Genomic DNA, 71,001 nt, shown 5'->3' on the forward strand with positions numbered 1-71,001 from the left:
GATCTTTGTGATTCAATCAAAATATATGGACCTGTTGGAAACGTTCATTTATCTCACGTCCATTATATATATATATATATATATATATATATGCTTATGAGAAAACAATTATGGTAGATCGAGGAGGAAAAATAGAGGAAGAGATTATTGCTTAGTGTGTTTACCATGCATCTCTATTTTACATAATTATTGTTTAATCGTTCATACATATGTCTATGTGATATTAAGCATCTAGGATTGAGAGAAGAGAGAGAAACACAGAAACTTGGAAAAAGCAGTTGTTGCATTAGCTAGTGTCATAGCTTTATTCTGTGTTGATTATATTCATTGAGAATTCATTGTATTTTGTATCCTCTCTATGGGTTACATATCACATGCATAAATCGTTCATGCATTTAGATTAAATCATTCATTCATCTCATGAACATAAACAATGGTGAGGTTCGTTAAGAATGAATCAAGTCCTGTGTGGCAAGGAGACGTGTGTCTCAACTCAAGACCTTAGTGGCAAGAGATATTAATGACTCATTGAAGAAGACCCTAGCAGCAAGAGATCTTAGTGACTCTATTGAAGAAGACCTTAGTGGCATAGTCGATCTATGTGACGACAATAAACCTTGTGGCATCGACGATCTGAGTGAGGTCGACCATCTATGTGTTTACAACGATCTTAATGAGGTTGTATCAACACTTGAAGCAACGGTCTTAGTGAGGTTGTTTCAACACTTGATTGTGACTATCAAGTGAGAAGAATTTTACTTTTGAGAACTATATTATCATAGATTAAGGTGTAATCTTTGTAATATGAATTATTCAAAAGAAAAGTGAAATTCTTCTATATATTCCGCTGCTATTATTTATTGTTGTTCTATCTTGTATTTTCAATTGGTACCAGAGCAGGTGTCACACGGGCAAAGTGGATACCAAAACTTTTTCCCTATGTGATGGCGTTAAGCAGCCTACACTACCTAACCAGCCTACCCACTTCTCTCACTCGATTGTCTATTGCACAGCGGAAACTATCTAACAATCGACAACGAGTATACAAGCCACACGCACACACACAACACAAGTGTTTACGGGAGTCCGCTCCCAACCTTTAACTCATTAAATGATCAAGAAGATTACAACGAGTACAAAGAGTGCTTTCAGCCTTAGTCTACCCAAACCCAATCTGCCTAGCAACTCACTTAGTGCGCCTACACTAATCACTCAACCTAAGGGTACAATGAGGATACAATGAGGCTTACAGCCTTCGCAATTCCGACATGCCCTATCTGCCTAGCTCTCTATTGTGTTTCCCTCACCCTTACAATTGTTCTCTCCTTGCTTGTGTTCTCACAATCTCTCGATTGTGATTACAACGCTCGTTCTACCGTCTCTACCGTCTACCAATGACAACCCCCATTGGCCTAGGTAATGTTGCACAGCATTTGTGCATGGCGGTTGACACCCCCAACCGCCCTAGGGTGATGTGGCAGCCTGCATGCTTGCCAAGCAAGCCTTGTAACTCCCTTGACACAGCCCACTGATTTCCCAACCTTGCATGAGTAACTGCTGCCCCTATATTCAAGCTTCAGTCGCCACCTTGCATGAGTAACCACCCACTAACTTGGATAACTGCCCACTGCCTTGGTAACTGCCTTGGATAACTGCCCACTACTTGGTAACCTCCTTGGCTGCTTGATAACTGCCCACTGCATGCTTGGTAACTGCCTTGCCTGGGAACTGCTCAGTAACTGTCGTGCTGAGTCATGCATGCCCCTGCATGCCAAGTGTCGCAGCCTCTGCTGTCGACCTGCATGCACGTTGCGCGCGCGCATGCCTGCTTGCTTGCTACCTGTGCCTGCCTGCCACCCTTCCCTGCGTGCTGCTGCCTTGCATCCACGCCTTGATCAGTCCTAGCGAGGCTAATCTCTAGCCTATAGGTCTGCCTGCTCCGTGCTAGCGAGGCTAACATCCAGCCAACTGCCTGCCCAGTGCTTGCCGAGGTCTGCTGGCGAGGCTAATATCCCTGCCGTGTCAGATCTGCCCACTTCCTTGCTGGCGAGGCTAATATCCAGCCTACAGGTCTGCTAGCGAGGCTAATCTCCAGCCCAGCCCTTGCACTTGTCTCCGCATCTGCCTTGCATGCTGGCGAGGCTAATATGCCTGCATCTGTCGAGGCTAATAACTCCGCATCCTTTGCATACCTTGGCACCTGACTCCATGCTTAAGGCTCCTGCTAGTGAGGCTAATATGCAGCCCATCACTGTGCTAGCGAGGCTAATACCTCCGCTACTGATCTGCCTTGCTTCTTGCATGCATTCCTTACATGTGTGAGCCTCGCTGAGGCACGGCCCAAGGCTCATGCCATGCCCAGCCTATCAGGCTCTAAGGTTGTAACAAACCTCCCCCACCAAAGCTTGACGACGTCCTCGTCGTCGGTAGGACCTCCAAGTGCTTGTCTATCAACCTTCCGACCTTCGCTTTGTTGCTTCCCTTGTGCTCCATCAAGAAATCTGTTTTGACCTCCCCCAAACTCTGATCTTGTAGAACCAAGCCTCTACACACAACATAGCTTTCAATCGATGACTCTATGCCACCAACTGCTTTCTCCATACTAGGCAAAGATTGCAACAAATCTGCCTCTAGCTTCAAGAACTCCGGCTCTTGATCAATGCTAAGCCCTTTGCTCGAACTTGCATCCTTGGCTAACACTCGCTTTGCTATACGATGCTCCGCCAACGAAGGATAATCTTTTCCTTCTAAACATCCCTTGTCCTTAGGAATGTACAACTTGCTGCTCTTTGCTCCGTGCAACCAGTCATTTTGCCAACACCTCTTCACTATGTCGTCTCCTACGAACTGCTTGTCATAAGTGATGAGATCTTCAATGTTGGTCCGCTCCTTGATCCCTTCAAAGAGTCTATGCTCTCTATCTTTCGAGAACATCTTGAGTATCATCTTCGACGATGGCCAATTGTCATGATCACTCGAACCTTGTTGCTTCCTTTGCAACAACTCAGCGCCATAGCGAACTTTGGAAAGTCTCCTCGGACCTGCTTCTTGCAACACACCATGGTGTCTCCGCTGCTTCGCTTTCTCCAAAGGCACCGCTCCATGAAGTGCTTGTGCATGAGGTCTTCTTGCACTAGCTCCCAACTTCATCTTGTGGTCTTTCACATAGCTAAGAGGAAGCACCACATTCTCGGGTACTATAAGAATCTTCTCCGGCTTGATCTCCATCAAGGTTGCATCCGGCCTTGTTTCCCCTTTCTTCACTCTTGCTTTTGACTGACGAGCATCCCGAACAAGTTGATTTTCCACGCGGTACAGCAGTTGATCCGCATCTTTTGCTTCTACAAAGCATGGGAACTTCTCATTCACAAAGAAAATCCCATCCAAGTAAGGAACCGTCCCTACTTTAACCATTCGGAAGAACTCCATATGAAGGATCAAATCATAATCATCCAAAGCTGCTGCAAGCAAACTGTACTCGCCCTCCCAAACTGCAATCTTCATGCATACCTTCGTGGTACCTTCGACTGATTTGGCCTCCGAGTCCACAGCCTTTACCATGCTTGAGTTCTGAATCACCTCTAATCCCAGCTCTCTAGCTACTTCGACATCGACAAAGTTAGTTGTTGCTCCGCTGTCCAATGATCCTAGCACCCCTTCACCATCAACTTTGATTGGCATGTACATTGATTCCTTCTCCGACTCCACAATTGTCAAGGCATTTAACAATTGCATAGGACTAAGGAGAGCTTCCTCCACTGCATCGCTGCTTGATTCTTCGGCAACTAATGCATTCAACTGCTCCTTCTTAGGACAATGTCGTGCTAAATGAGGACAGGTACATATAAAGCAACCCGAACTCCACTTGTTTCTGTCTTGGGACTGATTCTTTGAACTATTAGCTTTACCCTTCTCCTTCGCTTCAAACTTCTTCGATCCTTTCGAAGTGGCATCCTTGCCATTGTTTGATGTAGGATGATGATCTAAGTTTAGATCCACCAAGCTGTCCGCCGCTGCCATTGCACTTGGTAAGTCTCTTACCCCTTGTCTTCGCAACTCCGTTTGCGCCCAAGGTTGCAATCCCGACGTGAAATTGAACAGCTTGTCTTCTTCTGACATGTTGGAGATGTCCAACATCAAGGAACTGAACTCCTTGACATACTCACGAACCGAGCTTGTGTGTCTTAGCTTCTTGAGAGATTCTCTTGCAATCCATGCGGCATTGCAAGGAAGGAACTGAACCTTCAACTCCTTCTTCAAGGTATCCCACTCTTCGATTCTTGGTCTGCCCACATTCATATCATCTTGCGTTCGAGTCCTCCACCATAGTTTGGCATCTCCGGCAAGATACATGCTAGTAATGGAAACCTGCTCATGGATGGGGATATGGGCAGCAATAAAGTACTGCTCCATGTCCCATAGAAAGTTCTCCAACTCCTTGGCATTACGAACTCCATGGAAAGCTTTCGGTTCCGGCACCTTCACCTTCGGGACAATAAGGCTTTCATTGCTGAGGGCCTTCTTAAGGACTGCAATTTCATTTTGCAACTCCGTCACGTCCTTCACTCCATCCGCAAGGTTTGCTACATCCTCCAAAAGAGAAGATAGCTTGCCGTCCACCTCTGTGATGAACCGCTTGAAATCCGCATCCATCTTTTGCACGGTCTGTTCCATATCTGTGCATCGCTCCGTCAAGGACGCTGCACCTTCTACTTGTGAGTCACCAACGAGATCTTTGAGTCTCACCACACGATCCGTCAAGGTATTTCCTCCGGCCATTGTGGAGAGTATAGAGCACAAGTTTTGTCAACTTGGCTCTGATACCAAATTGTCACACGGGCAAAGTGGATACCAAAACTTTTTCCCTATGTGATGGCGTTAAGCAGCCTACACTACCTAACCAGCCTACCCACTTCTCTCACTCGATTGTCTATTGCACAGCGGAAACTATCTAACAAGCGACAACGAGTATACAAGCCACACGCACACACACAACACAAGTGTTTACGGGAGTCCGCTCCCAACCTTTAACTCATTAAAGGATCAAGAAGATTACAACGAGTACAAAGAGTGCTTTCAGCCTTAGTCTACCCAAACCCAATCTGCCTAGCAACTCACTTAGTGCGCCTACACTAATCACTCAACCTAAGGGTACAATGAGGATACAATGAGGCTTACAGCCTTCGCAATTCCGACATGCCCTATCTGCCTAGCTCTCTATTGTGTTTCCCTCACCCTTACAATTGTTCTCTCCTTGCTTGTGTTCTCACAATCTCTCGATTGTGATTACAACGCTCGTTCTACCGTCTCTACCGTCTACCAATGACAACCCCCATTGGCCTAGGTAATGTTGCACATCATTTGTGCATGGCGGTTGACACCCCCAACCGCCCTAGGGTGATGTGGCAGCCTGCATGCTTGCAAAGCAAGCCTTGTAACTCCCTTGACACAGCCCACTGATTTCCCAACCTTGCATGAGTAACTGCTGCCCCTATATTCAAGCTTCAGTCGCCACCTTGCATGAGTAACCACCCACTAACTTGGATAACTGCCCACTGCCTTGGTAACTGCCTTGGATAACTGCCAACTACTTGGTAACCTCCTTGGCTGCTTGATAACTGCCCACTGCATGCTTGGTAACTGCCTTGCCTGGGAACTGCTCAGTAACTGTCGTGCTGAGTCATGCATGCCCCTGCACGCCAAGTGTCGCAGCCTCTGCTGTCGACCTGCATGCACGTTGCGCGCGCGCATGCCTGCTTGCTTGCTGCCTGTGCCTGCCTGCCACCCTTCCCTGCGTGCTGCTGCCTTGCATCCACGCCTTGATCAGTCCTAGCGAGGCTAATCTCTAGCCTATAGGTCTGCCTGCTCCGTGCTAGCGAGGCTAACATCCAGCCAACTGCCTGCCCAGTGCTTGCCGAGGTCTGCTGGCGAGGCTAATATCCCTGCCGTGTCAGATCTGCCCACTTCCTTGCTGGCGAGGCTAATATCCAGCCTACAGGTATGCTAGCGAGGCTAATCTCCAGCCCAGCCCTTGCACTTGTCTCCGCATCTGCCTTGCATGCTGGCGAGGCTAATATGCCTGCATCTGTCGAGGCTAATAACTCCGCATCCTTTGCATACCTTGGCACCTGACTCCATGCTTAAGGCTCCTGCTAGTGAGGCTAATATGCAGCCCATCACTGTGCTAGCGAGGCTAATACCTCCGCTACTGATCTGCCTTGCTTCTTGCATGCATTCCTTACATGTGTGAGCCTCGCTGAGGCACGGCCCAAGGCTCATGCCATGCCCAGCCTATCAGGCTCTAAGGTTGTAACAAACCTCCCCCACCAAAGCTTGACGACGTCCTCGTCGTCGGTAGGACCTCCAAGTGCTTGTCTATCAACCTTCCGACCTTCGCTTTGTTGCTTCCCTTGTGCTCCATCAAGAAATCTGTTTTGACCTCCCCCAAACTCTGATCTTGTAGAACCAAGCCTCTACACACAACATAGCTTTCAATCGATGACTCTATGCCACCAACTGCTTTCTCCATACTAGGCAAAGATTGCAACAAATCTGCCTCTAGCTTCAAGAACTCCGGCTCTTGATCAATGCTAAGCCCTTTGCTCGAACTTGCATCCTTGGCTAACACTCGCTTTGCTATACGATGCTCCGCCAACGAAGGATAATCTTTTCCTTCTAAACATCCCTTGTCCTTAGGAATGTACAACTTGCTGCTCTTTGCTCCGTGCAACCAGTCATTTTGCCAACACCTCTTCACTATGTCGTCTCCTACGAACTGCTTGTCATAAGTGATGAGATCTTCAATGTTGGTCCGCTCCTTGATCCCTTCAAAGAGTCTATGCTCTCTATCTTTCGAGAACATCTTGAGTATCATCTTCGACGATGGCCAATTGTCATGATCACTCGAACCTTGTTGCTTCCTTTGCAACAACTCAGCGCCATAGCGAACTTTGGAAAGTCTCCTCGGACCTGCTTCTTGCAACACACCATGGTGTCTCCGCTGCTTCGCTTTCTCCAAAGGCACCGCTCCATGAAGTGCTTGTGCATGAGGTCTTCTTGCACTAGCTCCCAACTTCATCTTGTGGTCTTTCACATAGCTAAGAGGAAGCACCACATTCTCGGGTACTATAAGAATCTTCTCCGGCTTGATCTCCATCAAGGTTGCATCCGGCCTTGTTTCCCCTTTCTTCACTCTTGCTTTTGACTGACGAGCATCCCGAACAAGTTGATTTTCCACGCGGTACAGCAGTTGATCCGCATCTTTTGCTTCTACAAAGCATGGGAACTTCTCATTCACAAAGAAAATCCCATCCAAGTAAGGAACCGTCCCTACTTTAACCATTCGGAAGAACTCCATATGAAGGATCAAATCATAATCATCCAAAGCTGCTGCAAGCAAACTGTACTCGCCCTCCCAAACTGCAATCTTCATGCATACCTTCGTGGTACCTTCGACTGATTTGGCCTCCGAGTCCACAGCCTTTACCATGCTTGAGTTCTGAATCACCTCTAATCCCAGCTCTCTAGCTACTTCGACATCGACAAAGTTAGTTGTTGCTCCGCTGTCCAATGATCCTAGCACCCCTTCACCATCAACTTTGATTGGCATGTACATTGATTCCTTCTCCGACTCCACAATTGTCAAGGCATTTAACAATTGCATAGGACTAAGGAGAGCTTCCTCCACTGCATCGCTGCTTGATTCTTCGGCAACTAATGCATTCAACTGCTCCTTCTTAGGACAATGTCGTGCTAAATGAGGACAGGTACATATAAAGCAACCCGAACTCCACTTGTTTCTGTCTTGGGACTGATTCTTTGAACTATTAGCTTTACCCTTCTCCTTCGCTTCAAACTTCTTCGATCCTTTCGAAGTGGCATCCTTGCCATTGTTTGATGTAGGATGATGATCTAAGTTTAGATCCACCAAGCTGTCCGCCGCTGCCATTGCACTTGGTAAGTCTCTTACCCCTTGTCTTCGCAACTCCGTTTGCGCCCAAGGTTGCAATCCCGACGTGAAATTGAACAGCTTGTCTTCTTCTGACATGTTGGAGATGTCCAACATCAAGGAACTGAACTCCTTGACATACTCACGAACCGAGCTTGTGTGTCTTAGCTTCTTGAGAGATTCTCTTGCAATCCATGCGGCATTGCAAGGAAGGAACTGAACCTTCAACTCCTTCTTCAAGGTATCCCACTCTTCGATTCTTGGTCTGCCCACATTCATATCATCTTGCGTTCGAGTCCTCCACCATAGTTTGGCATCTCCGGCAAGATACATGCTAGTAATGGAAACCTGCTCATGGATGGGGATATGGGCAGCAATAAAGTACTGCTCCATGTCCCATAGAAAGTTCTCCAACTCCTTGGCATTACGAACTCCATGGAAAGCTTTCGGTTCCGGCACCTTCACCTTCGGGACAATAAGGCTTTCATTGCTGAGGGCCTTCTTAAGGACTGCAATTTCATTTTGCAACTCCGTCACGTCCTTCACTCCATCCGCAAGGTTTGCTACATCCTCCAAAAGAGAAGATAGCTTGCCGTCCACCTCTGTGATGAACCGCTTGAAATCCGCATCCATCTTTTGCACGGTCTGTTCCATATCTGTGCATCGCTCCGTCAAGGACGCTGCACCTTCTACTTGTGAGTCACCAACGAGATCTTTGAGTCTCACCACACGATCCGTCAAGGTATTTCCTCCGGCCATTGTGGAGAGTATAGAGCACAAGTTTTGTCAACTTGGCTCTGATACCAAATTGTCACACGGGCAAAGTGGATACCAAAACTTTTTCCCTATGTGATGGCGTTAAGCAGCCTACACTACCTAACCAGCCTACCCACTTCTCTCACTCGATTGTCTATTGCACAGCGGAAACTATCTAACAAGCGACAACGAGTATACAAGCCACACGCACACACACAACACAAGTGTTTACGGGAGTCCGCTCCCAACCTTTAACTCATTAAAGGATCAAGAAGATTACAACGAGTACAAAGAGTGCTTTCAGCCTTAGTCTACCCAAACCCAATCTGCCTAGCAACTCACTTAGTGCGCCTACACTAATCACTCAACCTAAGGGTACAATGAGGATACAATGAGGCTTACAGCCTTCGCAATTCCGACATGCCCTATCTGCCTAGCTCTCTATTGTGTTTCCCTCACCCTTACAATTGTTCTCTCCTTGCTTGTGTTCTCACAATCTCTCGATTGTGATTACAACGCTCGTTCTACCGTCTCTACCGTCTACCAATGACAACCCCCATTGGCCTAGGTAATGTTGCACATCATTTGTGCATGGCGGTTGACACCCCCAACCGCCCTAGGGTGATGTGGCAGCCTGCATGCTTGCCAAGCAAGCCTTGTAACTCCCTTGACACAGCCCACTGATTTCCCAACCTTGCATGAGTAACTGCTGCCCCTATATTCAAGCTTCAGTCGCCACCTTGCATGAGTAACCACCCACTAACTTGGATAACTGCCCACTGCCTTGGTAACTGCCTTGGATAACTGCCAACTACTTGGTAACCTCCTTGGCTGCTTGATAACTGCCCACTGCATGCTTGGTAACTGCCTTGCCTGGGAACTGCTCAGTAACTGTCGTGCTGAGTCATGCATGCCCCTGCACGCCAAGTGTCGCAGCCTCTGCTGTCGACCTGCATGCACGTTGCGCGCGCGCATGCCTGCTTGCTTGCTGCCTGTGCCTGCCTGCCACCCTTCCCTGCGTGCTGCTGCCTTGCATCCACGCCTTGATCAGTCCTAGCGAGGCTAATCTCTAGCCTATAGGTCTGCCTGCTCCGTGCTAGCGAGGCTAACATCCAGCCAACTGCCTGCCCAGTGCTTGCCGAGGTCTGCTGGCGAGGCTAATATCCCTGCCGTGTCAGATCTGCCCACTTCCTTGCTGGCGAGGCTAATATCCAGCCTACAGGTCTGCTAGCGAGGCTAATCTCCAGCCCAGCCCTTGCACTTGTCTCCGCATCTGCCTTGCATGCTGGCGAGGCTAATATGCCTGCATCTGTCGAGGCTAATAACTCCGCATCCTTTGCATACCTTGGCACCTGACTCCATGCTTAAGGCTCCTGCTAGTGAGGCTAATATGCAGCCCATCACTGTGCTAGCGAGGCTAATACCTCCGCTACTGATCTGCCTTGCTTCTTGCATGCATTCCTTACATGCGTTAGCCTCGCTGAGGCACGGCCCAAGGCTCATGCCATGCCCAGCCTATCAGGCTCTAAGGTTGTAACAGCAGGTCACTAGACATACTTAGTGAGATTTGTGGGATTTAAAGGATGGAACATAAGGCAGTAATGGATTCCATCGATTGTGGTAATGTCTCTTATGGTGTATCTGTAAGTCATCTCAAGACTTCTGAGGTAAGAATCAAGTCAGAGAAAAAGGTACAATTTTCTACTAGTTCGTTCGTGGATGAGAATGATTATATTGATTTATTTGAGTTTCAACGTTTAACTAAAGAGTTTAATATGTTTATTAAAAAGAGAAAATATTCTAAAAAGATCACAAAAAATTCCTTTGTTGAAAAATCTAAAGGTTGTGATTCTGGTACTTTTGACCCTTGTTTGAATATGTCTGACAACAGGGTTCTTAGATCAAAGAGTGAAGATGAGTTGAAGTCTCATAATAAATTACAACTAAAGTCCCACAGTTGTTATCCCGACAGCATCAAAAGAACAACGAGTAGTGACAACTGGGACTGAAGATCTGGTTGCGATCCCTTAAAAAATTGGATTACAGGAACAACTCTTGTTGATAAGTGTTGTGAAAATTATTTTTCTGCTTATGTTGATGATTCATGTAGGACTGATGTATCTTTTTTTGTCAATGATAAGAAAGATGATCAACTCACTAGAAGCAAACCTTTTTGGAAAGAAAAAAAAAGAGGAATGAGATTGGCACTATGCAGGATAAGATGGAGTCTCAAAATTGGAACATGGAAAAGGTTGAGCTAAATGAATCCAAAGGCTACCGGTTATGAAGCCAAACTCAATGCAAGCTGAATTGAAAGAGGATATGAACTTTGTCAATTGGGATGGAAAGTATGTTGCGAACCCCATGGGTCTGAAAGCTAGGCAGAGATGCATTTGGGCAAGGAAAACATCTCATCATCCTACATTGTCACGTAGAGGTAACTGATTTCTCTGCTAGTTTTTGTAAAGATTTCAGTTTTTGTTTGCTTCAATCGCTCTTGTAGTGTTAGCATAGTTACGTGGTAAAATAAATAATAATACATTTTGTGAGGAGGTTTATGGTTTTCTCTGGCATTTTGGTACATATTTGCTATTGAATAGTGTATCAAGATGTTAGAGAACGATTGCCCAAATTAGCTCAACTTGATTCATTCATTTTGTTCCTTGTTTTGGTTTTGATACCATACATTCTTCACGGGTGTTGTTCTTTGTATTGAGTATGCAGATTCTGCTTTGCTGTCAACTACTTTGGATCTTTTTGGGGAGAATCTCAAGGACATACATCAGATGTATGTATTTCACAGAAGTGTTGTGAACTTGTGAAAATGGGGAACATTGATTATAAGAGGTCGAATTCTGTTAGGAATGTATAAGATGAAATGTGTTTGACTGTGCACTCCAGCTGTTTGAATAAATGCCCGAGAGAGATGGTTCTGCGTGGATCACGATGGTAATCTCTCACGCTCGTGTAAGAGATATGTGTACTGCAAGGACATTGTTTGACAGAATAGTAGAAGGGAAGCAGTATTGGAGAATGTTACACCATCTTCATGCAGCTAACAATAAATGCTAGAGACAACAAGAACACATCAGAAGGTATACGTCATAAAATAGGAAGGGAGTTGGTGATTCTCTCTGATGAGAAAGCCATTCTAAGATAAAGTGGTGCGTAGCTATTTCCAAAGGCACCTAAACCAAGGCTCATACATGAGATTGTAAAGTCACTAAATACAGATGGGGAGGTGGTAAAATAACTGGTGACGGAGTGAATGATACCCCTTCCTTGAAACTTGCTGGTATATGACTTGCAATGGAAATTGTTGTGGTTGATGATTGCATGGATGCCGAGCACTCCAGAAATAGAGAAGAAATTACTAGTCATAAATGTTGCTATGGAGGATCAGATAAGGGATGATGCCGGACTTGTTCTTAAATTCTTATCTAGACAATATACTGTATACGTGCTAGAAGACATGTCAAGGGAGGAAACTAGAGTTACTTGCAATTGATAATGACGCTGAGAAGATGATGGAGCCTAAGAATAAAGTCAGAAATCAAAAGAATCTTTAATTGATAAGCATGAGTGGTTGAAGTGGCTTGATTTCAATTATATGCTTCTTTTCTTGTTAGTTTTGATTTTTTTTTTCAATGTGTTCGGGTCATATAGTTGAGCAAAGACAGATGGAATCACTTTTACAGAAGACAGTTTCAGTCTTGTAGACCAGTGTACTTTGAATGATTTTCGTTTGCTGCTCATTTGAAACCAGAAAATGCATTATATATGAATTAAAAGCCCCAGCAGTCTACTTTCCAATGGCGCTAGAAAATTGTGATTCTGAGCTCCAATGAGTCTATAGCTTCCAGTTGAGTACAGAAGGGTCGGAGCAGAAGAATTAGAGAATTGGGCAGACGAAGGGGCAAATAAAGGCGAAACAAATTAAACTTACTGAGGTCTAAATGAGGCGTGCCATACATGGATTTGTAGCTCTAAATGTCTACATTTGGGTCACAAATGGACAACCCCATTACATCACCAGGGCTCCAGAAATTCAGGTTTGAGTGGATAAAGGTCATTCTACTAGTTTAACTGTACTTGTGTTTTCCTTGTCTAACTTTGCAGGGATGTCAGACCCAACTACTGGAAGTTAGGAAGTGTTATACAGAAAGCTAGCAATGTCAGCTCTCACCTCAAGGTGGCTTCACAGTCATCCGACACTGCTTCAGAAAGTTATGGACTCTAGAACATGGGCTGATGGAGAAAATCTTTGGAATTGAAATCTCTGCTCCTCTGCCCTCATATACTTCCACCTTGGAGTGAACTAAACTTGGAGCTTATGTTAAGTCAAGGCTTAATGATCTTGAGGTTGGTACTTTTGGTTCACTCTTCAAAGGTCGTGTGCATTTGGAAGTCTACAAGAGGGAGCATTCTCTACTTTCATCAACTAAACTTGTTTTCTTCTGACTGTGCTTATATATATATGTGTGTGTGTATTAAACTCTTACATTGCATGTGACCAACTACCAACCTTTGAATGCTCTCTATAATATGAATGTGAAAAGGTGATTGTTGAGTCTCATTGAGTCACTGAGAAACACCTTTTTATCAGTTCTAATTATTAATATTCTTCCTCTGTATGGTACTTTACTGTTGGATGCATACTACGACTAAGCACATTGATTTAAGATATCATTTTGGCTGAGATGTTGTTTAGACACATTGGAATTGAGTTGTGTGCTAATAGGAAAGCAGCTTGCTGATTCATTCACTAAATCTTTGGATGCTGAAAGATTTCTTTATTTGTGTACTTCTCTTGGTGTTTGCTCAGTTCAATGAAGCTTATTTGAGAATCCTGATTATGAAACTCTTTATTTTCTGATCTTGGGTTGCATAATCTTGACTCTTGTCTGCTATTGCATTACTATTGATCTTAACCTTGTTCCTACATTACTTTGGATCTTACACTCTCTGTGATATTCCATTATTTTATATCACTTATGTTTTTGAGTTCACAATACACGTACTTCATTGTGGTGGAAAAATATGAGTTGAGTAACCTAATCAGGAGCCGGTGTAGTTGAATAAATGTTATAGATATTGACTGCTTGCAACACACACACACAAAATTGTGTGCATGCAGTCCTAGGCCAGGCTAGTTCTACATCTATAGGAGTTGACTAACTACTCGACTCATAGAGGAATGGACTGGTTTGGTCTCCCCGGAGGATATGATATTTTTAGGCCAGGCTAGTTCTCCTCTCCAGGGATTGACTAACTACTTGATGCCTGTTGGAATGGACTGGCTTGGTCTTCACGGTGGTTGAAAAAATTGTCTCAGCAATGTACTGAGAGTATATTAAAAAAAATAAGAAAATGCAAAACTATGATGTTATAAGGAGATTATATGGAGAGATAGGGGGGAGAGTCGAAATAAATGTTTGCGAGTTTAATCACTCCTCTAATTCCTTCCCATATTGAAGTACATTTCTTTGCACTTTCACACTCAAATATTTTGTGATATATGATAATCTTTGTTATAAAGAGTGATTTGGTTAATAAAGTCTATATGGAACATAATATTGCTCACAGTAATTCCTTGCCAGATTTTGGTTCAATGTTTATGTGATATCCTTTGCAGAATTTGACTTCTTGTGATTCTCCTATATTTTTGCTTCCGCTTGTCTCTGATGTTGTCTTGGAGAAGGATTCAAATTTTGAAATCTTTTGGCATTTAATTGTGGTGTGATAGTTGGACTCTTGTGATCTGATTCGACTGTATATTATCCCTAGCTAATTTCTAGACTTTGTGTGTGTTGTGCTTATTGTCAACATATGTAAAATGTTTGAACACACTGTTTGGTTTCGTGTCATGATCACTCTAAGGAGGAGTTCTTAGAATTTATCTGTTTATGTGTTTTTCAGACATTCTGCTTCTGTTGCTCGCTCTTATAGGATATTATTGTTAATCTCTTTTGGTGCCCCTTTGTCATTCCTAGACAAAAAGGGGGAGAGTGTTTGTGATTGTTTGTGAATTATTTCAGGCTATGTGCTTCGGATTGAAAGCAAGAAGATGTCACATTTGTTGGCATTATCTTAAGCACTATGGTTTTGTATAGAAATGCCAAAGGGGGAGATTGAAAGTACATATTTATGTTGGCATTCCTATATAAAGTGATCAGTGCATACGATTCCTTAGTTGGTTATGTTTTTCTATCTTTAATTATGATTTTGTTGAATTAGAATTATCTCTTACAATTGTTCTTAAAAGAAATTCTAATTTGATTAGGACTTACATGTACCATAAGGAAATAAATCTAATCTGAATAGATTCATTTGTCCTTGATTATATGATTAAATAAATGCTGATTTTATTTGTATTAATATTGGAATTAGATTCCTTAAGTTACTATGCTGATGCGTAAGGAAATAAGTCATATTGTGATAATGACATTGTTTCCTTAATTATCAGATTTGATATTTATTTGTATCTTTGGCAGGTTATTTCATTAATAAAAGAAAATCGAACATAACTTGTCAAAGATTGAAGGTTAAAGATTGAGGATTCAAGCCGTGGTGATTGAGTTGTATTTTAAGGTAAATTGCATTCATGCATATCATACCAAATATTGTTGAAATGAGTTTTTAAAGGATGTTTTGTTTTGGAAAATATCTAGTAGGTTTAAAATTATTTTGTTTTAAAATGGAAAAATATTTTCCCAAATTATAGCAGATTTGTTGATTGATATGTTTTCCTTTTTGTATGAGATATGCTTTAAGTGAGGGGGAGAAGTTTCTTCTCCTATAAATAGGGATTTGAGAAATTGTGAATGAGAGAGATTTTAGAGCATATAGAATAGGTTGTGATACCTACGTATTGACATTGATAAACTCATATCTCTCATATATGATGTAGTGCTCATTATAGTAGAGTTTCTCACAAGTTAGCCCGGAATGCTAATAAAGAGGTCATGTTAGTATCTCTACTTGTGAAAGCTCTAATCTTAGTTACATCATTTATATTTGATTGTGTGCTTAACCAAACTATTGATTCTTATTTGCATTGTTGCACTTGAGAATCAATGATCTTTGTGATTCAATCAAAATATATGGACTTGTTGGAAACGTTCATTTATCTCACGTCCATTATATATATATATATATATATATATATATGCTTATGAGAAAACAATTATGGTAGATCGAGGAGGAAAAATAGAGGAAGAGATTATTGCTTAGTGTGTTTACCATGCATCTCTATTTTACATAATTATTGTTTAATCGTTCATACATATGTCTATGTGATATTAAGCATCTAGGATTGAGAGAAGAGAGAGAAACACAGAAACTTGGAAAAAGCAGTTGTTGCATTAGCTAGTGTCATAGCTTTATTCTGTGTTGATTATATTCATTGAGAATTCATTGTATTTTGTATCCTCTCTATGGGTTACATATCACATGCATAAATCGTTCATGCATTTAGATTAAATCATTCATTCATCTCATGAACATAAACAATGGTGAGGTTCGTTAAGAATGAATCAAGTCCTATGTGGCAAGGAGACGTGTGTCTCAACTCAAGACCTTAGTGGCAAGAGATATTAATGACTCATTGAAGAAGACCCTAGCAGCAAGAGATCTTAGTGACTCTATTGAAGAAGACCTTAGTGGCATAGTCGATCTATGTGACGACAATAAACCTTGTGGCATCGACGATCTGAGTGAGGTCGACCATCTATGTGTTTACAACGATCATAGTGAGGTTGTATCAACACTTGAAGCAACGGTCTTAGTGAGGTTGTTTCAACACTTGATTGTGACTATCAAGTGAGAAGAATTTTACTTTTGAGAACTATCTTATCATAGATTAAGGTGTAATCTTTGTAATATGAATTGTTCAAAAGAAAAGTGAAATTCTTCTATATATTCCGCTGATATTACTTATTGTTGTTCTATCTTGTATTTTCAAATACTGATCTTCAACTTTTCAGGAAACATGAGAGCATGCATTGATACGTCCTCATGTGGGATATACATTGAAAATTAAACCAATTTGTGAAGAAGAAACTTATACAAAAACCGCAACTTTGTTTGTTTTTTATCAAATGGAACTTCAATAAACAGGGACCACAACTTCAATTCGCACCCATTCAATAAACAACACCCAATTGCTCTATAAACCCTATTGGTTTATTTATAAACCCTAAAATCTTCAATTCGCACTATTATGAAAGGAAAATACAATAATCAGTATTGCACCCACATACATATGGATTGATGTACTAACCTGACGTACACGTTTTTGGCTTTCCCAATCTCCAGAATTTGCCGGAAGAGGAGAAGACGATGAGAGAGGAGAAAATGAGAGGAGGAAGACGATGAGGGAGGAAGAGATGAAGTATTGTCTTTTTTTGTTTGTTCCAATACTAAATGAATTATTATTCATTTAAAACTAATTATGAAAGTGTTTGGTAATATTTTCAGCTTTATTTAACATCATTATTTTCAAATCGTAAAACTTAAATGAGTTTGATCTGACCGTAGTTGAGTAAATACTCTACAGTCAGCTAGTGACGGTGTAAATGGGACTGTTTAATCACATATGTTGTCTATATCTCGACAGATGGTTGGAAAAGTAAGCGCACTCCCATGCCACGCATGACATTGGTATTATTCACACAACAATGTTATTTTGTTTGCCCTGTAGTATGATTTCTCTTCACACAATCATGAGTTGTTTTGTTTCTACTGTTGTCTATTTTTTCGTCACATAACCGGAGTTGTATGACTCACGTACAAGAAAATACTGATTCATAATTGAGATAATTTTGTGCATTATATCTATTGCTCCATTTTACCTCATGAACAATTATCAAATGGGTAATTAAATCATAAGATAAACTTGATATAAGGATAATTTCTCTATCATATATCCAAGACAAAATAATAACCAGAAAAACAGGCTAGTGTACATGCGCTACACTATCTCTATTAATTAAAGCAAGTCTCCATATGGAACTACCAAGTATCACTTGCCATTTTTTCCTCTCTCAATAATAATCTAACCAAAATATGGATTAAATAAATAAAGGATAAAACAGTAAATATAAAAAAATCAGGACTTAACCCTTGCATTTCTATGAATTCAGTCTCTCCCCCTCTATTTCACGTCTCCAAAATGGTTGTTGGGTATCTACAAAAGCTCCTCAATGTTAGGATAGTAGTTTTCAAAGAGATATATATATATATATATATATATATATATATATATATATATATATCAGTCTCGTTTACACGCTGACCATGAATTCATGCTCAACCACCATTGGATGTAAATCTAAGAGTGGGGAGAATCTTTTTAAAAATTGAGTTATTTTGTTTTCAACCCTTAAATTTACATCTAATGGTAGTTGAGCATAAATTCTATGGTCAGCTACTGAACGTGTGAACAGGATTGATATTGATATATATATATATATATATATATATATATATCTACTCATCAAAATAAAATAAAACCAAATTACTACGCTTGTGTCAAGATGCTAGTAAGTTATCATATTATACAAATATCAGAATTTCTCAATCATAAGCTATGTACATGCCCAATAACCAGAATTAATTTCTCAATCATATATCCAAGACAATATTACACAATTAAAAATCGTGTGATATGAAGTGACTATCTAGAAGAAGAAGGTACATATGATTTTTCTAAAATACTTTTGCACTTTACGGTATACATACATGGCATTCAGTTCCTAGCTGCTTCTTAACAACCTCATCATCAGTGATCAATAATGGTGGTTGACTCCTAAGTCCTAGGTACTGTATGTCAGCCATATGTGCGTGAAGACTGTACAAAGTAACCAATTAAGTAGCTAGGTCATGGTCGTTAATGGAAAGACTTGAAAGTCTAAGTCCATACTCCATACTACCATTCCAATTTGAAACCAGCCGAAATGCACACAGTAGTAGTCACCAGTGTTCTTATGCAGATAGAGTAATTTGACTCTCGTAACCAAAAGACTAAAATTTATGCGAGAACAAAAATATTGAGAATCCAAAAATTGAAAATTTTGATTTAAAAAAATAATTAAGTAAATTAATGAAATTTTATATAAAAATATAGAAATTTTGAATGAAATTTTGAGAAATGTTTATTTGATCAATTATCTATTATATGTCATAAGAAGTTATTATATAACTATTGTTCTGGAAGAATTATTATTTTACATTTGTGTGTGTCTTAGCCTATTTAAGTTTCCTTATTTGAGTATATTATGTTTTATGTAATAGATATAAATCTCGGATTCATCGGAATACTCTGTATGTAATGTCTATATATAGGCCTCATTATCAATAAATAAAGAGTTCGGTTATGTTTCATTACGTGGTTATTATTTTCTTTTCATTATCCTGCAACAACTATTAGTTTATAGTAAATTATAGTTATTTGAGGTGAAATAATCATCGAGTATTATTAAAAATCTACATAATATATATATATATATATGCAGTCCATATCTAGAGTGAAGCTTCATTCTGAAATTACAGAGTGAAGTTCCAATTTTGGCACACTTTTCGGTCAAATTTTTTCACCATAAGCGATTTAATATTTAGGTATGTTATTCAAGAGCATCTCTACAAAATTTCATCTAATTTGAACATCGTTAAGGTATTGAAATTAGATTAAATCAATGAATGAATTAAAACTGTTCAACATGAACCGTTCGTGTAAATCTCAATTTTGAAAGCTCAAACCATTGTCAAATTAGATGAAACTTTGTAGAGATGATCTTGAATAACATATATAAATATTGAATCACTTATGGTGAAAAAATTTGATCGAAAAGTGTGCCAAAATTGGAACTTCACTCTGGATAGAGACTGTATATATATGTATATATATGTTTACCCAAATGGAGATTACCTCATCACACTGTAACAACCCCAAAATTTCGAGCTTAAAAACTCAAAATTCTAAAGTCGTTAAACACAATAATCTCAATAAAAATCGAAATCATTCAAGTGCACAGCGGATCATCAATGAGTTATCAATACAACTCAGAAAACCAATTATTACAACCCAATTTATAATTTACATTACATAAGTTGGAATGTAATAATCCTCACAATCTCTCACAAAATAGCCACACAAAATCCTCACGCAAGCTGGAGGTAAATCTCTTCAAGTCCTCTGAGCGGTCCGTCAATTCTCGCTAATCTACACCTGCGGAGTCATCCACTACACCATCGAATTGGTGCACCGGGATTGTAGACACAAACCCGGTAAGCTTTACAGCTCGTATGAGTAAAATATTAAAATAACTCTCGTCTCATAAAAGACACAACTCCACATCAACACAGTATAATGAAAATCATGAGAAAACGAGCAACCCATCTGGTTACTCAAATACTTTCACAAAATGGTAACTAATGAGCGCTGGTACACATCCGTTACCCCTCACTTAGTATACCGCTGATGTTGGGTAACCACCCGCCACCCAACATCCAAAACAAGCTGAGTACCCATGATCAGATAACCACCCGTTACCTCATGCAGTACTATGGCAGACAGACTAGAGCTCTAACTGTATCGTAACTTTCGCCCGGCCAAAGGCTAGGTTCCGACTTGCCTCACATGTACAATAATCTCACATCATATTGTACCACACATCACGTCCGAAGACAAATCACAATATTTCTCATTTTCCGAGATAAAATCATGTACAATAATCACTCATCATATTGTACGTTTTAAAACTTTCACAATATATCATAATAAAAATCATAACAGTATATTATATAGCAAACTATATATATTTGTATTTATTTACCATTTATACAATATATACTTAGTCCACTATATCATATACATGTCATATTTCATAAACACCTGAAAAATTACGTACGATAATCTCACATCATATCGTACCATTAAAATCACACATGCACAATTTTTCTGTCACCGAAATGACTATTTTTAATGAATTAATAACAGTATGTAATTTAATGAACTATATATATATATATATGTATTTATTACCATTATACTATATATATATGTAGTCCACTAAGTTATATACATGTTGTAATTCATTAAATAAACACACTTGCAAAAATGTTGAATCACCGCGAGGGTAGATTCGTAATTCAGTGAGATTTTACTCACCTTTTTGACTTGAGCGTAATTCCTCAATTTCCGATAATAATCCCTTTCCTCGATTTAGCGATCACCTTAAAAAGATAAAACAAGCATTTAGAATCGCTTCGTAAACCTTTAAATGCCAAAACAGTAATATACGGTTACTGTTCAGCAATTTTGGTTCATACGAAATTACTGTTCACTGTTCACTATTCACGGTTACTGTACAATACTCAATTAATACGTATTTCTGTACGTATAAATATTATATACGTATTTCTGTACGTATAAATATTAAATACGTATTTCTGTTCGTATAAATATTATATACGTATTTTTGTACGTATAAATATTAAATACGTATTTCTGTACGTATAAATATTAAATACGTATTTCTGTACGTATAAATACGATTTAAATGTAAATACAACTCAGTAAATAAAATTTACTAAATTACCCTTTTACAATTTACTTTTTACATTTACTGAAAGTAAATTATAATTACATTTACCGAAGGTAAAAATTAATTACATTTACCGTAGTAATTAAAATTTACATTTACATTTACCATTACACAGTAAATTACCAAAATACCCATGTCGGAAAACATTTTCACACCGCCGCACGTGGCGGCGCGTGTGGCACACGCGCCACCCGCCGGCAGGCGGCGCGTGGGGCTCACTCGCCGAAGCCACCCACGGCGCGTGTGACGCCACCGCCGGCCCAAAAACACCCTCTCTTCCTCCTCTACTTCCCCACGGTCTCCGATCACACCTAGGCCAATCCTAGCCTCCTCACGCGCCGCCCCTAGGCGGCGGTATCTTCCACCCTCCTTCACCCGATTTCTTCCCCAATCTCTCCAATTCGAATCCCTAATCTCCCATTCCATCCAACAACATCACAAAAACATCACAACCATGAATCAAATGTCTCCTTACCTAGATCGGAGTCCAAAGCCGTCGGAAACTCTTGGATCGGTGAAGCGCTTCGTGCTCCCTCTTCGTCGTGGTTCCTTGGCGGCGGCAGAGGCACGGCGTGCTTGAGGTGGTAGCAGGGACTGGCGGAGAGCACAACTGCCGTTGGCGAGGAGAGGGAGGGTGCGAGGGAGGGAGAGAGAGAGAGAGATAGAGTTCGGATCGAGGGGGATGGAAGAGTGATCAGTGAGAGAGGGAGAGGAAGAGGGCGATCGGTGAGGGAGAGGGAGAGCAATCGGTGAGGGAGAGGGAGAAGAGGTCGGGGAAGAGAGAAGCAAGGGAGAGAGAGAGAACCCGAGAGAGTGAGAGAGATGAGAGAGCGGCGGGTTGAGGGTGAAAGGGTTTCCAATTATGGGAACCCTAGTTGCAACCATTTACTTATATACCCCCTCCCAAAATCGGAAACCAACTTCCGTCGTTAATAACTTTTACCTCCGACGTCCGATTCGAACGCGTCACATATCCACGAACTCGTATCGACGAGCTCTACAACTTCCGTGAAGAAAGTTTTCACAACCGAGCGACGAAATAAAAGTCGATATAAACGTTACGGAAATGTAACGTTTTTCAATTTAAACGTTCCGAGAACGTTTCCGTTTCTCGTTTACTAACGTCGCAACCAAATACGTTCATTCTAATAACATGCGAGGCCTTTTGGGGGCTCAATGGCTTCGGAGGAGAGGAGAACTCCGAAGTTAAGCATGCTTGGCCCAGGGCAATCCCAGGATGGGTGACCCGCTGGGAAGGTGCTTCTGAGCTGCCAAAAACAAAACCGTGAGGGCTATGCCCAAAGCGGACAATATCGTGTTACGGCGGAGCGGTCCGGGTCGTGACACACACCTTATTTACATATGATACATTAAACATGAAATTACATGAATGATTTATAACCACATAAAGGATCTATGAGGTACAAAATTTTCACTATTTTAATCATGTCTTTGAGTAAAATCTTGAATATATTGTGAAGAATAGTCATTAAATGATACATCCCCTTTCTAATTTTACATATACTGACTTATATGCCAACTATAGGGGTCATATGTGATTGACTGTGAGTTGTGGTACTAATAATTCCCGTTTGAATCAAGCATTTCTCGACTTTGACCATAACCATTGTTTTATGAAGAGTGCGTTAGATTGTATTCGTATGTTTTCACTTGATTGCATCTCATTAGAAAATAAATATAATGGATAAGACATGTTGAATTTCCCCCATAAGGGTAAGGTTCATTATTGCTTCCTCTTAGACCAAATGGGTTTAATTCCCCTCAAGGCCTCAACAACTAGTTCGGTTTTATTTTAATTTTAGATGAATGTTGAGATATAGAATGCAATATATAATAAAAAGAATCATATATAATAATAAGTTGGTGTACTAGAGTGGACTATAACTTTGTGCTTTCAAAAAGATGGATTAGAAGTTTGATTATCCTAACCAGTGATTTTTTATTTTATTTGAAGTTGGTCTGATACGTGGCGATATTATGAAAATATCGGGAAATATGAAAATTTCCAGATATATAGGGAAATATCGGAAAATTTCAAAAATTTCCATTGGAAAATACTTTGATTATAACAGATATTTCCATTGAGAAATATCGGTATTTGGTCGTAACTACTCACTCAAAAACCAATGAGGAAGCTTCCCGATGCCATCTTGCCATCGATCATTCATTCTATCGTGTTGTACCACAGGTTAAAATCCATCATATCAACCGGTCTTATGAATCACGTGATTGAATTTAACCACATGCTTAAAATTATTGCCACAAATATATGATTTTATAAGTTATCTGCTAGTTTAATGTTGATGTCGACGGTGTCTGTTATTTTCTGAATGCCATCGTTTTTTCCTTTATTTCTTTTTGTTTGTTCACTAAAATAATAAATCGGATTCAGATGCAATTCTAACACTTATTGGAGGTTTATTGCATGTCGTAGTTTTACACTGATGCATGTGAATAGCTACCGGACCACCACGTTTTCTGAATTGCATATTTTTTGCATGAAGATGTAAACTAATTATTGAATGCTCATGTGTTAGAGTTAATTAACACATTCTCGTTTTTTGCCTTTTTTTTTAGTGAGTCAACGGTATCATATTATTGATTTTTCATTTTTAACAAACGATAATCTTTTAAAAAAAATCAAAATTGTAATTAACTTGTTTAAATGAGTATATATATTACGTGAAATGGCTTGGTTTTCTTGGCAAATTTAATGTACGATTATGAGAATTAGGTTGTTCTTCCAGTAACGATGATCAATATTCCGATTCGTCAAAGCTTGATCAGGGGTGGCCATTGTGTGTACTCGGATATATAACAGAATCTATATGCACCGTGGTCTCTTGTAGAAATGCAATAAGAACACAAAGAACCGCGTATGAATAAGTATGAACTACTGTGAGTCTGTACGTGAGGCCCCAATGCATTATATGCTGCAAAGGAAATAAAGCATGCTGCAAATTAAATGGGTCTATTTCCTAGAAGTTGAAACAATATCGATCCACATGTGTTTCTCTGTTTGCCTACTTTTTTCTCTGCAAAATATCCACATCGACGACTTCTCCGTCACTCGTTGATGATGATGTATTGTAGATAACGATAGTTTAGGATAGCTCATCTATCGATCACCACAGGTAAGGCTAGTGCTTCTTCCTCATTATAAAGATATGCTAATTCCGTCACAACGCCCACAGACTTCAATTCACTCTTCCTTTACCTCCGCACCTTTTCAAAAGGACATCTATGCATATAGATCGAACGACTCACAACTGAGTACAAGTCCAGCCGATTACACAGACAGCTACAGCATACTCTGAAACCCTGCAGCTAGCTTTTGAATCGAGCTCTCTTTGTTCATGGGAATTTCGGTGCTTAATTCGCAGCCCGACTCCAAACAAGTAATGGATAATACTCAAGCAACTACATCTGCAGGAACCAAAATCGAAAGGAGGGTTATTGAGAAGAACAGGAGAAACTACATGAAAAACCTCTACTCCCAACTCAACTCTCTCCTCCCAAACCAGAATACCAACAAGGTATAACTCCATCTCCACTATCGTCATTTCCATAATTTGCTTGCATTCAAGGCCGTTTCGAACTTCATTTTGATGTACGTAATTAATCCGATGATACTAACTAATGCGCGCAGGAACCACCGAGTCTTCCTGAACAAATAGATGAAGCCATTAACTACATCAAAACCATGGAGTCAAATCTGCAGAAATACAAGCAGAAAAGGGACAAGCTAAAGTTTGATAGGAAAAGATCGTATGAATTATGCAGCAGCAGCAGCAGCTGCACCACCTTTGAGACCGGATCAGGTGCTCCTGCAAAATCGCCGCAAATTCAAATTCATTGGAATGGTTCCACCCTAGAGCTTGTTTTGACTACTGGACTACATAATCAGTTCATCTTCTACGATATAATTCGCATGCTTGATCAAGAACAAGCAGATGTTGTACATGCTAGCTTTTCGGCTTCCGGAGACTCTATACTTCACTTAGTACGTGCAGAGGTACTTGTCTAGCTAGATCTCCCACTTGCCATAATACACTATATATATGCGAATTGATTGATCTATTATTACTCGCTAGCTTCTCAGAAACCTTTACCTTATATATATATACAAGCTACCGCTGATAAAATCCCGACACTTTCTTAAACTGTGACCTAATATCATTGCATTATTTTATGTATCCAGATGGGCAACTTGATGTTAGATTTTGGGGCTGCAAGAATAACTGACAAGCTGAACAGAATTGTCTATGGATCCACAAGCGATGAAGAACGACAGCATGATGAACAAGATTACTTATGGGACTTTCAAATCCAACCTCAGTTGTGGGATTTTTTATCTGAGTAAGACAGCGTACTATTGATCGATCGATATCAATCATATCACACTAGTGATCAGTAATTCACTTTGGGTGTCCAAAAATTAGAAATTAACTATATTGGGCAGTTATAACCTATGTGAGGATCAAGCTTTAAATTTAATTTTATGTGTTCTCAAAGGAGCGTTCTCAAATATCAATTCAGAGAGAGACCAAGACATATTGTGAAGAAAAATAATTGTCAACCCTAGCTTTAACGTGGTGCTTTATTTGAGAAAACGAGTATCAAACTATCGATATGACCTGAACGAAACGCAACAACACAAACAATTATAAATAAAAAAAATGTAAGTCGCCCGACACTGCGTCCATCAATATGAATCTGGAGTACAATCATCCCGTAACCTAGCTGCGCTATTCCATGATTTCCCCCTTCTTCGTTTTTATGACTCGACAAAGAACATAGATGTTGTTACCCTGCATTACCACAAAAAAGATTACATTAGGTGATGCTTGTAACACGAGATTTAATAAGAGACACCCGGAAGATATATGGCGGAAACCCTAATTAATCATAGATATATAAGAGACATATACAGTTGCATAGTAAATCATTAAATTGAATCCAAAAAAAGATGAGTTCGTTTGCACCAAATTAAATAATGTATAAGAAACCAGAAGCACGCATATACCTGGTTGTGGCTAAGAAGGAATTCAGCAAGCCTAAACTCATGCATGACCCATCCTCCTCCCTTTGCCTTATTAGTACTACTGCTACTACTTGTTGATCCTTCTTTCTTACTAGTATAAGAGAAGGTTCGCTTAAACCCGATAACCGTCTTCTGATTCTTCCCTTCATCATGACCTCCAACACCATCGGCGACATTGTTGTGGTTATCGTAATGGATAGGCTTCTCGCTCTGGTTCTTCCATGTAGCAGATCCTGATGATGTCATCCTTGCTATTCGTGAATCATTGTCGTTCTTCTTCTTTAGCTCGGTAAAGAAGTAAAGGGAACTCTCATCGGTTTGCTGGAATAGCTCCTTCCATGCTTCTTCTTCACCATAAAGATCACACTCCATCACAACGTTGCAAGGAAGGGGAGCCCCAATCACCTTATTGTACAGATAAGAGAGCAAAAGCTCTTGCTCAGTTGGCACGAATCGGTAGCCGACTGGAAGTCGAAGAGAACTAGCAGTCTCCATGAATGAATTCATCGGTTTCTATTTGTTCGTTGTTCGATTAGAGTCTTGTCATTAATTGAAGAAGGGCTTCAGTTTAGGACTATAGGTTTATACTTTTATATCATAGAAAGACGAATTCGGCAGGGATTAGTATTGGCCTCGACCAATAATTGTTTTGACATTAGGTCTGAGAAAAAAATCACCTAAGTTTTGAAAATTAAAAAAAAGTCATCAAATTAAATCCCTTAAACCGTTACCCTTGAATTTCAAAATATTTACGAAATGTCACTGTTGTTAGTTTTTTTCCTCTCTAGAACCAAATCTGTAATTTCAAACAGAAAACACAATGCATCGATTAGAGGCGCCATACTGGACCACGTGTCTTAGGTGCGGGGAAGGTCGGAGTTGCGGGGAAGGGTTTAGGGTCGGAGTTGCAAGGAATGGGTTTAGGGTTGGAGCTGCTGGGAAGACGTTGGAAGTGTGAGGACGGTCGGAGATGCAAGGACGACGTCAGAGGCGCGGGGATAGGACGACATCGGTACGGGGATGAGTGCCAGATTACCCAGAAAATCCAATTGAGATCTGACGACCTGAAGGAGGTGAAGATTTAGTCGACAACAACGCTGAGATGAGGATGGCGGCGACAGAACAAGGCATGATGATGATGTTGTTGAAGTGGGCCTTCTACCAGTTCGCCGAAAAACACTAAAAATAGAGAACATGGTGATCAATGGGTGCCATTACAGTTTCTTGGGTGTCCAGAGCAAATTCTAATTAGGGAGTATGCTCAAAATGAAGAGAATAACTAGAATTAGGGAGCCTTGAGCTCCGGTTTCGCCAGAATTACTTAGAGTACTGCCATCGATGGTGGCAACCTCTTGCGAAGGTTGCTGCGCCTTGTACGGTGGTCGGTTCAGAGTGAGTAAGATATCAAATGAAAGAAGGGAGAAAAATCTTTCCAACGGTACCAACCACTCTCAAATCCATCGACAGACAACACAAGTTATGGCTGGAATTTGAAGAAGGAAAAAAAAGTGAGAAAAGACAAAACAGTTCGAAAAATATTTAAAAAGTTATTTTTTTCTAATTTTATTCTAAGCATATTGACTAATTTTTAATTTCTAATCAATTGAGATGGCCTTTTTATAATTGAGAAATTTGTAGTGACTCTTTTCTAATTGAAGATGAAAGATAGTACATTTTTCTAATTTGCCCAAAGAAAAATAGCATTGAAAGTCGTTGGATAATCGAACAAAGAGCTGAAGTACATTGTGTAGGGATAATTTCCTCTAGAAAAGGAGGTCGGATGAGTAAACAACACATTGCAAGGCCTATTACATAATGCCCAACAGGCAAGCTTGGCAGTAGTATTCGCTTCCCGATCGTCGATCGATACTAGTGTGAGAAACTACTGCCTCGCATCTACTTTCTTAGTTATAGACTCGGATGCAATAGAACAGTAGAACTTCTAATCTCTGTATTTCAAGAGATAAGTAAAAAAGAAGAATCAGTACAGATTAATCACCAGCAAATCACAACCCATCAAACTCACTAAGAATGCATAAGATTAACCTCCATGTAGGAAATAGGATTTCTCATCAAACTCACTAAAACCTGGAATAATGTAGAGAAAAATTGAAAAACTACATTTACGGTCAACAGCGGAAACTCTGAAGTCATGACTTACGACACAATCAGTCAACCACAATTCATGATGGTGAACGGCCAAGTGGGAGATGGATAGTTGTCCTAAGAAAACCTGGATTTGTCACTGTTAGTCACAGTTCAAACTTCTTAAGATATAAAAGCTTCTTCAAGATAGTCTGGACTGTGGCTCTATCAGTGGTCATTCAATATCAACTTATCAAGCAAAAGGAGGTGGTGGGGGGTCAACACTTGATGTGCCTTCTAACACCATAACCACCTCGGTCATTGAAGGTCTTTGAAATTCATCAATTTGGAGACACCAAAATGCAATTCTTAATACACGCTCGAGCTCTTGAGATATATGCATACCACCCAGTCTTCTATCAACTACATTCTCCGGATGCCCATCTGACCACTCTTTGTATGCCCACTCACAGAGGTCACCAACTTCTCTACACCCACTTACCAACACCAACACCATCCTACCAAAGTCTTCTACATCTTTCATTGCTGAAGAGCTTGATTCATTCCCAATGATCGCCCCAAGCCCGAATCCAGTAACCTTGGCTTCTAAATTTTCATCTAATAACACATCCTTGCATCTCAAGTTCCCATGAATGATGCATTTCCTGCAGCTCGTGTGTAGATAACTGATGGCTCTTGCCACGCCTAAGCATATATCAACTCTCTTTCCCCAAGTCAGCCTCTTACACAGTTTATGGTCTTCTATATGTTTCTCCACTGAACCATTTTTGACATATTCATAGATCAGAAATCTGTGATTCAACTCACAACAATAACCCTGCAACTTTACGAGGTTTTTGTGATGAATGCCACCTATCATTGAAACTGCAGACCGGTATTTTCTTTCTTCAGCAGATACATTCATCTTTTTTATTGCAACTGGTTCTTTCTCCGGAAGAACAGCTTTGAACATCTCTTGTCCAATCTGATGCTTAAAGTTTTCTGTAAAGTCCTCTATTTCGGAAAAGGATAACATAATCAAGCCATTTGAATTCGAGCTGGTATGAGCAAAACTGGCTTTTTTCCTGACCAAAATCCTTCTTCTTTTCCTTCTTCTGTAAAACCAGAAACCAAGCGCCAATTGAAATAAAAGAAATACAGCAACGGAGGCTGCTCCAATGAGACAAGGAAGGCAAAACTTCTGTGCCGAAGGGGAAGACAAGGAGAGATTAGGATTTGGATTTACAGCTAATGGGTCTGCACACACCTTCACAAAAGATACTGAACTTAGTGAGGGGTCCGAATAGCCAGTAACATACTGTTTTCTCTTCATTAAACAGTTTGTTGTTCCATCATTTGAGAAGGTTGCAGCTGTACAAAGTGGGTCCCTGAGACACAAGCTTCTACATTGCTGTAAACTGGTTCGTACAACTAAATCATCAGTAGAGTTGTACATTCCGTATAGGACAGTATGCTTATAACTAAACAAGCTAGAACCAGATTTACATCGCTGAGATGCTATCAAGCATTTTTCTGTGGAGCCATTCACAGGATTAAAAGGGCATTTACAATCAGGTGACCCAGACTCGGTAAGGAAACATATGCCACGTTGGCCACAAGTAGCAAAGACATTACACTGGTTCTCAACAGCTTGCCAGACTGCTCTCCATGTCATTGAAGCTTCATCCCATGAGTACAAACGTAGATTACCATCAACATCTAGCCTAAGAAACCGGTAACTTACAGAGTCATTGTAATCTTCCCCGAACATTGACCACACAGGGTTCAAATTTTGGTCACAGAGTTGTAGGGCTCCCTCAGAGGTGAGGAAAGCGGTAATATTTGAACTAGGAGCACTTCCACTAGTCCAATACACAAAATGACTTTCCCATCTGAGTTGCAACTGACCATCCCCATTCATGAAAAGAGTGTAGTAACTAGACATATAATCAGACACAAGATTCTTGCTTGCAGCTCGAAGCATCTGCGACCTAGAGAAGTTCTGTCCGGGAAGAAGTGTGTCAGAGGGGGTATTAAAACTCTGCCATACAATATGTTTCTCTTCATTCAACAGGACAAGATTTCCATTATCATGAAGAGCAGCTGAAACAACTGATAATTGGCTAGTTCTGCTGCTCCATACTGCAACTCCCTTCAAAGAATCAATTATTACTAATTCACCATCCTGGGTCAACTGGGCATAAGACTTTTCACCAACCACGATATTTGCACCAGCAGTCCACACCAGAGTTTGTTTTCCAAGTGGAATAGACTTTGAATTGAAGTGGATCCCAACACTATAGTTAGGCTCATCTGTGCGGTTAAAAAATCCGAATGCGAAATCACCATTCGGAGAGACCCAGATGTTTTTGCCTACTACAGAGAGTTTCGAACCTAAAGGAATCTCTGAAACGGCAAGAGAATGTAGCACAAACCCAGCAAAGATATTTAGAAGGAAAGATGATCTTAGCAGAAGTCCCTCCTGCTGAAGCATATTTGAATATGCTTATCCTACATAAACAACTAACTAGTATTAGGGTTTAAGATTTAATAACAAGGCATTCGGCCAGAGACTCTTACTATAGAGACCAAACAAGGGGATGAAGTATGAACGTAATTATCGAACAGAGAAACACCAAACACAGTATAATTCATACTGTTGAAATAATGTACCTTAAAAGACCTGAATTGAAGTTCCTAAAATGGGGCCCAAATTATGCCAATTGAATACACTGTTAACTTGATTGCAGACAATTCAACTCTCAGAATCAAAAGCTGAGGAATATAAGAAACCTAGAACACTGGAAATAAAGACACAAAAGCCCATAGATTAAACATCAAGTTCGCAACAAGATGAACACTCCCATCAAACAAACCTGAAACAGAACTATTTCTCTTAATTCACAAAGTCCAAGTGAGATTCGAGAAAACAAGGGAATAGAAGTAATGCAGGTTTGGATTTGCATTGGCCCAAAAGACAGGAACTTTAACATTGAGGAGCAAGAGAGTAGCCCCAAATCATGAAAGAAGCCAAGTGTGTCAAACTAACAAGAAGCATGCCCAAAACGAAATGAGATGAAATCTAAGAGCATTTGGTGTACCTTGACAAGTGAAGATGGGCTGTCCAAAGTGGGTGTTGCAGAAATTGAAATATGGCGAGGAGGAGGAGGAGGAGGAGGAGACGACTGAGGGAACAGTGAGACTGTGAGCTGCTGCTTTCCTCTCTCTCTTTCTCTCTTTCTGTCGTTTTAACGCGTTTTTCTGTTCAGAGTGCGTTTTGGGGTAAATTTTCATGGCCATCCATCAAGCTACTTGAGCGACAACAAAAAGTTAAGAAGCTAGTAACTTTGACTCATTTCCCAATCCGACGAAGATATTTACCGCGGTAAATCTAGATTGATATATTTTTTTTTTTTACTTTTTTTTTCTTTTGTATGAAATGATTTTGTCTTCATCGTGATTCGACGGTTTTATCAAATGATTTCTAGTTCAACAGAGCACGAATTAGTTAAAAAAAAAAACAGCCCATTTAAGTTCCAAAAGAGGAAAAAAAAAAAAGGCTTCCAGACCATGCATATATGTGAAATATGTCTGAACAAGCAGAGAGACTATAACAGTCAACTTGAGCATGTAACTAGAATGAATATCCTAGCTAGTCATATATGTATGATTAGAACTAAAAATGCCTTCTGAATGAATAGCATATTTGTATGATGCATGCATGCAGATGGAATTCAGGAATACTCATTGCTTTGAAATGAACTTTTTGTTATATTTCTGAATCTCTCTGGACTTTAGAACGATTCCACTAATTGTCAGATCGAAGCCAAAGAGATTTGAACATATTTCATAGAAACTACCATTGATTATGAGGGTTATTATTGGTTCATGGGGTCATAAAGCAGTCGCCATAGAAGTAGGTCTCAAAGAATCTGTTGTCGGAATCAAAACCAAGATAGAACAACTCTTGGGTGTTCCAGTTGCTTCCCAAACCCTAGCAGTCTGCGGCTTGGAGTTACTAGATGGATTAGACATGGAAGATTACCCAATTGTCAGTGACGGTACCAAAATTGATCTCACCGTCAGATATTGGATGGCACCTCCTAGCTTCCACCATTCAACTGGTAAAATTCAGATTATCATCAAGTTTTCAGCTAGACAGCTCCATATAGAAGTTGACAGAACCGAAACAGTGCGCAGCCTCAAAGAGAAAATACACATCATGGATGGCACCCCTATCAAAAGAATGTCACTCTTCTTTTGTGGAACTGAGCTAGAAGAAGATTTTCGTCGGCTAAGTGAGTATGATATACGTGAGTTTTCTGAAATTGTTGTGTTCCTCAAGTCGATGAGCCGTGTAAAAGATGACCCTCCCTCCAAAAGTTTGAGTCTAGTAGTGCAAACTTCGTCGAGTTTACTTAACTCGGCGAGGATTCCTGTGGAAATGAAGGACTCGAGTACCATTAATGAGCTGAAGGAACTACTTCTGAGCGGAAGAATTCTCCCAGTTGATGACTACTTGTTCATACACAAGCAGAGGATCATGCGTGAAAATTGCAGCCTCAAATGGCATGGCGTTGATAATGGGGATTTCATATATGTCTTTAAAGGGACTGTTTTCCGTGGTGAATGCTAGTACCGTACGTTGATGGAAATTCTCTGGAAATTCAAAATTTTAAACTAGTTTTTATAGTAATTTATGCATAACTAATAAGGATTATAGAACGTATTTTCAGTTATTTACTTTCATATCTAGTAAATAGTGACGGAATAATAATACTTTGACATCCTCAAGTGGTAGTGTCTTTGTTAATTAGTATTTACAGCTTGATATATAACTGTCAGCAGAAGAAATGAACTAATAATTAGTTCATGTTAATGGGGATCTCTTCCCCATCATGCTTTGGTAATGGATTAGGGTTCTCTCATTGCGAAAACACTAATAATATGGGGATTTCGTTCTTGTTACTAGAAAAAGAAATTACAGTTAGAACAGTGGCTGTGGCCATACATGTTTAAGATCTTGAGCTAAAAGGACAATAAACTTTATGTAGATAACCAATCCGCCTAATGATTAGATGGTTCCCCGAACTATGGCATATATGTTTTCATTTTCTTCTTCCTTATATTACTTTTCCATTGGAGGTAGATAGCCAGGTATATATCCAAGAGAGAATCAGGGCAGTCAATCAAGCACAAAACGGTGAGGCATGATCATCAAGAGGATTGAAGAATACATAGATGTGAGAGCCATCTCGGACTCCATAACTGACAAGCGAAACCCCATCACCATTGTCGTTGATGGTATAACTACGATGATGATCAACATGAAGAATCAAGATGAGACGGTCGTAAGGGTTTCGATTTCCCTCTTCGAGATCAGCAACTGTGGCATTGTTTTCAACTTGGACATGGAAGAGCGATCCCGTCAAATTCTCCACAACAACCTTCATTGAGTTCTGCAAGAATGTCTGATCTATAGTACTAGTACGTACATGCAAATCGAGTCTCATTTTATTGAGATAGAGAGAGTCCGGATCGCAATCTGATCCATGAGAGCGAGAAAATAAAAGAGTGTTCACGTCTGCTGCATTCTCGCAGGTTAGCTTTTTGAGTTGCACTGCATTACATGCAGCTCATTCCTTGTAATTATTAGTTGCTAGCTAACTGCTTGCTAAGCTGCAAAACCAAACAAACGTACATCTCATATAAATCTTTGTCAAGACAATTTTTATTTCTTTCCACGTTAATTTCTTTTTTATTAAAAACACAATTAATAAAGAAAACCCGCTCAACTTCAAAAGCTAGAGCAAACATACAATAACGGATTCAAAATTGACACCACTCCTCACTGCTTCTATTCCATGCCCACAAAATGGACATTAGACGTAAATACTTAACAACAACAATGCACTGGTTGCTGAGTTATACTTCGTAGATTGATCAACGAATTTGCATCAACTTCCAATTTTACCAACAAAAGAAAGTGATGGCTTCCAGTATAAACTGCAGTTGTAGCAAGTTCACAAATCATGAAGAAATATATTCCCCATCTGCAAGTGGTTATATACATGTGGCTCGGAGATAACTATTTTCAGTGATCACCTCCGAGTTAAAACGTACAGAGGTGAGTTTCCTGCTGCCTAATACAAAAAGCTCATCTTGGTTTTATCAACACCATCTTCTTTAATTTTCTTGTGAGAATTCAATAGCTAAAATTTGCTGCAACCGAAAATACAATCTGTTGTGTTCTAGTTTTCTTATCCTAAGAGGTAGGCCTCATTTCAGTTACTGTGATGAGTACCAACTACCAAGCATTTCATATCCTGTGTTAGGAGGCCCAGTACTGTCTTGTTAGTCTTGCAATCTTGCCCGGTTATAGCTGCAGCATGTCTTTACAGAAAATGATGCGAGTCTTCAAGATTGCATGACAAGTGTTTCCATCTTTTTTTTCTTTTTGAAGTAACTCAACCAAGTGCATCTTCCGAGTCCACCTTTACCTAAAACAACAGATGAAAAATGTTGACCATTTCTTACACCGAGACAAGGCTAACTATTCATCCCTCACGTAGCCATAGATTGAAAAATATAGATTACCAGTTCCAGATGCTTCAGCAAAGCTCCATGTAGCAAATCTTTGAGCTGCTTACATTGATCTACCATGTAACCTGATTTTACCATTTCCTCCAGCTGGCACCAGAGGCGCTGAATTGTTGTATAGGGAAACCACACTCCAAATGGTCTTTTACGATTCATGATGTTGGCAGGTCTCTGTCAATGGAAAAATAATAAGTCAAACGACTGACAGAAATCAAAGACGCACTCCCTCCCTATAAAGCCTATTTAGCCTAAGCAAATAATGAAACTGGAAGAATTCAAGATACCCCCTTTTTTTTACCAGCTGTGTTAATGAAAGGTCTTTACATTTTCAATGTGACAGTGCGCTTTCAAGTTTGTGTAAAACAGCCCACAATGACCCACCAATGTAAGTCTACTGATATCTCAAATCAAATAACCATGAACATACATGTCCAATTTAGCAAGCAGTACAAGGTACATGAAAACAAACCCTACTGGTTGTGTGCCACTATGATTCTCTACATATTCATAATGCAATTTGCTACAAGCACAAAATATCAAATGATATGACAAGTACAGATGATATCAGATGAGCTACAATTTAGCAGCTTAAGATGAAAAAGAAAAGGCTTGACTTTACCATGGATGCAGAAGAACCTATGTACTCAAGCAACAGATTCGTAGCTTCTCTATATCGACCATAATCAACATATAGTTGAAACAACAATGCCGGATTTGATTCTTGGCCAGTCATCCCCAATGTTTTATCCCTCTTGCCGTCCTGTCGACAGTCAAAGTGCATGTCATAAGGCTATGTCATGTTAAGAGAATGTGTCATTTGAAGCTATCCCATAAAAAAAATGATTATGAAACAATGAATTACATCACATGAATAACCTACAGACTGCTTCGTTTTGGTCCGGTTCGGAGTAAAGAGTTACCTTGAACAATTTAACCAACCAAAGAGGCAGTTCAATTTGAGAATCCGTACGAAGAAGAGTTTCAGCAACAATTAGTGGTAGACGTGCATGGAACACTTTATATCTTTCCTGCATATTGTGAATGTAGAACAATTTGAAAATACCGGAAAAAAATGCATAAGGGCAAGGACGGAGAACAGGAAAATCATGAAGAATGAAAGTAAAAATAAAAAAAAATAAAAAAACAATGTAGCCCATTTTATGGAATATCCATGCAATGTCCTGATTTCATTTAGTATAATTTAATGACTAATTTGACAAGGAAAAAAGAGCAACCTTTCATCTACATTTGTGTTGAGAATATCACAAGTCCAGAACCTGAGAGGGTCAAATATACACGTTGTACACCTAAATCTCTAATGGCACCAGAATACTATATTTTAAAAGCGGGTGACAGCTCAAATAAGAAATACGACCAAATTCACCTATCGACGGGAATCATAATCACAGTTCACTTAGCTGTTTCTTTCTTTTCTGTTTTCTTTTCTTCCTTCTTTCTTTTTGTAAGTTATTTTTTTGCAAAAATTTAAGAGAAAAACTTGGCCAGTCCATGGTCAACAACATATTTCCTTATAAGCCCCTTGAGACCCCAAATTTGGACTATAACATAAATCAAACATAGTACGAGATGCAGAAGATACGCACAAGATAAAGTTCGAGGGTTCCCCATTGACTAGTTCCGTTGGATTGCTGATTTGATAAACACATATCTGGCGAACCATGAACGATCACTTCATCCTTTGAAGATGTCAAAAGAAGACCCTGTTTTGTGGGATCATCCCTGAAAGTTATGAATTGCATCATTTAGCTTCAAATTAAGAATTATGTAGCCTAGCCATAAAATAAAGAAAGTATTACAAGATCCTGATTGAGCCAAAATTAAAAGTATTGAAGGCAATTGCTTGGCTTGGCATGGAATAGACTTATCTTACCCAACTCTTGAAGAATCAACTATATGCGGACAGCATTTCAGTGACATAGCAGAAAAAATTCTCTCCAATCCCCTAAAAAAAATCAACCTCAGGTTACATTTAAAGCATATAAAGAAATAGATGTAATAGTGAATGATATAGACATGTACCTCTTCAACTCTGAACCTTTAGAGAATCTTAAGAGAACTGTAAATGCCATATCATATAGATTCGTCTGAATCAAGAGATCAACCAACTCTAATGGTGCTCTTTTTGTTCCTGATTCAAAAGATGAGAATAAAATAGAATCCGAACAATAAAAGGTAAATCAAAAAGGCAAAGCAAACATTTCCAACAAAATTCTTCAAGCCAAACCCTCAGATTCAGATGTCAAATTGCTCAGAAAGGTTGGGACAAACTGGCCGACTCAAAAGAAAGGGATGGGTAAAACCTATGAGGGCTTGTCAAAAAGCAGTCCTTTACTGTCACTTTTCCTCCTGGGTTTGTGAGTTAGAATATGATACACGGCAGAGGAAACCATGTGATGAATAAACTATGATCACTAAGTCCGTAACAGTTGCAGACTTGCAGTGCTTCGTTTCTGTTGATTTGGGTTAATAGTTTAACACTGACAGTATTATTATACAGCTGTAAACAGAAAAGGACATGACTACTATCACTCCATCACCCATGTCCAGACTTCCATAACATTTATGCCAAATTTCTATAGCAGAGCTTTTGATTTTGCTCATGCATATGTAGTTCTGCTTCATTTATTCTTCCAAGACTTGTGAAGATCTCAAAAAGAGTTTTGACTATTTAGATCACCAGTAGGTTCTTTAGGCGGTGCTCACTTATTTATTTTCTATTTCCCCCTCCCTAATGCTTTTATAGCAGGATGCAAAAACATAGACTAGGGAGAGATTAGGAACACATACAACCTGGACACTTTTTTTTATTCTGAAATTGATATCATACATATATCTATATAATATTTGTACAACCTATTTCTTTGTATAATAAGAATTGCCCAAAACGTGGAGATTCTGGTTTATTATAATCTTATTGGTAATTGCGTGAATAGGTACATAACCTTAGCAAAAAAATGTTACCTGTGTTTGTCCATTTGACGTGTGCCAGTGACAGCAGATATTCTGCTGATGTAAGCACAAACTCATTTTCAATTTTCTGAATATCTATATAAAATTTCCAACTTTGAAGATCAACATCATTGCCTGCTGTTGCAATACAAAACAAAAAGAAAGCACTAGATTAGAAAGTTTTACAAAAGGTATCTATATATTCAGTTATTCACAAATATGCATGCAAAAATGTACAAGGCCTTCCAATAAGGATTAAGTGTGCAGCTTGTAAAATTATATGTATGTGTCTGCGTACATGTACATTTAAGTCTCCTATCTTGTTCATATATTCATAATCTCTTTTCAGAAATGAAATTTACAGGTGAGGGCTAAATTCCATATGAAAGAATAAAATATATGTTGATAGTAATTAGGGTTTAAATAATCAATCATTGAATTTAATGAAGTAATTGGTGAGCATTTATCCACAGAACATTTGATGATAAAAAAAAAACTATACGTATATAGTATATGAAAATATGCACGGTAGTCATAATATGATAAGTACAAATGAACACAATTTGTTTGTAGGTTTCATCACTCACGCTGGTCTTCAATTGTTATTCTAGCCTTTTTACTTGGATACTGCTCGTTGTGGAGAGTATTTCTCTCCAGCAGAGGATCAATCCAAGCATATGCTGGATGAACAAGATGAAGTGCGTTGATAGCAGCAGAGAGCCCATTCAGAATCTCTTTCAGTGATCGCCACAATTGCTGGTAACCTTTGAGAGATGTTTCAGTCCTCAAACGAGCAGAATAAAGGTACATGTAGCTTGCTGCTTTTCGCCAGTTATGCCGATGCATTTCAAATGCATATAGCAACTTATATAAGTTTGGCTTTGCTAAAATGTCTGACCGTTCTGCCTGTAAATTTGATTTAAAGAAAGAAAAATTATCACCAGGACATAAAAGAAAAAAAAGCAAATAACACGAGTCTATATTAATACACAATAGCCAACAGCTTGTACTAAGTTATACCTTCCAGGCAAGCTCTTGTTCTACCTTCTCTGTAAGACCAATGAATGGCAGCTGACCACCACAAAGAATCTGCAATCAATGAAAAGAGAACAAAATTATATAAGAATTAAGCAATTAGCCAGCTGGCTTCAATCCCTTAGATTCGATTGAGGAATCTGCACTTTTAAACTAGTAAGAAAGAAAGACAAAAAAGGTCGAAAGACAAACAATAATGAATTAGAAATGCAATGGGAGACCTTTATAGCACCACGTTCATAAAGAACAATTATAAGACGCCTCAACCAAATGTACTTGCTCTCCTCGTCTGGATTTGAAATTATGGCACAATATGCATCATAAAACAGATTAAGATCTAAAGTAAACTTGCAAACATGTGCCCAAAGACTTCCTTTGATGGTAGATACTGATTCATTCAATGCAGCCCTGTCATGGGACTGATTGTTTGAACTGTAAGCTTCCTCAACTTGCTCAAGCGCAGCAAGAGCAAACTGACATGCACCTTCACTAATATTATATTGTTCGAATATCTGCATTGCCCACTGATAGTAATGGAGCCTCCATGCAGCATCTGATACGATACCATCTGAACCAGAGAAAGGTAAGGCAACAGAAACAGGAAACAAAAGCAGAACTCATGACATTAATTGTTCAATGCATAACTCACTAATACCAAGTGGTGGCAGCCCCGCTTCCTGAGGCAAGCTTTGTAAAGCCTGCGCTGATCCTTTTCCAGATGCAGCTCTGAATAGATATATCACAGCATACGTTTTCATCAGAGTTAAGTCAATGAGCAATTGAAAATTGGAAACATTAATAATCCCAAAAGCATTTCACAGCATCAGGCATGATTATACTAATAAAACCTTTACTATTTCTTTTGCATGCACATTATTTTCCCTCTTTTCTGGTTTAATAATATACTTTTTCATTTTTACTATGATCAACAGTAGAGTAGTTGAGGCAAATGGTAGAAACTGAAAGCTTTCTTTTCTTTATTACATGCACATTAAACTGACCCGTAACTGAGTAGGAGAAAAGTTTAATAGCACACACGCAGCTCTCTTTATGTCATTCTAAAGTCATATATTTCGTTCAGCCGTACAGCTTGATATACATGAAATTTTGGATAGGAACTAAGACTCATTGTCAATCATTATCCTTCTATATTTCATATGCAGAGATTTAATGGGATGCCAATAACATTATGACCATATCACAACAATAGTGAAAATTTGTCTTTATTCTTTTGTTTTCTTAGTAGATTTGAAGATTTAGTGCGAATATGAAAATTCACTGAATTATACACATGAGGTGACATGACGAATATAATCAAGGGCACAATAAATAACTTGCTTATACAATGATTTTTGTGATCCAATCAGTAGAAGCTTTTTCACTTTCAGAAAAAAAAAAAATCAAAGCCACTTTAAAAGGCAACTCACTAGGAAAGGTCATCAATGATACATACAGAGCACAGAAAACAATACCTGAAGAAACAGCGAACAGCTTCATGAACTTTCCTCTCTTTCAGGACCCCATGTAACCCACGGTGTGCCTGAGCAAGGAAGCAGCATCCTAAAAGATGATGAAGTATGCACCATCCACCATCTGTAGCTTGAATACCGTGAGAAGTTTTCTCCTTTAGTAAATGTGCCTCCACAATAGTGAGTAGGTGCTTTACACAATACATAAATAACAGATGAAGTAAGTAAATAGTCCAATAAAGCATTTGTGAACAAGAAAAACTCAGCCACTAGTAGGAATACGTATGTAGAGCAATAACCTCAACAGCATCATATTGCCCGTGCCTTAGCAGGATGAATGCAAGATCTGCTGCACGCCTTAGGAGAGTAAGGGATTCTCCATTCTGACCCAACATGGTCCAGCTCGCAAATTCCCGTACTGAATCAACTATGTCTTGAACATTTGGTATGCTTCTTAGATCATAGTGGCTCTGTTCTCTGGAGGAACTTCTAACATTAAGTAAGAATATAAAAGCCAGAGTGAACTCGCACTTCCCAAGCTTCTCATTCCATGATCTTCTGCCTTTGTTGCTATCTGAACCATAAACATTGGATAATCATCAGGCAACAATTAAATCTAGTCACACTAGGTGAAAACATGTAAAGGATCCAGTGATGGCATTAATTACCAATTTGTAACAATGAAAGCTGAGAGCTGAAATCTTCAATTGCCGCCGATTCAGATGGTGTGGTGGCAAAGAAATGTAAGAGAAGCCATTCATAAATGATCTCTTGAATCATTGGAATCAACTCGAGTTGTATTTTGGATATATCATCATGTAGCATATTAATCTGCATGCAAAAAGAAAGGGCAAAATAAATGTGTTAGACCTTTACTGGATGGCTCTTCATTCAGAAGGACTATTAAAGTTGAGTGATATAATGTTTTTGTTGGCTGACTTTCAACCCAATGTCTACATGTCGTCTCCTATCGTACTAAAGTAATAAACAAAAGCATATATGATATATATACAAGCAGATATCAAATGGTAACACTAACTATGGAGTAAGACATAATATCAAAAGCAACAAGTAGACCAAAGGCAACGGACAAGACACACCATTACGTACCAACTTTCAAGTTTGAGGAAGCAACCATCAGAGTACTGTAGTATAAACTGAAATGTGGAACCAAAAAAAAACGGGTCTAGAGATCCTCCTACCAAACAGTTTTACACCCTTTCATCATAAATCTTGAAAAAATAAAGTCATTAAACTCTTCATGTGTTCTCACTAAATACTCTTCCAGCACTCTTTCATCACCAAGAGAGGATACCCCATATACCTACTTTTTTTCGATCTATGCGGCCTGATCAAATCTAGTAACCAACAGCTTGTGAAGCAAAAATCATGCTAGTTTATATCAATGTTAATCAATGCCAAGGATACAACCTTCCAGACATTGTCATCAAACTGATCAGAAATCCAAACCACACAATTAGCAAATCATAGTAGGGTCATCAATGGCCTTTGGTTATCACCAGCTCATAAATTTTGGCCAGAGGAGAATATAAACTTTTAAGAAGCTTTTGTGCAGACACAGTGAAATATTGCTCGATAGCGGCAAGTCACTTTACAAGGCAAAATATAATTCTACCACATGTACATTTTCATCAGTAAAATGTAACCTAAGTAGGAAATGATAAATTCACGTGCTTATTAAACTGGACGAATTTCAGAAAGTTGATAACTATAAAGATTGAAACAACTGACCTGCCCACTAATGCTCACTAGATAGCTTAAAAACAGGTGAATATCCAGTGCAGACTCAAGCATAACCTTTGCAACTTGAGATGTAGCCTGGACCAAGATGGCGGCATTGATATCCAAAACTACTTCAGCATCATACTTTTGTATCATTTTTTGAGGTATGAGATACTTTAGATAGTTCTCAATCACACTTAATATATGGCTCCATGAGCCAGATTTCTTGTGCAAAGCATGAAGAGACAACATCATGTCAATAGAAAATTTCCTCAAATTTTTGTGATCTGCTAGTTTTTTCTCCCAGGCAACATCAGGTCCAAGACCTGATATATGGAGCATTGATGCTGTTGAACTATATCCAGTTTCTAAAATCTTCAAAAGGCGTGGAATAATTTCTTCAGATGAGATAACTGGGGGTGCACTAATGAGTAATTCATAAAATATAGCTGAAGCTGTTTTCCCCAATTGCTGGTTGACATAAATGACACATCTGAGCATTTCAGCAAGTAGATCACAATCAAGAGCCTCATCAGATGAATCCAATCCAAAGCTCGGAAAATTGCCAAGTTCATCCAAAGAGCCTATAAGGCATGAATTTTAGTATGAGAAACCATATTTAAAAACAGAGGACAAAAGATTAAACAAGACAAAAAAGTCCTGAAAACAGAAGCAAGAATCAATTATACTTCACAAAAGGGATCAGTGAGATACCATCATTGACCCGCTCAATATCCTCCAAAGAACGAAAAGACGATACTGAACTCTTTCTAATTAAACCAACAGTGTCGGTTGAGGAATCAACAAGAAGGCCACATGGTCCGTTGCTCTTGCACCAGTTCTGGAAATAGCGAGCACAAAATATTTTCCAGCAGCAAAATATTGATGATGAATTACCAGTCAGACCCTATCACAATATAAAAAGTTTATCAGTTGGTTACAACATTTAAGTGATTCCCTCTCTCCAATGTGTGCATGTGCATGTATGAGAAAGAATCAATTGAAATCACTAGGTAAACCTCATGTTCAATCAGGGAAAGAATTTCCTTCTTCAACCCATCAGCAGTTAAGGAGTGGAAATCTGACTCAGTCCAGTGCCTATTATAATCCAATAAAGTTGTGCGTAAAGCAGCATTATGATGAATGCCAGGAAGAAGCAGCCTACGCAAGATAATAGAAGATACAATCGGTAGAATATGATCCTGTACAGATTCACATCAAGCAAAGCATTTGTAAGCAACCATTAACAAGCATGCAATTTACAAAAGCTCATAAATTTGTTTTTGATATATAAATAAATATATATATATATATAATTTCTATCCAGAGTGAACCTTCACTCTGAAATTACAGAGTGAAGTTTCAATTTTAGCACACTTTTCGGTCAAATTTTTTCATCACAAGTGATTTAATATTTAGTTATGTTATTCAAGATCATCTCTGCAAAGTTTCATTCAATTTGACAGTGGTTTGAGCTTTCAAAATTGAGATTTACATGAACGGTTTACGTTGTTCAAATTTAATTCGTTCATTGATTTAATCTAATTTAAATACTTTAACGATAACCGAATTAGATGAATTTTGCAGAGATGATCTTGAATAGCATACCTAAATACTGAATCACTTGTGATGAAAAAATTTGACCGAAAAGTGTACTAAAATTGGAACCTCTCAGTAATTTCAGAGTAAGTTCACTCTGGATATGGACTGATATATATATAGGGCCCTTCTAGTGAGGGAACCCTTTTTTGGGTTAAAAAAAGGGATAGTTTATTACATAAACTTTTAAATCACCAAATCACATCTCCACCGTTCATTTTATAAATCTATACTAGTAGATCACATCTACAAATTTTCAAATGATTTGGTGATTGTTAAGGCCTTCGAAAGTGTAATTTATTTTTAATGACCTATGACGGTTCATAATCATGTTTATATATATATATATATATATATATTAACCATTTGATTAGCACAATCTTTGTTTATATTTTATCGAACGGTCTACATTTGTTTGCACAATTTTGAACAACCAAATGATTATAGAATTAGTTGATTTTTTGTAGGCATCATTCTTGCATGAGAATCTAGATGATGAATGGTTGAAATCATCAAATTAAGTCATAACTATTGTAGAATAAGAAAAATCCTCAAATTCTTAAAGGATGTCCTCTCTTTATCCTTCCTCTAGATGATGCATGTGTGTGTACGAATTTGAATTCATCCCGTTACTGATTTACACCCTTAATCCCAAATTTTAGAATCAGCTTCATATGTTCTATTTAAAGTTACAAAAAAAATTCCATCGGATATGCAAAAGGAAAGAATAAGAATTGTCTGCAAATTGTCTTCCACCCTCATTATGTGGATTGTCCTAATTGGAGCCACTTTGTCCCTGATTATAATTGCTAATGACCTTTATCTACCTAACAAGCTCTTTTAGTAAGTACTAGCAAACAAGTTTATTATCAAAAAAAAAAAAACCTCAAACTCATCTGTACACTCACACCAGATTTTCAATCAGGCACATCTACATTCTTGATCAGGAATTAGATTTTCAAGGAATAAACAATACCAGACGTCCAGACACAGACAGCATACCTTTGAAGATGACAATATTGAATGAGTTATCACAAAAAGGTCATCCGAAGAATGCTCAGAACTTTGAAAGAGTTGATCTGCAACAAAGTCCTCTTGCAAAGCATAACAAACTGCATCTACCCTACAAGTACAAATGCAAATGACCCAAACACTATCATAAGAATTTCTGATAAATAGATGATGACTGATGTTCTCAGCCACCCAGTGACCATGAAAATTCATGGTCACCCCAAAGGCTTGAGAGTAAAGCACTTAGAAGGAAACTAACAATACAGATTAACCAAAGTCAATTAAACATAATCAGGAGTGAATACACTTACATGCTGACATTTTTATGCAGCTCATGAAGCATCAGTCCATTATTTTTCAATATGCATATCTTGTTGGAAACAAGTTTGACATCAATCCATCCATCCTATGAAGAAATCAAATTGATAGGATATTTAGTGTAAGAGATTTGCTCCACACAGACAAAACTTATGAATCGAAACAGTGGGTGGACAAAAAAATTTATTTTACCTCAATAGGAATAACTTGTTCTGAAGGATCCATCAATAGAGCAATTCTTTCTGCCACATTACAATGAAGACTATATACGTGGATAGCCTCAGAGCAAATTTCCTTCACGGATGAAACAAAAATAGAGATGCAAATATAATATCAGGCTTCGGCAACTGAATGCATATAGAAGAAACATCAGGTCATGCTAGAGGGATATTGCTGATTTCAGTCTGTACCATGGTTTAGTTTAATACAAAAATGATAAATATTTTACTAGTTCTTAGCTACGGCCACATAACTATAAAGTATGAAGTGGCACAATATGGGTTGCTGAGGGAGAGAAAAAGAGACCCCACAGGGGGGGGGGGGGGTACACGCACTTCTGATTTTTTTTTAAGTCAAAATGATCAATATAGGCCAGCTTTCCAGAGCTGGGGGTGGTATACCCTGCTGCCTACCATGAACTAAGCCTACTGGTTAGGACTCCTTTCTGTAGTATGAATTCAAATAAAATGAACTATCTGCTTTCTAACCGGGAAAAGTCTCTGTCCTTTTCAGAATTCGTCTTTGTGAACCTACCAGAATATCATCCTGGAGGGGAAGAGAAACACAAGTACCTTCTTTGCATTCTCTGATACCAACAGGGTCTGGCTGCCCTAATTATCCCTAGGTCCCAAGTAATAAGAAATGCATAAACTGATATGTGTGCCATGCATCAATCAGTCTTCAATAAAAAGCAATCTCTTCTATGCTTAAGGACAAATGAATTGAAAGAGCTCATGAACTGGCATGCTTATATGTAAGCCACCACCAATTAAAAAGCACCAGGCCAAACCCAGGCCATCATAGATTCATAACTAATAATTTTGTGTATTTTTGAACCGAACAAAACATCAAATCACATACGGCCATCATAATTATGATAATACGAATCTCAATAATAAGATGTGAGATTTGTAAAGGAACATGCTATTCGTTTTTGAATGTTCCGAATGATATACTAAGATGTGCCAAATTGTATTTCCGAAGCAGACTTATCTCCATATTTCTTTCATATTTTATTTGTTACGCTTGAGGTTGAAGAGAGTTATATAACAATATCCCAAACAACTACGATATACATAAGCACTGCCAACAAAACAAAAGGCATATTGCATTCTAATTTTGCCTGTGTTAGAATAATTTAATCTTAACAGTTGTATTGTGTGTCCATACCGAATTATCTCTGTACAACATTGCCAAAGGGATTGTGCTTGAATCGTTGTCAGCTTGACCAATCCACAACCTTACCAAGGCAGCTCCTGCACCAGCCAAATTGGAAAGAAAAAAAAAACATAAATAATGCTTTGTCATTTAAATGGGGATACTAGTGGGTAAAGCATCATTTTGTGATTGTGGTGTTGTTTGGTGATGATGCAGGCCAATCCTTGGAACTGTGGTCTTCATAGTAAAGCAAAGATTCCAGCCCAAGAAGGGACCAGCATCATTTTGCAATTTTTAATAAACAAGAATGTTCTGATTAACTGAAGAACATATAATATATGGAACAGTTCATTGAATTTTACATTCTTGTTGCTGAAGAGCATAGATAATGGAACATCCACGTAGTTTAGAAAGCTACACAAACTTTGACCAAACATAGCCTTTAGGTCATGAGAAATCAATCTATTACCTGAATCGCATGCCAAGAAATTTCACATTAAATTACTTAAACTAAACTCTGCTCTCTTGGAGCATATTTATGATATTGTCAAATGGATTCGGATTTTCGTGTATATATATGTATATAGAAAATCTCAGTTGCGGACGGGCACGGTGCGGATTCAGCGATTCCAGTGACCAGCAACGCGCAGCGACGGCGCGGATAGTGCCGTGCTCCCCCCTCCCGGCACTCCTGTCAATGCCGACCAGAACTGCAGCGCTGGCCCACGCCGGCCGGAATCTCGAAATTTCCGCACGGTGCCCAGATTCTTAAAATTTCAAGATTCCACAGGAGTGCCGGGAGGGGGGGAGTGCGGCCGGCACCATCCGCGCCGTCGTTGCGGGTCACCGGAATCACCGAATCCGCACCGTCCACAGCTGAGAAGCCCTATATATACATATATATATATATAGTACCTTCTTTAACAATATACATTACTTGTACCTATAACCTTACCGTCAACTTAAATATTAGCCTTTATTAAGTTTGTTATTTGTTTGTGGAATTAACTATATATCCTGGAATAGATTTGACTTTAAAGAAAACACGTGCAGGGTTCAATATATATCTAAAGTAATAAACCAGATACAAGTTCTGGCAAGGCATGGTTTTCAATATGAGTCCAGATAGGCCCCACTAATCCTAGTAGCTAGCAAGTGATTCTTACGAGTGGCCTATCCAGCCAAAAATTTTATAAACTGTAAATGATAACCGACATATATTTGTATTAGTTTTGAAAAAAAAATCTTACAACCATGTCTGACAAAATTCTACCAAATTTAATGAAAGATTTAAAAATTGTGGTTCCTACAGACAACCATATGTAGCAAACAAATGACAGCCATTGTATTATCATTATCGCTTCATTCGCTTGCTTATTCACACACATACAGATGACTAAGTTTTATATCAGCTTATAATCCTTAAGACTGAGTAACTGGTTAAAACAAATCCTGTAAAACAGATTACTAAAATGATAAGCCAAGCATCAGACACTGGAAACCCAAAAACCTGTTATACATATCACTCAAATTTTTTTTTTGACTGAAAGAGAAATGTATTAACTTCAACAGAGAAAGCATACTGCTGAACATAATGTAAAAACATAATATATATATATATATATATGATCTGTTCATTCATGAACAAAACAAGATGCAAGAGTAAAAATAAAGAAGTTTTGGTTAGAGAGAGGAAGCATCGCCACATATTGGAGACAACTCGCTCTCTCTTATACCCAGCTTCTGTCCCCAAGTTTATTTTCTATTTTTATAAACTGGTAATAATGAGGAATTACTTAAGGACAACATAAAAACAATCATAAAAAGAATAAGAAGAACAGTGGTACTTGCCTGCCATTGTTGGACCATTCAATTTATGGGAAAAGAGCCTGAGATGAGATGAAAGATCCCATACACGTAACATCCCATCCGTATATATTGCAAATATAAGTGGTTTCCCACGCACCATAGATATAGCCAAGTCCTGGACAGCCCCTACCGTCCTACCCCTGCAACATAAGTTTCATTTACCACTAGTTGAATTTGTTGGATATCATTTCCGGACAATAGAACATAATAATCAAGAAGATACCTCACAAGTTATGCCTAGAAAGCATATGAGTCACAGAAAAGGCTATGAGTCACAACACAACTACCATTTAGGCACTCTCAAATGTCCATTCTTAAAAGCAGTCACCTAGTCAGTCACTAGTATCTCTATATGTGTCATTTAACCTAAAACATTCCAAACATAAAATATAAATGAACAGATAACTGGAAGTTGTACATACAACTTGACTATTTCATGTAACTCCTAGTATTTCATTTAGGTTATAATATTGATTAAAATTTTTACATATGCTTTCTCCGGTCACAGAGCAAAAAGATGGGGGAATCGTTTTATCTAAGGTGGGGAATATTGAGGCTCTGCCCCCAACCAAACGACATTGGGTATGGGGCATGGTAGAATTGCCAGTCTGATACTTAGATATGAGGAGAAAAACAAATAGCCTGCATATTCTGGACTTTGGCATTCAAATGCCAAGTCTACGACACACTAGGGAGCACAATTAGATGCAAAGCCCATCAGATATACAGAAAGTTAGGCTGACACTAAAACAGGGTGTTAATAGTTAAGTAAGCCTACCTTGACATGAAACCCCACAGACTACCAATTCCTGGATCATCCCGAAGCTCTTGCAGAAAACCTACAGGAGTAAGAAACAACATTTTAAATTAGCAGAGTGCAACACAGCAGCACGCTACTAAATCCAGTATACAAACAATTTTACACTCAGTAGACTAATACGAACCGATGCCGAACATTTTGGACGATTCAATCAGAGAGAACCAAAGGGAAAATTGATAAATACCAGGAGCATTGGACTCAAGTGTAAGCTGAAAGCAAGCAAGGGAGCCGTCGTTCCGGCCTACAACAAGACATCCAGTGGTCGTCGCCGCCGCACTTGCTATAGGCCCGTGGGGATGCAAGCTAATCTCTCTAACAACAGAGCTGGAGGCATAGTTAGAGACGGTTCCGAGCCTCAAAAGGTAGGCGACTCCGGCGACGGTGAGTGCATAAAGCAAATAGGGATGGCTCCTGGAGCCAACATCAATCTGCGATTCGTAACAAATTTATGAGTCGGTGAATGAATGCACTGAGAAGATAAGAAAAGAGGATGGAATACCTCATTTTTGCAGAGGAAAACGGAGGAAGAAAGTGCTTGTGGAAAAGTGATTCGCAGGCCGAGTTTTGGGAATTCCTTGTCGGGACAGAGCTCGAACAGTTCGAGGGCGTGAGGGAGGTGCTTGTGGATTCTGTAGATGAGATATGCGGGAGGGTCTCCAATGGCGATGGAAGATGCGCAGTCGTGAGTGAGAGGGGCGCAAGTATCGGAGGCAGCATTGGAAGAAGAAGAGGGAACGGGGAACTCGAGCCACTTGAGTGAATCGCTGCCGAGGATTGGGACCTCCATGGCTACCGACGATGGCAAAACCCTAGTCTCAGGGGTTTATTATTCACTTCCCAACTATGAAATTGTTTTTTTTATTCTCGAGTTTACACGGAACGATTTAGATGAAAGAGTAAATTACTGTAAAGGGCTTCAGCGCCAACAATCTTAAAATTTGATTCCCAGAAGGACCAATTTATTGAAAAGTTGTTGAGAACCTCTATTTAATTTGCGAGAGTTGTTTATTCTGTGAAGTGCTGCTGGTTAGGAATATAAGCAAAATACTTGTATCCATACTGGACACACATGTCACCCTCTCTTATTTTTATAGTTTTAGTACTGTGATTTCATAAAATTAACCATTCAAAAGTTTAATCGATCAATAAATATCATCTCTGTAAAATATGAATTAAAACAAATCGTTTGCTAAGACGATTACATCAAAAAAATGGAACGGTATTTATGAAAGTTAGTAGTCATATAATCATCCATATGTTTGTTTGATATAATCAGCTAAGCAAACAGTATTTGTTTACATTGATTTTTTACAAAAGTGATCTTTATTGATTAACAAAACTATTTTTACGGCTAAAATTTTGTTTTTACACTAACAAATGTATAGAAATAAGGAGAGTTTGGACGCACACGTTCATACTGGTATAGACACAAATATTTTCCAAAATATAATTAAAGAAGTTGGGGATGAGCACGGGTAGTAGTGGTGGGAATGGGGATGATGTTTCAAACTCCAAATTTGTTTGGAGTATCCTTTGGGATCTTCATGTTCCTAACAAAGTCAAGTTATTCTTGTGGAGAGCTTGTCATTCTTTCTTCCCATGTGTTGAGCATTTGTTCAAGTGCAAAGTGTGCTCGTCTAATATGTGTGGTAGATGTAATTGTGCTAGTGAAACTGTCTTGCATAGTTTATGGGAATGTCAAAAAGTTAGGAAGGTTTGGAAAAGGACTTGGTTGCGTGGGGTGATTAAATTGCGGTGTGTTCAATCATTTACTGATTTATTGCTCAAAGTTGTGAAAGAATGATCGAGTAAAGAGATTGAGCTATTTGCGTTAAATTGTTGGTGGATATGGAAGTTGTGTAATGGTATTGTTCATGGTAAGTTGGATATTGAGCTCGAAATTCTTGTTCAGTGAGTGTTGGACTGGCACTTGGAGCTTGCTGAAAATGAAGGCAAAATCTCCCCCGCATATGGAGGTACTATGAGGGTTATTGAAGGCTCAGTTCAGGTTAGTCATTTTGCATACCCGACCTTGTTTTTTAATGGGGCTGTGGACAAAGAGAATGCTAGGGTTGGTATAGGCATGGTTGTTTTGAGCCCAGATCTTGAGTTATTAGGTGCTAAATCAGTGCCTTTGTCGTACCCAATAAGTCCAGCTGCCACTAAGCTCTTGCTTTTATGGCATGGGTTGGATTTTTGTAAAATCATAGGGATAAGGAGAGTTGTAGTCAAAGGTGATGCTCTGAATGTCCTTGATGGTTTGAAAATACAAGGTTGGGACTACAGTGATATAGGAGGAGTTCTAGATGCAGTCAAATTGATGATGTCTGAGTTTGAGATGGTGTCTTGGAAACATGTGAAGAAGAGATATAATGTAGTAGCCCGTCAGTTAGCTCGCTCTGCACTAACTCGCATGGATGATTGGATATGTTTGGAGCAAGGGCCTTCATGGCTATTAGATTTAATAGGTGGTAGTTAATTGTTAGATGAGGTGCTTTGTTATGACCTCTATCCCATTTGATGTATTTTGCTGGAAGTTAATATAAGCATTTTCAATATAAAAAAACCTCTCTTTAATTTACTCATAATTCAAAGATAGAAATATTATGGTCAAAATTTACGAGAGTTAGCTATGAGAAGTTCTTGAAACAGGACCCTCATTATATGAAAGAACATGAGAATATCTTACTATTATCTCAGATTACAAAAGCAATTATACATGGCGGTTATAAAATGAAAATAATGAAGCATAAATGCTTCGGTTAATAGTTTGAATGACTACAATATGTTTATTCTCAAGTTTATGTGACTAATGTTACTTAGTCAATGCATTTTTAATTGGTTCATCGTCAAGATCTCAATATAATTGTTGACTATAAAATTCTCGTGAAGTTCAAGTAACAACATACGAGAATGACTCGATGCAATTATGGTTTCATTACCAAAAGCAATATGTTAATGCAATGTATCGCTACTAATGACGGAGCGCATCTCAAGAGTCAAATCGTCAAAATAGTGTGAATTGTATTCTTTCACGTTACTATGATTCGGAATAATGAATCAGTAACTCGTATAGGCTATTCTTTTGAGCAAAAATGTTATACGGGTCAATAAAGTTTCTCTAAAGTAATGGAGACGTAATCTATGCGTTAACAAGTGCATAACCCCTTCTATGATCCTTCACTAACTATGCTCAATATCCAAGCTTATTCTTTAGCAAAGTTTAGGAGTGACATACACCCTCCTACGCTAAAGAAAAGAAAATGAGACATAAGATGGAAGCTGAAATTAGCTTATCATGATTCACTTTGAGGATACAATATGTTGTGGTGATACAAATATCATGGTTAAACTCAAACCATAACACTTAGATGTTATGGAGCACCCAAAACAATGACAAAAAGTTGAAAAAAGCCTAAAATTTCAGGATTTACAGATTGCGGACTTGTCATTATGAGGACCAGTTCACCTACTTTTAGATGTGATATTGGGGTGCTACTTGCGGCCACTGATTCCTAACATCTAAGGCTACATACTCACAAAATTTGAGCCCATTTGAGACCTGGAATATAGTGAATCACTCGACACAATTGGTCACTGACCTCCGGCGAGTATTCCAACCAGTTCGGTACCTTTTCGACTAGTTCCAATAGTGAGGCCGGTGGCATTGGATTCCTAACACCCATGTTTATTTGATCCTAAAATTTCGTAGCATTCGGGGTTTAGAAAGTCAGTGAACTATTCAAGGAAGTGTAAAACAAAAGTTCAGTATTGGTTATTGATGCCCGCATAGGTCAACCGTGATATATTTTGGTTGGTCCCATGGTTCCGACGATAAACCAATATTTTCTAACCATAAGCTACGGCTTGTTGCGTGTCTTATTTTACAGTATCCATCTATACCACCATTATTGACGTTACAATTGTAACGATTCGCATGTTAGTGTTTCAAGTCTAACAATATGCATGTTTATTAACAGATTATGTTAACAATTTATTGTCCACATATTTTATGTGTCAAATTCCACCTCTACAAGCGCATAATGATGAGTTATTTGATGTTGAATTTTATCTTTGAATAAGACATGAACTTCTACCTATGTTTGCTTATATAAAGACATTAACATGCGATCTCGTTTAGTCACTTTTGATGAGTTAATTAGTCTCTTTGTCGTTAGGGGGAGAGAATAACAAGTTTTTTCAAGTTAAACTACTTGGTTTTGTCATGGTTTGTGCCACTGTGACTCATCATATTTCTAATTGTCACGCCCCCAAATCCGAGACCATTATTATATGAAAATATGGTTTCCGAATTAGAGGTGTGACCTTAAAACCAATAAAAGTTCCTTAATAAAACTGATAGAAATATATGTCTGAATAATACTTTTATTAGGAAGCAAAATCAGAGTTATTTTACAATGCAGCGGATTTAGAAAATACTGAAATTTAGCGAAGATACATGAGTCTCACATTTATTGTCTTGAAATAATATTTGAAGAAAAACCATCATTTTATTTAGTAGATTCATCTCATTCCCCAAGCATCTATTCATTACCTGAAAATAAGATTGTGTAGCATCATGAGTAACACAGACCCAGTAAGTACATAATACATTCTTATAATAATTTGGCTAATGAGAAATTCAAATATGAACAACCAAGTAAAATGTACCAGGAACCAGGTGTATTTGGTCACATGAATTCTTACTTATGCATATAGATATACATATCAGCATCAATATATTCAATTAATTGTGTGAATTTTCAAGAAAACTGATAATTAATCACAAAGTCACATGTTAGGGTTCACTTTTACCCAAAACACGGATAAGCCTCAGCATACCGAGGCCAACACCAAAGTATATATACTCAAGGTCAATTCTCCTATGAGTATAATAGTGCACTATCTATAGGGACTAGGGCCCAAGGGTAACTCACAAAGGTAACTCACAAAGGACAAAACAATTTACCAGCAATTCACTTAAGCACGGGGTAGTACTAATCACCCGGCTTCACACCTCCAACTCAATAACGTCAATAGAATATCACAAAATTTATTAATTAAGACAATATTTTAATACTTAATATATATATATATAATCTTACACCAAGATATAAAATACTTATCAATAACTTAATGTATGCATGAAATAAATAAGTTAATAAACTTGAAAGTAAATGTGCAAATAAAGTAAATGTACTTTAAATTAAAAGTAATTAGATAATATTAGTTAGTAATCAAAGGATTAGTAGTCATTTCTCTCATAATAAGGAAAGTTTTTGCCAGTGAGATATGAGTTTTAAAGTTGTGAATTCAGTGAGTTTATTAACTCTAACTTTGATTAGCCATAACTTCTCTATTTCTAAACATTTTTGAGTAATTCAAAAGCCTAAATTGAAGCATTTTTCATGAGGAATTTAATTTTATTGTTACCTTGGACAAACTTAGATGTTATAAAATACGAAAATATAACTCTTACCAAAACATGGTTTTTTCCATTTTATCCTTAGCTATGCACTTTGATAAATTTTAAAAGACAAAAGATTATAAGAATGTAAGATATACTTACCTTGAAGTTTTCAGGGGTGAAATGAAATTTTTATGTGGATCCAAAGTTGGATTACTTTATTAAAAAAGAAACTTGAGGAAGAGAGAAATAATGAAGGCTAGAATTTTAGCTTGAGAAACATTGGATAGTTGAGTTTTATATCAACTAAGGGAACTCTAGACTTGCATGATTTCTGATTTTGAAGTGTGAAGAAAACGTGAGGCAGCTCACAACTATAAATAGGCCAAGAAGGAACACAAAAGTTCAATTCTCACATAACATTTTCAATAATTAATATTGAGTGATGACCTAGCTAGTTAGTTTGGTTGTTGGCAAAGAAAACAAATATGGTGATGGGGTAAAACATAAAAATAAATCAGCTAAGTTCAAAATATATTGACATAAGCATTATATATATATATATATATGTAGATATAACAAACACATTTATGTGTTATTCTAAAAAGTAAAGGAATTTAGTATATTCCTTCATAAGGTTTTCAATATATTTGCATTATCTAATACTAATATAATGCATAAAAGATAATTCTTTAGTCTTAAACTCGATTACAAAGTATCGAGTATACGCAAGAATATGAGCTAACGTATTCAAATCGTGGTCTAATACTTACAAAAATAATTTTTTTCTATCTTTGAAAGTATGTACTTTAGCATAATTGGTTTTTAAAGAGAATTATGAGAAGAAAAATTGAATTAATTCTAAGTTAATATAACTTTAGAGTACTAAATAGTAAATACTAAATTTCGGGGTATTACAGTAATAGTCTTAAGAGATAAAACTCTCCATATATAAATACGATATGAGTATACATGTACTTATTGTAATATACTTGACTCAACATCTTATTTGGTTTAAATGATGGCTAAGTGCACCCACACATATGTCAGTGTTTGATCACATCACATTATGACGTTAAATTCTATATCCCAACACAAAAGACACTTTAATGAAGCGATTTCAAAATTTGCCCATATTCGTAGGTCAACTTCCATGGGACCTATAGGGCAACTCACTTGTTGGAAAATAATGAATTTGGTATCACTGGAAATTTCTATATGTCTACTTTCTAGGACACCATCAATTTGATCATATCTATTATACTAAGTGAGTTATAGCTGTTTTAGTAAAATAGGAAGGATATATCCGGAAACTGCAGCTGAGTCAACTTCGACAGAGCTTTGTGATCAGCTAAAAAAGAACTAGGTTGTGAACAATATATCACTGAAAAGCCACGAGTGTCTACCTTTCAAAACGTTTTACAATTTATCCATACCTATTGTATCCATACCACACGTGAATATGTTTTTTATTGTAAACTCTTATTTTGAGTTGTCATGTAATTCTCTTTCTTTTGATCCATGTACGGATAAGTGTACATGTTTGATTTAAAAATGTTTGGCGGGATTTGATATTCAAATTATTGTCCCATTGCTACTTTTGAAGAATATGAAGAGCATTCATATACGTTATCTATCTAAACTCCGAGATTGAGTTACCGATCAAGGGGAGTTGTTTTGCAGACTTCAGGGGAAGTCTATTCAACATGTTATCTTCAACTATAGTTGGTGTTTTGTGCTATTTTTCCCTTCGACCAAGCTTTTTATTTTACACAAGAAGTTTTTATTTTGCTTGGCAAAGTTTTTACAGAGGCAACATTATTGCACAATGACATATTAGGATCGCAATACAATGGAGAGTGTTGTAGGAGAATTACTCTACGTAATCTTCTGGTGTATCTTGTCATAATTAGTACATGTTAGATAAATGATATATAATCTATTATTCTATGAGATACTCAATGTAATGCCTATATAAAGACTTCCTTATCAATTAATAAAGATGATGCTTCTATCTATTATGATGCGTATTACATTATTCTGTAACAGGTACCTGCAAATTTAGACTTCAAATGCTTGACATTTCTTAATGTTTATTGGCTAAAATGACCATTTGAACTCAAAATTACACTCTAAAACCTTTATATGCTCATAAATATCCTATCTTATGATTCATTTATTGGATTTTTTTTGTTTGAATTAAAATTACCCCGGGTAACAATTTCATCCTAGATCAGCCACTGGGTAAGCTGCAAGTGCTTGCTCGAGCTCCAATTTACCAGACTGGTATCTTTCATATACAAGACATATTGCTGCAGACTTTGGAAATGCTTGTGGATTGCAATTGACATCATCCAATGGTGGGTAGATATTTGAAACAGAATGTGAAACTTGAGGACAAGTTTTGCAAAAGGGGGATGGATAGTGAAAATTCTAATGTACAACAGATGAACCCAATTGATGGATTGTTATGATTCTAATGTAATTCAGTCACGTGTGCAGCAGATGATAGCCAATAGGGTATATATATATATATATACTCCGTTGTATTATCGAAGAAGAAAAATAGCAATTTCAATTTTATTTTCTTCTTTTCATTTAGTTGGAGTCTCTTACGTTAGGGGTAAAACCATAACAATAAAGGACAAATTATGCCAAACACAAATGAAGAAACTGGACTTAAAAATACAAAATCCTAAATGAACAAACTGAATTTGCTCGTTTAGTTAAGTAGATGAACTGGAGGTTGCCTCGTTTTCTTCAGTCAAAAAAGGAATAGGTTTTGTTGGAGCTGGCAAGCGGCCAATGCTGTCAACCTTGTCCTTCTGTTTTGGCGGAGGTCTAGCTGCTCTTGGCAATAATCTGCCCTTCTTTTCAAACCACTCGGGTGTGAGTAAAGCTCGAAAACCTAACTTGTTGTAATACACTCTTCTGACAGACCCTCCTGCAGCTTCAACTGCGTCCTTTGCCCTTACAGTGACCCGTGATACCTAGAATGTCATTTGTCAGTTCAGTGTCAAGAGCACATATGCAGATAACTGAGATAACAGTTCAGGTGCATTACATGCAACCGACAAGAATGAGATCATGTGCACAGGTATAAAATGATTAATGCGGTTACAAATATAATGAGCCAGCACTTAGACTAACAGGAAAGAGATCATGTGCACAAGTATAAAATAATTAATGTGGTTAAAACATTACAAGCCACCACTTGGACTGACTAAAATTTATTACTAAGACATCTAGGAAATCTAAATTCGATAGAACTGAAATATGAATCAGTACACGCCAAGTATAACTATGGGCTATATCGAAATCATCATACCCACTGGACTAGTGGTAAATGCCAACATCTACAATTTAATCAGATATCATTAATCCATAGTTCAAAGTTCAGCACTGAAGTGGCAAGCAAACGAAAACATACACAGTTTAAGGAGAATGCAGCAGATCATAAACAGAAAGAGTGTAGAGACAAGCGAAAAATATGTCTTGCCTATTCAGCGATGTCCTAGCCCCATAATACATAGGTCTTTAAAAAAAATAAAATAGATAGGTCTTCTTGGTTGGTCCAAAATAGTAAAATATATGGATCAATAATGTAGAAAAGCACAAGTGAACACACACCTCCAGATTAATTGGCCACTTGATGTGTTCAGCGCCACGTCCCATTAATCGTACTCCGTCTTTTATCTGCTTCCCTATTGCCCCTGTATCCTACAGTAATGGTAATTAGCAGATTGAACTCAGTTGGAAAAAGAAAATGGCATAGTCGAGAATGAATTTACTGTACCTTGAGAGTCTTCATTGTAATCAACTCTGAAGAATCAATCTTTCCTGCATTGATCAGTTTGGCAATCTTTCCTAATCCTACTGGCTGCAGAAAGACATGCAAACGGTATTATTAGAAAATGAATGGAATAAAATTGACACATTTGGATTGTCCACAATTGATTAACATAGCAGAAATGGCTTCTGAAGGGAAGACAGGATGAAAATCAGAGACACAACCTCAAAATGTGCTTCAAAATACAAATATCCAAAACACATACAAACAATATTGTTGGAGTTCATTCTGATGGAACAATCATATCCAAACCTAACACATTTCTCACTATCGAATGCGTCTAATCAATATATCCATCAAAATCACAAAGTGTACCTGAAAAGTGAGACTAAAGGGGTTCTTAAAGCCGCGCTTGGGGAGACGGCGGCGCAGCGGGGTCTGTCCACCCTCAAAGCCGAGCTTGCCGGAGCCCCTGGCCTTCTGGCCCTTGTGTCCCCGCCCGGCCGTCTTGCCCTTCCCGGAGCCAATCCCGCGGCCTTTCCTGGTCTTCTGCTTCCTGGGCACCTTGGGTCTCAGATCGTTCAGGCTCAGCAGACTACTGTACGCCCGAACAATCCCCAAATCCAGATTGAAGCTAGGGTTAGGGTTGGGGGACAGAGCAGGGAAGTGAAGTGGAGGGAGAGCGAGAGAGGGTTTGGGTTTGGGGGAGGCGACGGAGGCGGAGAAGAGAAGAGAAGCGAGTCTTCTTCGGATCAACATGGCGGTGGGTTTTTGTTCAATTACTGCTTCATTGGATCAAAGCTGGGTTTGGAGGAGGGTTTAACAATTCGGGGCTTTAGGGCTGGAAGGCCCGACTCTTTATTTACCGATACAAACTGTAAAAAGGCAAAATCTCCTCTTCTGTTTCATAATTTTACACGCGAGAATGAATTAAAAAAAGCATATATATTCGGGGGGTTGAATGTTTGTGTTTTTGGTTTCATATTGAGAAAATTTGGGTGTTTCTTGGGTTCTATTTGGTTCGGCTGTTGGTGGTGTTACAGTACTAGGGGCTTATCTTTGTACTAGGGGCATTTGGGATTCGCATTTGGGGGTGAGAAGCAGTGAAGCACAACTGCACACCTCTTACGCAATTCTAACAAATGCTCAAGTGAGGATGATAACATCAACATGCTTCATCAAATCACCCCCTACCCATGGTGCCACGAATGATCATCAAAGCTTGGAAACATGTTGTCAATTTTACATCAAGCTTCACAATCCTGAATTCTGCAACGCAGTATCAAAAGTATCACACAGATTTAAACCTATAAGAGGTGCTACTAGCTAGAGAGATGAAACAGTTGAAGGATCTGTCATTGTGATTTTGGAATCAGTTGAGGGATGGCTGCCATTCAAGCGTTTCTCCTGCAAACATCGGTATGATGTCTCCAAATGGAAATGAGAAGCACTCTGGTACCGTCCATGAAGTTCTGCTCAGCTTTGTTTTTGATGTATTCCGAGGAAGGCCATAAAAGTCTGGCCCATTAAAGCTTGTAAATGCCTCTAGCTTGTCAAGAGCACCCGCCTGAAATAAGCAAATTCTCTAACAATAAGTTACCTTGATGCACCAAACTATGAGCAGCGGCATATATAATTAAATAGAAAAACAAGAAGATTTTCTCCAGTATTAGATCAGTTACATTTCAAGGAGATTTTATTCAGTCCAGAGCACTCCAACTCTACACACAACTTTTTATTGTAAATAATTAGGAATTCCAATTAATATCCATAAATGTATCATATTCGGATATTCCTAATGACTCTCAATGAATGTAACCTTCTGTTAATAAACGTACCATTCCATCTATCCATGTCACTCTTAAGCTCCCTTTAGCCTCTTTAGTTCCTCAACGTGGTCCACCTCGCTCTTTAGCAAGGTCTTTGTACTCGTAGTCTCGTACCTTGTAAGTTACCCTTCTGCTCATCCTTAGCTTATATGTTGAAGCTACACCCAACTTACAACCCTCTGACCTCTCATCTCATCTTTCATCTTATTACATATAACACCATCATAGATCCCCCTTTCACCTGAAAACACCCTCTCTATTCCTCTTTGATTCTCCAACTTGGATCTCGCTCTTTGAGTTGAACACGACACCTGCGTTCTAACTTAAATTGAAAGCTACATGCAACTTACAGCACCTCCTTTTTATTCCATATATTCTCTTATTACTAACATAATAGACTTCCCTATCTATCCTAACCCTCTGTCCTAATATTATTACTAACATAATAGACTTCCCTATCTATCCTCATCCTATGTTCTAATAGACCTACCTAGCATTCAAAAACCAAGAGGTCTCTGTTATCCATAACATGGTCCGACCGGATTTGAGGTTTTAGTATCTACCACTTATGAAGCACAAAGCCTGAACCACATATAAAATCCTATAAACCCTACTAAACTGTTTATTTCATAACAAAACTAAAATGATAAAAGAGTCTCATAAGAAAGTGGTTGGTCCAGCCAGAGAAACACAAACGTCTTGGCCTCCATCACATAAGCCAGCCGCTTATTATATACTGTTTGGAATATATGATGACTTTATTTGATTTAATTAGGGCTTGTTCAGTCAGAACATAGGAACGATTAAAGCCAAAACATAATTGTGACACACACACATAACAGCAAACAAGAATCCAAACTAACATGAGGAGATACTAGAATCCTTACCTCTTCAAAGACCTTTGTGTACAATGATAGAGCAACAGGGGCACTGTATATACCAGCACAACCACAAGAACATTCTTTTCTTCGTTTTTCATGAGGAGCACTATCAGTTCCAAGAAAAAATCTTTTATTTCCACTAGTAACAGCTGATACAATAGCCTGTCCTAAATGAGAAACGATATATTAGCATCAGAGAGAGAGCTTAAAAATTACTTGAATTTTACTTCCTGGCTAAATTAGCACAAACGATAAATGTAATATGTGAATGGAACTTACTGTGGATCTCCCTTTTGAGTACAGGCAGACAGTAGTTGTGAGGCTGCAATCCTCCTTGAAATAGAGCATTTCTGTTCAGAAGAAGATGTTGTGGAGTAACTGTTGCTGCTACAGAACCTAACAAACAAAAGGTACATGGAATGAGGATGTACAACTTGAGACTGGCTAGTAAGGAAAGATAATCAGGATATATCTGTTGTTTTAAAAAAGGAGGGAAATAGGAATACTATAAATCTTATATTTGGTGACCAGGCATACCTTCTTCGCAAGACTCAACAAACTTAACAGCATCCATAGTAGTTATATGCTCCATGACGATCTTCAACTGTGGAAGCCTTTGGATTAAGGGTTGCAAAACAGATTCAATAAATACTTTTTCACGATCAAATACATCAACATCAGGATCTGTAACCTCCCCATGGACCTGAAATAATATAGCACATCCATATATAAGTAATAATTTAGGGACACATGATTGAGGATGATGTAAAGCTACAACATTAGACACCCTAACAACGGCTTGTCTATTCCACATTTCGGAACCCAGTCAGGACAAAGATAACTTCCAGAACTATAGAGAGAAACTGATAGAGTACAAAAAGTAGGGAAAAGAGAGAAGAAGATAGAATAAAGACTAAAAAAAAAAAAGCACGAGAATACAGACCCAAGACAAAGACAGTAGTCAAGTAAGAACTGTAAGATAAACTCAGCTATACAGGCCTTATACAGGCAATCCTGTAATCACAAAAGAAATACAATAATAAAAAACATTTAAATTATCATGTTCCAAACTGTCTATAGAAAAAAACAGATGCAATCAAATTTGAACTTCCCGTTATCTGTGTGATTCTTAAAATGCTATAAATTGCCAGGACCTCAGCAGCTCTTGGAATCTAAATTCCTAAAGTTATGATATGAAATGAACTAAATCCAGAAATATAGATGAAAATGCTCCAGTCCTTTCTTCAATATAACTGTAACAATTATTCAAATAGGAGAAATGTTTTATTTTTGTTTCTTTTACAGAGTTACAGAACAGACTGATAAAACTGCAAGGCCACAGTTGACAGGTACAAACAAGGAGAAGAAAGAAAACAGATGAGGTTTGAGGTAGTAGGAATACCAGCAGAGGCATGTTTTGTTCAACCATCTCCTCAAGGACAGGTAGGCATTTTCCAAATAGATCTGTGACTCCATCTTGAGAATTTGTTGTGGCACCAGCAGGGTAAAGCTTTACAGCAAATACGACCCCACTTTTTCCTATCAATAGAATTAGAAGATTAATGGATCTCTATGACCTATAAAGAAGAGCAAAAATAATGGTAAGTCCTAAAGTGAATCTAACTAGGCAAGTGAATCAATGCTAATTAACCCAAAAGAGAATTTCAGTAAAATTTCAGAAGTCCAGCATATGTCCTTGGTTGATTAGTATTTTTAAAGACTACATTTTTTGATGTAGGACGAGATTAAAGACAATCTCGAAAAGAAAGAAGTGTCGTCACATTTGGAAACTGGTATTCAAATAGGCTTCTTAATGATGCAATCAATCATAAATTACTCTTTTGGATATATTGAGATTCTCGAGCGAAAGATCAGATTTTAAAGGCAGATCAGATTTGAAGCAACTTGTGGCTAGAATGTCCGTTTGGAATGCATAATACATTTCCGGAATGGGAACGACGAGATCTACAAGACTCACTTTAGTGAGCCCTGTCGGATTTAGGCCAAAAGATGTCGATTTACTAATCAGTTTCGGGATTTATGTTTTAATTAGGATTTTAAGTTTCCTTTTTTCTAATCTTAGCATATAAGGTATTATTTCCTAGTTCTAATACAATAGGTTTATTTCAATGCCTATATATGGCACATCATAGATTTTAATTTGATGGAGAGATGATATCAAGTTATTAGTTAAACCATGTATTAATATAAGTTTCTCTTGTTTCTTACAGGTGTGCCCGTAGTTGCTAGTATATTCTAGTTTGTTACTAGTAGATTCTAGTATTTTCCATTAGGTTTTTGACGTTTGTCTAAATCTTGTTTCTACCGTGTACGCTTCCCGCATCATTTTTGCATAAAGACGGAAAGATAGAAAAACAATAACTAAGCACTAAGTTAGGCACATGGCACAAACTGCTACTGGAAGGTGCCAAGCACGAGTCAAGGGCTGGTAAATTACGAACTTGCTTATAGGAGAAACTGACAATACATACCCAAAAAATTAGACCACTGATAAGTTTTTTTTTAAAATAAAAAACCTAAAAGACAATACAAAAGTAAAGCAAACAAGAAGTACATCAAAAAAAAAGAGAAAAGTTGGAACATAGGTGAAATAGTTGAGAAACACAAACACAAAAATTGACCAGGCATGGGGAAATTATAGAATAAATAATCACAAAGTAATAGTTATTCTAACAAGATTCTCCAGCAGTTAAAGTTACATCTACAGATTTGTAATACTAAGAGAGCTTGAAAACCAATTAAGTTAATATTGAAGCACCAGTGATAATCTCACATGTCAGTTACGCCTTACGCTAGAATCATTTTATAGTGTGAACATATATTAAATTTAGATTATAAATAAAAAACATAACACAATCACATATCAGACTTACTTGCAAGCTTGATCTCTTGAGGACTAGTGGTATCTGTCAAATAAAGTGTCATAAGAGGAGCAAAGTCGCTACTCGAAGGCAGTGCTTTTAAGATAGATTCTCGGTAAGCCACAGCTGCAGCAGTGGTGGTGATAGGGGGCTTTAGATTTGGCATCACTATTCCCCTCGCAAAATGACTAGCACTGCTTATAAAAGTGATGATATGACATCAGGATGCAACTCGACGCCTACTCTAGATATAATATGACAAATGACCAGCATGTAATTCAATTATCAAAGAAGAGTGACCTATGGGGGACTACAGCTTCAAGAAGTTGACCGTCACGAAGGTGAAGATGCCAATCATCAGGGCGTGTTATAGTGAGCTCCATTTTTGTTTCCTTGTATCGTAACTGGTTAGAGCCTTCAAGCTTTGTAGTTGGGAACTTGAGTGCCTAAGTTAAGTACAAAAACATTGACGATGATCACGGTCAGATAAACTTAATAGTTCAAAAAATATATATAGAGAGAAAGATACTGTCTTTATTTCATGGTATCGGTTGCAATTCCTTCAGCCAATTCTAAAAGACTGTTGTGGATTGTATGAATGCACACCTGTATGGGCAACACACGAGTGTTGATCATTCCAAATGCCAATCCTGCGCAATCGACAAATTGTCTTGATTATACATATTACATCAGACTATAGATACTGAAATTTAACGAATTTCTTCAGAAGCAAATTCAAAGCAGGAGAAAGGCTACCAAAGACAGGAAACTAGGTAAAACCCAAACCCCAAATCTGTGGAATTGACAGGATACCAAACCAATGAGACCCAGAAAAAAAAAACAAATAAACAAACAAACTTACAGAGACGAATTGAGTTCGCCAAGAACGAATGTTTGAGAGAGAGATAGAGAGAGGGAGAGGGAGAGGGAGAGAGAATAGGTGTACCTGAACCAACAGTAATGGGTGTTTGAAAGGGATTGATAGGTGAATGAGAGAGTGAAAGTGGTGGGAAGGAGAATGAGATTCTCTCTATTGCATTATGTGCTCGCTCATGGAGGTCAACTCTTTTTATTTTTTGGGGTTTGGGTTAACTGAAAAAACCAAGCGAAGAGAAGACAAATCAGAAACACAGAAACTAGGAACAGAAAATAGTAGAAGTTTTCAACTCTCAGACATGAAAGGAAACATCAATCAAAGTTATAAGGTCCTTATAGAATCAGCAACACAGTGCCTGTCACACCCGTCATACCAAATTGATGCTACTCTATATAATCAGTACAACATCGTCTTTAATTAGCTACCATTTGCCTTGCATTATCTCCAGTGTCTTCCAAATTGATGTATTTCCTTTATTCCTGTACAGGGTCGACCTTGCTTGTGGATTCCTCTCCCTTTGTCAAGTCTTGTGGACATGCATGTTTGTACACTACTATCACTCTGATAAACCAATCTTTCACTTATTGCTCAAACCCTTTACTTCTATGAGTTCTATCTCTAAATATTTACTGAATTTCGGCTTCTAATATCTTTTATAATGTGACATTAGCAATCAGAATTTCCCACTAAGAACATAAAACCAGAGCATGAGCTGCATGACAATACAATGGAGACTGGAGAGACGGACATTGTATTAATAATTTAATAGTTGTCACAGAATTGAGTTCTCACAGATTGGTTCTAAGCTGCGACTATTTCTGTGTGTGCTAGGCAGTATATGAATAATACAAATAGTTGCCGGAGATGATATGAAATCCATTCATTGACATATATACATTGTAAGACCACAAGGGAGGTATACATTGACATAAGCTGAAGTTGGAAACTACCAATTAGCTGAAAAATGGATCAAAACACATGAGATGATAAAACAAAGAAATGAATGGCAAAATGGTAGCTGCAGTCAATGCGTTAAGGTTGAGATATACAATCTGAGTACTCATGACAGCATGAATCAAAACTGCTGGAAGTAATGTCCCGATAATTGATGGATTCAACTAGACTCTTGGAAAAGCGGTCGAGGAACTTTGGCATTGGGGGAATTCCAGCATCTATAACTCCCTCTAAAAGTTGAACAACCTGCCCCATAGTTGGCCTATCCTTCTCGTCGTCTTGAATGCACCAACAAGCGACTTTGCATGCTCTACTTAGTTGTTCTTTGTCAGCATTACCTTCTAACCTGTAATCCAACAAGGCATCAACGTCTTCTTCTTTGTTTAGCACATTGGCAACGCAGGTTGGAAAATAATTTTCTAAACCATTATCTAATAGATCTCTGTTTCTCCTTCCCGAGATGAGTTCAAATAACAGCATTCCATAGCTAAAGACATCAGCTTTCGATGTTATAGCTTCTCCCGAAATCCACTCTGGAGCAATATAGCCTCTGGTTCCTTTCGTGGTTGTTATTACCCGGCTAATGTCTCTGTCTATGAGCTTTGCTAGACCAAAATCTGCTACCTTTGGAACATATTCTGCATCCAAGAGAATGTTTTCAGGCTTGATGTCGCAGTGTATGATGCATTCTCTACACTCCTCATGAAGGTATGTCAATCCCCTGGCAGTCCCAGTTGCAATAAGGTACCTAGTTTTCCAATTTAAGACGATGGAACTCTTCTTAAATAGAACAGATTCTAAAGACCCATTTGGCATGTATTCATATACCAAGAATCTTTTTGAAGCTTCTACACAAAATCCACAAAGACGAATAAGATTAATGTGTTGGACTTTTCCAATAGTTCTCACTTCTGTAAGGAATTGCTTATCCTCTTGCTTGGGACAGTTAAGTCTCTTTGCGGCAATGGCAATTGATCCCTGCAATGTCCCTTTGAAAACAGAACCAAAACCTCCTTCCCCAAGTTTCTCTGAAAAGTTGTTGGTGGCTTTTCTTAAAACCCTATACTTGAACATCACCAAGGAACCATCAAGTGTATCAAACCTCTCCCCAAAATATCGACGCTTCACAAATAGTACCACAACAATGGTAATAACAATAAGTAAACCTCCAACTATTCCCATAACGATCCAAAGGGTCTTGTTCTCTTTCTTCTCCTCTATGCTCTCAGAAGCTGGAATTTTCAGATGCAAGTCCTTGCCTTCTTTCTCGGCTGTTGTAAATTGTTTGACATTGAATAGATCCCCTGCCCAAACAAAACACCCATTATCATAAGCAAAAGCCGTACATGAACAATTACTCAAGCACGCTGATCTGCACTCATCAATGTCATCAACTTCAAAACTCTCCCGGTTCGCAGGAAGGCTGACATTTGATACCACCTTAAAAGTGTCATCTACTCCAGTAGACTCAGTAGTGCATTGTAAATGTGCTCGCCTGTAGCACCCATCTGTATGATCCCCTAATCCCCACTCTTTAGGGTCTCTAGGTTCATATCCCTCCAAGCAAACACACTGACTGACGTTTTGCAGGCAGACACTAGAAGCACCACAAAATCCATAAACCTCACAGAACTTACTTGGCCTCAACCAAAATGCATTCCACTGGCGGAAGTCCTTCCCCCACATATAGGCCTTGAACTGCCCATTGGTATCAATCACGTACCTAATATAAGTATCAGGGTCTGCAGCATCATAAGACGCATACATCCCCTTGGCATCTGGTACAAAACTAACATTTGTTATATGATCGTTCCGCTGTATTTCAGGCACTTGGGCAAAAGATTTGCCATTCCAAGGCCCACTATTCCAATACTGTTGAGAGCCATTATAGAGCAACAAAATACTTGTATCTGGATCAACCTCTAGGGACCAAATTCCAGGGGCTGGGTCTTGTGGGTTTTTCCAGGGAGTGAGAGTTACACTCTGATTGGTAACGTTGTTGTAACCAACCCTGGCACCACCTGGGAGCCAAGTATCAGTAGGATGATCAAAACTCTGCCATATAACATCAGATGCATCTCTTATAACAAAGTTGCCATTGTCAAGAAGCATTGATGTGGCAGATTTGGAAGCTAAGGACATGGAACTCTGAGTTGACCAGACTGAAGAATTGGATTCGTCCAGCAAGGTAAAGTTTCCATTTTCAAGGAATCCAAATCGTGAAGAGACTGGATCAGAAACAGGGCGGTCTCTATTAGCCACCCAGACAACTGTATGATCATCAGGCAGATTTGCGTACCAAATGCCTATGTAGTAGTTGGTAGAATTACCTGGAGTGAAGAAACCCAGTTCAAATTTGCCGGCGGGAGAGGTTAACGACTGGTTGCCGGAAAGTGACTGGCCTGGGATGAGCCTGTCAGACGCCGTTGAGAGATGAGCTCCAAAGGTGATGATGAAACATAGCACAACAAACACACCCTCTGAACCAAAAAGAATCATTCTTTCTTCTTCTTCTTCTTCTTCTTCTCTGGGTCTCTCAGTTATATGGATTGGTTGGATCTCTTTCCAGTTTCCACTCACAAATACCACACTAGAGAAGAGACGGAGATTCTCTGCCACCCCTCTCTTTAAACTATATATATACGCCACCAGCTACATAAGCTCCCTAAATTTATATGTCTAAATCCAAAAGAAAGTGGAGACGAAAATAAAAAAAATAGAAAAGACCTGAACTGAAATAGCGCACGTGGTTGTGTTAAGTTCAACTATGGACTACTGTAGTGTTCCTTTGTAGTCAACCAAAGTTCAAAGCCAGCCAACATGTTTGGACCCCTGTTTGATGTACCTAATAACAACTCTCTCAAACAAATTCCTTCCTTCCAGATTCGTCGTTGGATCCACCTTCTCAGATTCCTCCCTTCCTGATTTTGCCGCCGATCAAGTTTTTCCGGTCAAATTTTTGGTCACCTGGTTAAGATTATGTGAGGATCCATTTCATTTTCATACGTGTGTACAAGGGCTTGTTTTTCAGGTTTGTAATCTTGTATGTTTGGATATGGTCAACCAAATATCTGATATCATTGTGTCAACATCAGCCTTGGTCCGTGGACCTTTCTTAATTTGATACAGTAGAGACTAGAGACCATCAGGCAGCGAAAAGCCAAAAAGTCATACTACCAACAGTTAAGCAGGATATATATTCCAATGAAACTCTTACGCTTCCTCGACCAAAGTTAAACTCCAATACAGACTAAATGAGCTCGTATATATATTTGAAACAAACAAAATACTAAGACTAAAATCTGACTTTTTGTATGTTTAATCAAAAGTACATCAAAGGAAAACAACATTTAATTTATTCGAAACCTATTCTTAGAAGCATATCAATTCACCTGTAAATCAGTGAAGAACTTTTAAAAATTCGAAACATATTCTTAGAAGTTAGAAACATATCAATTCACCTGTAAACCAGTGAACAACTTTTAAAAGAAAATCATGCTGAAATGAAAATCCAATCAGCCCAAGTGAGAAAGAAATAGAGAGCAATTGAGCCAACAAATACCCGAGCCCCTTAATAAAGCCCATAAAGCTAGGAACCTAGCGGCCCACTACTGGACCCACTCGTCTCCACTTAATCCGCTTAGACTACTTGTCGAGACGGAAACCGCCTAGCTTATTATGACACGTTTATTTATTCGGAATGAAATTAATATGAAATATGAATACAAAAGAATGAGAGACAAAATGAAATAATACGGAGTAATTAAAATGAAACTAATTACGATTGTAAACACTTACAATAAGGAATCGAAATTAAATTTGAGTTAATTACCATAATACTCTTTTTCTTTTCTTGAAGATTCACTATTGCCTTCTCCACCCTCACTGTTTCTCTTTTCACGTAAAGTCTATATCTCTCCCTGGCCTCTTTTGTTGCAGTACACTTCCTTAACCATGCACAATTACACCCAACTACAGCTACACCCATCAATATGCTCTCTACACCCATCTAGTTACACTACTACACATAACATCATCCATGGTGTTTGAAAACGCCGTGGAAGCCTTTTAACGGCGTTTTTCGACGCCATCGTCAAACGTCGTTGAAAGTGGTGCTGTGCTTTTACGGAGAGTTTCACAGGGTTTGAAAAATGCTGTGGAATCTTTTTTCATGGTGTTTCCAAAATGCTTTAAACTTAACGTTGTTTTTCAAACGCCATGGATATTTTTTTAAATTCTTACAAAAATCATATAATTGATTTTTGTTTCAGGATGAAATAATTGTGTATTATTGAATGATATGGGGGCCTATATATAGGCATTACAAAACCACAATCCCTTAAAATTCGAAGTCCTAATCTATTACGGAGATGCTAATCTATCTCATAACAGGAAACCTATTAGGCTAAGACACACACAAGGGTAGAATAGTAATTCTCCCGGAACACTCCCCCTTGTGTCGCATGCCTAGGTTGCATGGTGCACACATCGTTGCCTCGGTAAAAACCTTGTCAAGCAAAATAAAAACCTCTTGGGTAAAAACAAAAGCTTGATCGAAGGGAAAAAGAGCACAACGCACCTTCTACATTTGATAGCATCATGTGAGGTAGACTCCCCCTGAAGTCTACAAAACAACTCCCCCTGATTAGTGCCATAATCATGGAGTACAAAGAACAACGTACACAACATTCATTACATGCTTCTCAAACGTAGTCTTGGGCTAATGATTAATCATTAATCTAGCCACACATCCTTAGATCATACATGCTATACATACTTAGCCAAACTTAGATCTTAGGAAATAAGATTGCATAACAACTCAAAACAAGAGTTTGCAATGAAAATCAGATTCTCGGGTAGAATGACCTTCACTCACTTAAATGGCCATAACTTCTTCGTCAAAATAGGTATCAGCGAACCGTAACATGTTCTGAAACGTAGACACCCGTGGATTTCCAATGACATAAGGTTCACAACCTCATCCGATCGGAGCAGTTCACAATGCTCTGTCGAAGTTAACTGACTTGCAAATTTCCGAATAGGACTGTCCTACTTTATTAAAACGGCCATAACTCACTCAATATGATAGCTATGAATGAAAGGTTGATGTC

The 71,001-nt window shown here is 38.4% G+C and overlaps 8 protein-coding genes across 11 annotated transcripts; 2 read left to right on the top strand and 6 right to left on the bottom strand.

Annotated features, from left to right (window-relative positions):
- The first annotated feature begins 24,536 nt into the window (after positions 1–24,536).
- On the top strand, positions 24,537–25,862 carry LOC126798638 (transcription factor bHLH162-like). The gene is made up of 3 exons (XM_050525649.1): positions 24,537–24,866; positions 24,980–25,345; positions 25,532–25,862. The coding sequence occupies exons 1-3, from the start codon at positions 24,687–24,689 to the stop codon at positions 25,691–25,693; spliced, it is 708 nt and encodes a 235-aa protein (XP_050381606.1). The 5' UTR covers positions 24,537–24,686; the 3' UTR covers positions 25,694–25,862.
- A 216-nt stretch (positions 25,863–26,078) lies between these two features.
- Positions 26,079–26,881, bottom strand: LOC126796993 (NAC domain-containing protein 41-like). The gene is made up of 2 exons (XM_050523692.1): positions 26,357–26,881; positions 26,079–26,141 (listed from the first exon to the last, which is right to left on the bottom strand). Exons 1-2 carry the CDS (start codon positions 26,879–26,881, stop codon positions 26,079–26,081), a joined length of 588 nt encoding a protein of 195 aa, XP_050379649.1.
- Positions 26,882–28,262: 1,381 nt separating this feature from the next.
- LOC126798628 (G-type lectin S-receptor-like serine/threonine-protein kinase SD3-1) lies at positions 28,263–31,635 on the bottom strand. Its single transcript, XM_050525639.1, has 2 exons — positions 31,561–31,635; positions 28,263–30,970 (listed from the first exon to the last, which is right to left on the bottom strand). The coding sequence occupies exon 2, from the start codon at positions 30,951–30,953 to the stop codon at positions 28,713–28,715; it is 2,241 nt and encodes a 746-aa protein (XP_050381596.1). The 5' UTR covers positions 30,954–30,970; positions 31,561–31,635; the 3' UTR covers positions 28,263–28,712.
- Positions 31,636–32,327: 692 nt separating this feature from the next.
- LOC126796994 (polyubiquitin) lies at positions 32,328–33,095 on the top strand. The gene has a single exon (XM_050523693.1). The coding sequence runs from the start codon at positions 32,328–32,330 to the stop codon at positions 33,093–33,095; it is 768 nt and encodes a 255-aa protein (XP_050379650.1).
- A 1,275-nt stretch (positions 33,096–34,370) lies between these two features.
- LOC126798624 (nuclear pore complex protein NUP160) lies at positions 34,371–50,125 on the bottom strand. 4 transcript variants are annotated; one of them, XM_050525634.1, is made up of 26 exons: positions 49,770–50,122; positions 49,455–49,698; positions 49,229–49,289; positions 48,433–48,590; positions 46,594–46,679; positions 45,397–45,498; positions 45,198–45,292; positions 44,878–44,998; positions 43,296–43,478; positions 42,991–43,183; positions 42,286–42,860; positions 41,202–41,364; positions 40,833–41,107; positions 40,537–40,724; positions 39,714–39,790; positions 39,286–39,632; positions 39,050–39,118; positions 38,617–38,935; positions 38,042–38,164; positions 37,100–37,208; positions 36,951–37,022; positions 36,664–36,799; positions 35,980–36,087; positions 35,679–35,819; positions 35,057–35,230; positions 34,371–34,959 (listed from the first exon to the last, which is right to left on the bottom strand). In XM_050525634.1, exons 1-26 carry the CDS (start codon positions 50,055–50,057, stop codon positions 34,927–34,929), a joined length of 4,440 nt encoding a protein of 1,479 aa, XP_050381591.1. In that variant the 5' UTR covers positions 50,058–50,122; the 3' UTR covers positions 34,371–34,926. The 4 variants fall into 4 exon arrangements, with proteins under 4 accessions (XP_050381591.1, XP_050381592.1, XP_050381590.1 ...); XM_050525635.1 differs by having other exon boundaries at positions 38,042–38,167; positions 39,720–39,790; positions 49,770–50,121; XM_050525633.1 differs by having other exon boundaries at positions 38,042–38,167; positions 49,770–50,121.
- Positions 50,126–57,243: 7,118 nt separating this feature from the next.
- On the bottom strand, positions 57,244–59,310 carry LOC126798637 (uncharacterized). The gene is made up of 4 exons (XM_050525648.1): positions 58,843–59,310; positions 58,474–58,557; positions 58,308–58,397; positions 57,244–57,667 (listed from the first exon to the last, which is right to left on the bottom strand). Exons 1-4 carry the CDS (start codon positions 59,224–59,226, stop codon positions 57,404–57,406), a joined length of 822 nt encoding a protein of 273 aa, XP_050381605.1. The 5' UTR covers positions 59,227–59,310; the 3' UTR covers positions 57,244–57,403.
- Positions 59,311–59,636: 326 nt separating this feature from the next.
- LOC126798635 (dihydroorotase, mitochondrial) lies at positions 59,637–65,154 on the bottom strand. The gene is made up of 9 exons (XM_050525647.1): positions 65,006–65,154; positions 64,666–64,709; positions 64,360–64,505; positions 64,072–64,253; positions 62,580–62,716; positions 61,715–61,880; positions 61,457–61,573; positions 61,184–61,344; positions 59,637–60,034 (listed from the first exon to the last, which is right to left on the bottom strand). The coding sequence occupies exons 2-9, from the start codon at positions 64,693–64,695 to the stop codon at positions 59,840–59,842; spliced, it is 1,134 nt and encodes a 377-aa protein (XP_050381604.1). The 5' UTR covers positions 64,696–64,709; positions 65,006–65,154; the 3' UTR covers positions 59,637–59,839.
- Positions 65,155–65,785: 631 nt separating this feature from the next.
- On the bottom strand, positions 65,786–68,490 carry LOC126798627 (G-type lectin S-receptor-like serine/threonine-protein kinase At2g19130). The gene is made up of 2 exons (XM_050525638.1): positions 68,221–68,490; positions 65,786–68,118 (listed from the first exon to the last, which is right to left on the bottom strand). The coding sequence occupies exons 1-2, from the start codon at positions 68,387–68,389 to the stop codon at positions 65,969–65,971; spliced, it is 2,319 nt and encodes a 772-aa protein (XP_050381595.1). The 5' UTR covers positions 68,390–68,490; the 3' UTR covers positions 65,786–65,968.
- Positions 68,491–71,001: the final 2,511 nt, after the last annotated feature.

The sequence above is a fragment of the Argentina anserina genome, chromosome 6 (genome assembly GCF_933775445.1).
Source record: "Argentina anserina chromosome 6, drPotAnse1.1, whole genome shotgun sequence".
NCBI classification, from domain to species: domain Eukaryota; kingdom Viridiplantae; phylum Streptophyta; class Magnoliopsida; order Rosales; family Rosaceae; genus Argentina; species Argentina anserina.

Coding starts and splice junctions, on each gene's coding strand:
- LOC126796993 (XM_050523692.1), bottom strand. CDS start 26,881: ATGAATTCATTCATGGAGACTGCTAGTTCTCTTCGACTTCCAGTCGGC. Junction 26,142..26,356: donor TCCTTCTTAGCCACAACCAG/GTATATGCGTGC, acceptor GTGGTAATGCAG/GGTAACAACATCTATGTTCT.
- LOC126798628 (XM_050525639.1), bottom strand. CDS start 30,953: ATGCTTCAGCAGGAGGGACTTCTGCTAAGATCATCTTTCCTTCTAAAT.
- LOC126798637 (XM_050525648.1), bottom strand. CDS start 59,226: ATGTTGATCCGAAGAAGACTCGCTTCTCTTCTCTTCTCCGCCTCCGTC. Junction 58,398..58,473: donor TTACAATGAAGACTCTCAAG/GTACAGTAAATT, acceptor CCATTACTGTAG/GATACAGGGGCAATAGGGAA. Junction 57,668..58,307: donor AGTGGCCAATTAATCTGGAG/GTGTGTGTTCAC, acceptor ATGACATTCTAG/GTATCACGGGTCACTGTAAG.
- LOC126796994 (XM_050523693.1), top strand. CDS start 32,328: ATGAGGGTTATTATTGGTTCATGGGGTCATAAAGCAGTCGCCATAGAA.
- LOC126798638 (XM_050525649.1), top strand. CDS start 24,687: ATGGGAATTTCGGTGCTTAATTCGCAGCCCGACTCCAAACAAGTAATG. Junction 24,867..24,979: donor CAAACCAGAATACCAACAAG/GTATAACTCCAT, acceptor TAATGCGCGCAG/GAACCACCGAGTCTTCCTGA. Junction 25,346..25,531: donor TTCACTTAGTACGTGCAGAG/GTACTTGTCTAG, acceptor TTATGTATCCAG/ATGGGCAACTTGATGTTAGA.
- LOC126798627 (XM_050525638.1), bottom strand. CDS start 68,389: ATGATTCTTTTTGGTTCAGAGGGTGTGTTTGTTGTGCTATGTTTCATC. Junction 68,119..68,220: donor ACTGGGTTTCTTCACTCCAG/GTAATTCTACCA, acceptor TTTCTGATCCAG/TCTCTTCACGATTTGGATTC.
- LOC126798635 (XM_050525647.1), bottom strand. CDS start 64,695: ATGATCAACACTCGTGTGTTGCCCATACAG. Junction 62,717..64,071: donor TCAAGAGATCAAGCTTGCAA/GTAAGTCTGATA, acceptor TTCTATTGATAG/GAAAAAGTGGGGTCGTATTT. Junction 60,035..61,183: donor ACACAAAGGTCTTTGAAGAG/GTAAGGATTCTA, acceptor TGCTTATTTCAG/GCGGGTGCTCTTGACAAGCT.
- LOC126798624 (XM_050525633.1), bottom strand. CDS start 50,057: ATGGAGGTCCCAATCCTCGGCAGCGATTCACTCAAGTGGCTCGAGTTC. Junction 48,591..49,228: donor CTGTGGGGTTTCATGTCAAG/GTAGGCTTACTT, acceptor CTTATGTTGCAG/GGGTAGGACGGTAGGGGCTG. Junction 45,293..45,396: donor AACAAGTTATTCCTATTGAG/GTAAAATAAATT, acceptor ATTTCTTCATAG/GATGGATGGATTGATGTCAA.